A 71,160-nucleotide genomic window follows, 5' to 3' on the forward strand; every position below is an offset into this window, starting at 1 on the left:
GGACCCTGGGGAAGCTGGTGGGGGAGGATGCCAGAGGGTCAGTGTGGAGCCACTGCCCAGGACAGCAGTTGTGCATGACGGGGCACCAACCATGCTTTGAGGACATGCTCATCCATACCTGCTGGAGCCCTGGACGTGCAGGCCAGGCTGACAGAGCAGTCTCCACTCTGGTCCTGCCCCTAGCTCCGTGTCCCTGCAGCCCAGGGCTCCTTACCTGGCACCACGGCCCTCCACCCCAGATACTGAGTGTGACCCCTGTGTGGCTCTCCCGGGCTGGGAGGAGCTCTTGGGATCTGCAAATCGATACCTTCCCTCTGCTCTTGCCTGCCTGCGTGTGCTGAGGAAACCTAGGGACGAGACTGAGCGGCCCTTCTGGGAAGCAGGACCACCCCTGCCTCTAGCCCTGTGGGTTTTCACTTTCAAAATGAATCAGGGAAAATTACCTCCTCGACAGGCTTGCTGCTGTTCCAAGTTTTCAGATGGGTGCCAAAAGTCTGAAATATTATGTGGATGTGGAAATCAGTTGCAAATGTGAAAACTGACTACAATTTGCGTGTCTTTCAAGTTTTACTCAAGCCTGTAGCTAATAATTAAACTGGCAGCAGGTGAGAATGGAGGGGGCTCCTCGCAGGTGAGGCTGATGGTCTCGTGCCAGGGTTGACGTCCCAACCAACAGAACTGCCTCCTAGAGGGCATTTTATCAAACTCCAAACCCAACCAAGAGCCCCCACCCTGACTGCATATAGTCGAGGTTTTTTGTGTGTGTGGTATTGGAAAATGTCTCAAGGATGTTTGTTTTTTCCTCTCCTAAAATTTCTGCGTGTGCAGACTTGGGGGCCTGTAGAGAAAGTCACTTACGGAAACCAGCACCAGTCATTCCTCACCTCTCTCCCTCCCCTCTCCTAGGTCTGCCTTTTAAGGGGACAGGACTATGTGCCATCACTGCAGCCTCTGAGGCTTGGGGCAGCTGAGCACAGCCCGGGAGCGGGGTGGGGATCTCCCAGCTGCTCAGGCCACACTCGAGTTTGGGGCTGAAGAGGGCAGTGTGTCGCCCTCCAGGACAGAAGGCCAAGTGCAGCCTCCTAAGGAACACACACCCCTGGGCGGGTGGTGGGCCTGCCGCCTGCCCTACAGCTTCCGTGCTAGGACGTGTTTAAAATTCAATTAGTTGAAACAATAGCATCAAAACAAGAATAACATTACATGACACATTTGAATGTCACAGGCAGCTTTATCTGAATACATCAAGCCCGTTTGCTTACAAGTCTAGGCTGCTGTCTTGTAAACCGCACACCTCAGATGTTGCAACAGACATCCTAGGGCTCAAAAGATGAGGTAGTTACTTCTGGGCCTTTTACAGAAGAAGTGTGCCCATCCCTGCCCAAAACTAACTGATTAGCTCAGGACTGTTTGGTCCTGAGAATCAGCAGTCTCACGTCAGCACAATGCGGGTGCCACAGCTCCGAGAGTGTTGCTTTTGGCCCACAGTTATGTCGAGAAAAACCAAACTCAAAGCATTTTGTGTTTTAGGAAGTGCAAACACCTCAACGGGTGACAACAGACCAACATAATCCAACCCCATCAGTTCGAGGGCAAACAGATTTTGGTGCAGGAATAAAGCACATGGGTGACCTCAACCCCATATACAGAGTTCGAGGTCCACATGAGGAAAGTAAAACAGGAAGGAGGGGATGCCACAAGCCCCATTCCAAACAGCGAGCTACTGCTGACCATAGTCCCCGGTCCTCCTGACACTCTCCAGAGAATCTACTCGCCTGCTGCAGAGACCCTGGCTCCAGCCATCACACCAACGCCTGGGCTACCTGAGGGTCACAGGAGAGATCATGAGCCTGACTGCTCACCTGCTTCCCCTTGTCCAGCTTCCAGGAGCAACTCGGTGTCCACTCTCAGTTATGTTCTCTACAAGAGCCCAAAATGTGGAGGTAGAGCCCGTCCACCCAAACTAGGGAGTAGTAGGAGGTGGAGCGAGCCCACACAAAGGGAAGAGTAGTAGGGAAAAGGTAGAGCACCTGGAGGGGGAGCAGTGGGGGGTGGAGGGTAGAGCACCTGGGGTGTTGTGGGGACAGTCGGAGGTGGTGTGGTGGTGCACAGCTGGCATTGGGAGTAGGGGGTTTTGGAGTTATCGCCTGGTTTCATAAGGTTTTTGCACTTTTGCCTCTGCCTTGGAGACTAACAGTCAGTTCAACAGGTGGGTTTCTGTGCTTAGGCTAAAGGCAGATCAGTTTGGCAATGGATTTTTTTGCTGTGGGAAGGGTCTAAGGTGAACAAGCTAAGTCTAGGGTCAAGGTTAGTAAGTACCATGAAAAGATCCTGCTGGACCTTTCTTTTTAACACTATAATTCTGCAGAGAAAGACTGTAGTCTCTATCATTTAAGCATGTGTGGGAGAGAATGACCTATAGAATGACCTATAGTCCTCTAAAAATGCTACAATGCCTTTGGTCCCACATACCTTCATGCCCAGTGCCTGGGGTTTTAAGCATCCCCAGGTGCTGGAAAAGGAGACTTGTTCCGGGTAGAGTCCTGTCACCGGCCTAAGTGTGTGCAGCCCCCATGCCATGCAGGTGCTGGGCAGTGCATGTCTTCAGGACAAGTGGAAGCTGGCTGGACTTCCTTAGCAGCGCCCTCCTGGGATTCAGAACAGCATCAAGGGCGGCGGGGGGGCAGGTCTGTTTTCCCTTTGGCTGCTCAGGGCTCTCCACAGACGGATATGGGAGAAAGCAGGCCTGCTGGCAGCAAGTCACCTGGCCTGCTCCTTAGAAACACTTGAGAAGCATGTATACCCATACAGATTCTGACCGAGGAACCTGGGGGCGGTGGGTGTGTGGGCGTTTTCAGAGTCCCTGGTGCGAGCCCAGAGTGCGGCTGTGGCTCAGAACCACATGCTCCACCTCTGGAACGTCGTCATTACTCGAGGGCGGTTGGGAGAAGCTGCAGCTTCCGGGCACACGGCCTGTCCCCTGTACTCGACCTGGGCCTGGGGCCTGGGCTGCCTCTCCTCCGGCATCACCCCCCCCCCCCCCCCCCCGGCACCAGAGGGTACGGTCCAGCCGCCGCCTCTGGGCACTGTGTAAACTCTCAGTGACTGTCCTTGCTGCCGCGTCCACATACCGGCTGTGCTCTCCCTGCCCTCCCCCGCGCTGGGCCTGAGGGGAAGGAGCTGCCTGGGGCTGCGGCCTCTGCAATGGCTGTGCTGCCTCCTCACTGCACCAGGAAAGGCCAGGAGCAGCCACTCAGACACCAGCACTGCATTCGGAAACCCTGAAAGGACAGGTGCACCTCTCATTTGGAAGGTTGGGAAGTACATAACAAATAAAGCAGCTGGAGACTAGGAACAGAATTCAGCACATTCAAAGAGTGAAGAATTAGAAGGCCCCTGGGAAGGTTTTTCTCTGGACCTGCTCCTTCCTGTGTCTTCTTGAACAGGTCAGCTTCCAGAAGGCTGAGCACTCCTAGGGAACCCCAGCAAAGCTTGGAATGTAACCTTAGTGGAAACTGTCACACAATGCAAAGGCTGACCTGATGAGAGAAGGGAGAGGGGGATTTGAGACGGCCATGCAGTGGGAGGCAGAGACTGGGGAGATGCGGCCACAAGCCCAGAACTCCCCCCCCCCCAGATGGGAGAGGCCGGAGGGAACCTCCCGGAGCCTTCAGAGGGGGCATGGCCCTGCGACCTTGACCACAGACTCCTGGCCTCCAGACCCGGGAGAGGACAAAGCCTGCTGTCCTAAGACCCCCATTTGTGGTCATTTGTTGGCAGCCCCAGAAAACTAGCACTGCACCTGTGCATTCACTCTTCAAACCACGCGGGACTCAGAATGCCAGCACAGGGCCTGCCGGAGGAGATCCAGAGGAAAGGGGCCTCAAAGGGACACTTCGACAAGGCCCGACATGGCACCTCTCTGTGCACTGCCCTCCAGGACGCTATACCAAAGCAGTCTAGAGGGGGCCTGTTCTGCTGTGACAGGGGAAGGGGGTCACTCAGTTCTCCACTCTGCCCCCGTCCATCCTTCCCTGAGGGGCCCTCCCACTAATGCACCCAAAACCAAGCAAAAAGCAGCATGACCGCCTATCTTCAAAATATATTCTAAAACTATGATTTCTCTCTTGTTTCTGGATAGAAATGGGGCAGTTAAAGAAAAAAAATCAACACTTTTTAAACAGGTGCAGTGTGTATTATTTTTACACTTGGCTATGAACTGGGCAGTGAAAAGAATATTCCCAGTGTTCACAGGATGACCTTGAGAGGAACTGGAGTCACAGTACAACCAAAAAGAAACAGGCCCGTCAGAGAACAAAACAAGTCACAGAACAAAGTGACTGTGGACGGGCCCATGCAGAGCAGCCTGCAGAGGGGAACAGGCTCGGGCCTGTCTATGGTCCTAGGGAAGGGGTTCTGCTGACACAGGATGCAGGGTTCAGGTGCAGAGACTCAGAAATCAGCACATTTCTGTCATAGGGATTTAAATGGCCCTTTTACACCTGGCAAGAACAGAGAATAAAAATTCAGCTACTGGCCATGCTAACCATGCAAAGCAGGCATCGAGCACTGGGTACAGCCAGCCTTGCAGGGACGAGCCTTCCTGCTGCTGGGGACCCTCTGAAGGGCTCAAGTATGAGTGGGGAGCCGAGGACTGAGGGGAGGGAGGGGGAGAAGGGAGCCAGGGCCTGCGGGGAGTGGGGAGCGGGGAGCAAGGGGAGCTGGGGCCACAACTGCAGGGGCGTGCTGGGGGGGGCTCGCCGGATCTGCAGGCAGAACTCCCCTCTCCTGGAGCTCCTCCTTCCCGCGTGTGCAGTGGTCGGGATCCTTTACCCTGAGGCAAGCCTGCACCTCCTGGCCCAGGGCCTCCAACTACTAACCCACCCTTGGAATGACTTTCCAGGTGTTTAGGTCAAGGACGTGTGCAGGTATTGAGAACAAAGTACTCAGGGGAGTGACTGTCATCAAAACCAGTCACCTCTCTGCTCTTCTGTCCTAGGTCAGTTTTTTGGCACGTCGGTTATGCTTGTCGATGGTTAAGGTGGTCCGATCGACGGCCGCAGTGATGCCGTCCAGGGCCTCGTCCTGCCTCTCCAGCTCCTTCTCAGTGTCCAGGGCGAGACTCTTCAGCTTCCTCAGGATCTGCAAGAGCAGCACACAGGGCAGGATGGGTTGCCCTTTCTTAAACTCTCAAAAATAGATGCTATTTCTTTCTATCACTTTTATAGTACTTAAGAAATTCTGTGAGTCAGTGGGGATGACAAACACTCTGTCCTCGCATCCTGGGTTTGGGTCTCAGCTCTGCGGCTCACCAGCACTGACCACCAGGGAGCAATGACCCCCAGGGAGCTCTGACCCCCCCCAAGGAGCCCTGAACCCCAGGGGGCACCGAACCCCAGGGAGCATTGACCCCCAGGGAGCACTGATGCCCCAGGGAAAACTGACCCCCCCCCAGGGAGCTCTGAAGCCCAGGGAGCACTAAACCCCAGGAAGCAATGACCCCCAGGGAGCTCTGAACTCCCCCAGGGAGCACTGACACCCCCAAGGAACACTAAGCCCCAGGCAGCACTGACCCCCAGGGAGCTCTGACCTCCAGGGAACACGACCCCCAGAGAGCTCTGACCCCCCAGGGAGCTCTGACCCCCAGGGAGCACTGACCCCCAGGGAACACTGACCTCCAGAGAGCTCTGACCCCCGGGGAGCACTAACACCCGGGCAGCACTGACCCCCCCAAGGGGCACTGACCCCCCCCCAAGGAACACTCACCCCTAGGGAACACTCACCCCCAGGGAGCTCTGACCCTCAGGGAACACTGACCCCCAGGGAGCACTGACTCCCAGGGAGCTCTGACCCCCCAGGGAGCTCTGACCCCCAGGGTACGCTGACTCCCAGGGTACGCTGACTCCCAGGGAGCTCTGACCCCCCAGGGAGCTCTGACCCCCAGGGTACGCTGACCCCCAGGGTACGCTGACCCCCAGGGAGCGCTGACGCCCCAGGGCGGCAGAGCTGAGGCAGATGAGGCGTCAGCCCTCTGGCCCTGCTCCAGGCCACAGCCCCCACACCTCCTGACAATGCCCCTGGGGCACTGCTATTCCAACCACACAGCAGTAGCGGGGGGTGGGGGGTCGGCTGGTCCAGGGCCCACCCAGGACCCAACCCCTGTCTTCATAACTTGTCTGCACCCACGTACTAGCTGCAGACGGAAGTAGAAGAAAAGCCAAACCCATCTTGCCTATCTGTTGGAAACATTTCACAGATACCTCCATAGCCCGAGGCGACGAAGCAGCTACCAAAGCACAACCCTGTGGGCGCACCTGGGGCTCCTAGAGGCCAGGCCCCTCACCCCCTCTCTGGGACTCACGTCGTGCTTCATACGTCTCATGCACTGCTGAGAACAGCTACTTTATTGCAATCCTATCGAGACTACTTGCATTGTGAACTGTACTTTAACCACATGCGTGGTGAGCCTGCCTTTAAAAATTTAATATCCTCAAGCTGACAACAAAAAGGAATGATTTTAAGAGAAATCTTAATGACCAACTACTTGCAATAAATGTTAATGCCTCTTTTAGGGAAAGTTTTAGATCCCTGGTTAGGTCAAGACAAAGGAACTGCAGACTGTGAATCATCAGAGTCCTGGGTGCCCGTTTACCAACTCGCTGTGGATCGACCGTGTACAGCCGTGTGCCAAGTCCTCTGTCCCGTGGGATGGATGTCAGCAGCGAGGGCCCCAGATCTAACTGAGCTGGCAGTGCACCACGCCACACACGGAGATCACCGTCATGGGCACGGCCAGGGGACACTGCAGCCTGGGAGCGGCCCCAGGTCAAGGAGAGCACGTGGCACCCCAGGGGAAGGGGAGGAGGGCGTGGCCAAGGTGCTCGTGCGCTCAGCTCACACGAAGCAGCCTTGCACTGCGCACCAACACGTGGGCGAGCCGCTTCGTCTGACACACGAGGACCAGAATGGAGGCAGGGAGGTGGCCAGAGGATAATAAGATCAACTCCGTCCTCAGGAACGGGGAGGCTTGAATGAGCTCACAAATGTGAACAAGCTGTGAAAACTATAAAGTGCGATGTGAGGTGCCCCCGCCAAGTCCTGGAAGGCTCAGCGGCAGGAGCCCCGTGCCGGACCCATGCTGTAGAGGGACCTGAGACCATCTGCAGTCACACGTGCTCATGACAGAGGCAGGACGTAGCCCACATCTCTCTGCAAACAACGGCATCATCCCCAGGAGCTCCTCCGTCCAGGCGCCGAGGAACAAATCCTGGCCCAAGGTAGCAGGCTCAGACACCAGCCTTTTGCGCCCTCCTCTGGGAGCCGCTGAGTCACTGGAAAAACTGGACGGAGCTCTGGAAAGTATACTGTGGGGTCAGTCGGCTCCGAGGGACGGGCTGGATGACCTAATACAGGAGGTCTTTTCCATCGCGTTCCTATGACCTCATATGGCTGAGGCCCAAACGGCACAATAAACAGTCGCAGCTCAGCACGGTGGGATGCAGGTCCTTGAGCACTTCTCTGCTCAACGACCCCTCCCAGCAGGCCTGCACTTTTCCGTGCACTCACGAGGCTGCTCTGCCGGGCACGGGCACACCACAGCCCCGGGGAGACCAGCCTCTGCCACCTGCTCGCACCTGATGTCACAGCCACAAGCGGCCCCCCCGCCCTGTGTGGGGCAATCAGGCCGCACGCGCTGTCTGCAACCTCTACGTCCTTGTCAACTACATCAAGTGTCCCTCGGGCCCAGGAGGCTCTGAGCTGTGTCCTGTGTGGATGGTCCATTGTCCTGCTCCAGGACTCACACTGCAAGTAGAAAGTCAGGACATAGGACCAGAGAAGAAAGTAAACATTGTCCCGAGCCCGGATCCAATCTGTGCCCGTCAGGCAAGCACTGTTGGTGGCACGGGGGCGCTGTGTGCCCAGCTTCCTTCCATCGCGTGCCCATATGCTGGTACGGGGACGTGACCCTGGGAGTGGAGGCAGGCATCCATGCAGCTCTGTTTCCTGCTTCCCGAATGAGGGGGAGGGCCGTGGGGCTCTGTGAACCCTCAAACTCAATGTTTCACACATCAGGCTGACAGGACGTGCCCAAGACCCCAAGCTAGCAGCCAGCTCACAGTATGGCCCGGACGTGATGAGCCCGTGGATAACAGGTATCACTGTGCGATGGTGCAGACGTCACAGAACCAGGACGGACAGGACCGCACACGTTCCTTAAAAAGGCAAAAGGGCCATCAGCAGGGATCAGCAAGCCATTCAGCCACGGGAAGAGGGCGGGAGCCCCGGGCCTGCTCCTGGAGCCACGAGCAGCCATGGCAAAGGTCCCGCGTAAGGAGAGCCACACCTGTGACTTTAAATTTTCTAACGCTCATATTTTCAACAGTAAAAACGATAAGCATTTCTTAGACTTTTATTTATTTAAGTAATCTCTACATCCTCACATGGGGCTCAAACTTACGACCCCAAGATCAAGTCGCATGTTCCTCCAACGGAGCCAGTCAGGTGCCCCGTAAAAAATGACAAGCATCATTAATCTTAACAATGCATCCTGTTTAATCCAACCAAGTAAAAATATTATCGTTTCCCCATGAAGTCAACATGAAGAATAATGACCGAGATCTGTTCTCTGCTAGCTGGTGAATGGTATACTCGTGGCACATCTCCGCACTGCCCTCCCACCGGGGGCCACGCTCCGTGACAGCCCCTACTGTCTCCCTGCCCACAGAAGCAGCGGCACCGGGACGAATTCCTACGGTTCTGAGTCTATGCTTCTTACGCGCAGAGCCACAGTGATAACAGGCACAGCACTTACTTTGTAAGCAAGACCGACTGACGTGCCTACGAAAGCTGAGCATTTTATAGAGTCCATAGCGTACACACGGACTCATTCCTCTTGAACTGTCTGATTGTGAAAATGTCTCACTGAGACCTCTCCTTCGCAGCTTCAAATGCTTCCAACTGCGCTTGAAATTAGCTAATACTGCAAAAACCCGAATGATCTGCACAGCTACTGAGTTTGCAAAGAAAGTTACTGAGTAAGATTGGAACTAGGAGTCCCTCTGGAGTACTGATCCAGTGTTTTCCCCTTTAAGGAAGGGACTGGACACATTAAATGCCATCATGTGCATTCCGTAGAACACGGGGTGGAAAGACTGCGGAACGCGAAGTCTGGCCAGACCTTCACGCAGTTGTGGCTTCTGCAGCCCAGGATGACAAGCTGTCTAGTCATCAGTGTGTCACGCCTCCAGGCTCTGAAATACCAGCTGGCCGCTCAGAGGGGCCTCTGACCAGGCTCCGCGCTTTCTTCCTCGAGCCCCTGCCATGCCAGTAAGTAAGCCCGGTGACCAGCCATCTCTGCGGACATGTCTGCCCTATCCAGGAAGTGCACCGAGCCGAGAAGAAAGAGGCACTCCGTGCACACAAGCGTAGGCGAGACACTGTCCGGGAGCAGCATCTGGAGGGAAACCGCAGAAATACTCAACAATCTGTAGCCGGCTGCAGGCAGGCGCTCAACCAAGTTTGCACAGGAGGCTCAGTCCCCCACGAACAGGGTGCGTCAGTGACCGGAGGGGGGTGGGGACACATAGCCCAGGCGACCTGGGCTGGGGCAGGGGGCGCCACGTGGTTCCCAGGACCGAGCAGACAGTCCTGTGCTCTCTACTGCTCGGGCCACAGCCTCTACCTCCTAACCCTAACCCTAACCTCCCCGATACCACAGGCACGAGCAGGTACGGAGATGTTTCCATTTTGTTTATACAAACGGAAGAACAGCTCATCCAGCAGAGGGGGTCCGCTTACCAAAGCACCTGTGCTTAATGTATGCACCTCATGCAAGCCAACAAAGTGTGGGATTCGGGGAATCAGAGGGGTCCCTGGGGCGCCCGGCCTCGGGCGTTCACCGAGTAACTGCAGCAGGGAAGGACGCGGGGCGCAGAGGCGCGGGCCTTGATGTTTCCAGAACATCTGTAATGTGCTGGTGGCCTCACTTAGGGTCTGAAGGAAGAAATGTTTTGTTCTACTTCACGAGGAGACTCCAGGATTCACAGTATTACTGTATTCATAGGAAGCACCTAAAGTGAGTTCAGTAATAGCTAGACTGTCTACCCTGATCTTGTTATTAAGCTGACTCATTGAAAAACTGTGAATTTTCTTGCAGTGAGAAATTAGCAACCATTTAAGAACAGAGCTAGGATAAATCAAGCTGTCTGCAACTCCAAATAGTTCTACCAGTTGGGGCCATTAATATGCTATAGAGAAGGTAAAGAGGGAAAAACTGGCTTCCAGCACAGCCAAAGCTCTGGAGGCTGTAAAGAACATTCTAGGCTACGATCTGTCACATTCAGCACTCACAGACCACCCTGCGTCCCACCCCGTCCCTTCTGTTGCATTCCTTGAGGCCCCAAGGGCTATCTGTGGACAGCAGCACAGGGCTGTTTTCTAGGGAGGCCCCTGCCGCGGCCCCCTCCTCCAGACCCCCTCTCTGTGCAGTGGGGGATGGGAGCGGGGAAGCTGATGCACCAGGTCCCCACAGTAAGACTCTGAGAGTGGAGTCTCCAGGGATCTACCAGCCCTCACTCCAGTTCCCAGTGGCCTCTCAAGGTCCAGACAGGGTCAGCACATGGTGAGCACCTCCCAGGGCTAGAGGGGGACACTGGGGACCAGCCTGCTCGCTCTCAGCTCACAATGGGATCCAAATAGGACTCATCCCAGAATACAAGAAAAGAGGCACAAAGGCCTAAAAACCGCACATCACACTGAAAGAAATTAAAGACCGAAATAATGAGGGATGTTCAGTGTTCCTGGACTGCAAGACTTAATACTAGCAAGACGGCAAGACGCCTCCAAGTGACCTGCACATTCGATGCAAATCATATCAAGTTTCCAGCAGCCTCTTTATTCCCCCAGAAATGGAAAAATGGATCCTCAAATCCATATGGAATTGCAAGGAGCCCTGGAGGGCCAGAGCAATGCTGAAAAAGAATGAAGTTGGAGGACTTACTTCCCCTCAGCCGTCGCCGGCAGGATTATAAAAGGGTGAAGCCATTACGGAGAACAGCCTGGCAGCTCATCAAAAATCTACACGTGGAATTATCGAGGACCAAGCAATTCCACGCCTCGCTAGGTATATGCCCCCAGAGAGCAGAGACAGGACTCACACAGATGTCTGTGTGTGTGAATGCTCAGGGAAGCACCACGCACAACAGCTGTGGATGAATGGACACACAATGTGGGCCACCCGTATCGCGTGCACCACTCAGCTGTTAAAAGGGAACACAGATCAGCCCGAAGACACAGTGGAGAGCGAGGACAGCCAGGCATGGAAGGGCATGTGCATGACTTGACAGAAGACCGCAGGGGCCAGTGCTTCACGGGACTGTGTGGGCTGGGGGCACAGCAGGGCGCTCTGCACATAAGCAGTGGGCGAAATGGCAATATTTACATTATATACATTTACTACAATAAAAACACCATTCTAAAAGATAGCCAGGCACTCAGCAGCAGTACGACCAAACACCCGACGGTAACACTTCAGGCTCACTTGCAGGCTGACTGGGACAATGGGAAAGCATCGGTTCCCCGGCCCTCACTGGCCGTCGCGCTCCTTCCTCTGCACAGCCCAGCAGCTGCTCTGGAAGATGCGCGGTGAGATGCAGCACGCTCGGCAATCCCGTCCGCAGTACCAGATCCTGGTGTTCCTTGTCTGGCACTCCCGCCCTGTTCACCTTTCTGGGACAGTGGAGGGGACACAATGTGGTCCAGATGGACCGCAAGGCAGCCGTCCCTTCACGCAGCCCATGGTTGTCCCAGCTTTCTCAGCACTGCCCCAGACAGCACACGGGCCTGCCCTAGAGTGCTAGCCATAGCTGGCACAACGTGAGCCCCGTGGGCTGTCCAGAGACTGGGGAGGGTAGCCCGAGCGCGGGGGGCACATGAAACCACAGAAGGGGCCCAGGGTGGGGGTCCGTGACGGCAGGCTCGTGGCTACCAGTGACCAAGGCAATAGCAGAACAGACGGGCAACCCCCGGATGCATCTGGAAGGTATAGCATGACGCTGTCCTGTGAGTCAGCTCACATTACTCTGGTGGTTTCTGCAGCAGGCGATGACCAGGGCCAGGGGAGGCACGCAGCCCACCCGGGCTGGTGGGGTCGACAGGGCAGGGCCGCACCAGTGCCTGGACCCCAGTTCCCAGTCCAGGGCTCGTCCTGTGACGCATGTCCTCTCACTTGAAATGTCAACTGTCAAGGACGTCAGAAGTTACTGGGCACCTCTTCCCCGTTACCAAGGCTCTTCTGGTTTAACAGATGACACAGGATGTGACGAACACTTGTTAATAATTTACAAAGTAACGGATACCGAGATGAGTGGCCTACCTCATGGCTCGTATCTGGACCGGTATCAAAGCATAAATACAAACATAACCTCGTCCCTTTTGTACTGCGCCCCGTAAGTAATGAGAGGAATGAACAACGTGGAAAAGGGCAACAAGAGAACCTGAGGATGATGGGCAGAAATCTGGAATTACAACATCTGCAGTCCTTCCAAACGGCTCACAGGACCAAATCCAGCCTCCCCGACCGGGCACACAGGTGCTGGTGGGTTCGCGGACATGAGCAGCTCTCTGGCCCCGAGCCCTCCACAGAGCCCACTCTGGCGAGGCATCTGCATGCTGTCCCGGGTTGGCCGGTGCCCCACTATGCTGGAAGGCATCAACCCTGCCCCCCACTCTCACCGGGCTCCCAGCAAAGCCATGCCCTCTTCCGGACGTGTCTGTTCTGGAGCATGTGCTCCTGGAGTAGGGCCCATCTGCTGCCACCGCAGATGGGAAGCACAGCGGCGGGTTCCACGGCTGGCACGGCACCCCCATGACTGCACGGGCAGCCACCCAAAGAACCCGAGATCTGTTGTCTCTCCAGACAGGTAACACGTGGAGACCAGTGCTAAATCCTGCACTGCTAAGACACGGATTTTCGGCTGAAGAAATGTGTCGATTTTGTATGGAAGAAAGGACAGACGAGGAGACATGGGAATTAGGACAAGCGTGAACACCACACCAGAGAAGGAACAGAAGAGCTGAGCATGAAAGGTGCTCTAGGCTTCCTACATGGGAAAGAGAGACGGCTTCTGCAGAGCGCCACAGAACTCAGCCAGGACCAGCTCAAGAAGCCACAGGTGGGCGGCAGAGGGGACGCCGCACCTCCACAGCCTCCTGCCCAGCCTCTGGCCACGACCCCACCGCCTGAGTCCTCTCTGAACAACCCACCCCCAGGCCCTCGGTTAGTTCGCAAGCTCTGTGACTGGGGTTTATGAGGAATCACACACCCTGCCGTAGTCACAAGGAGCTCAGAACCATGACCTAACACCCGAGTCCACACACTGACCCCCGCTATGGGGAACCATGACCTAACACCCCAAGTCCACATGCTGTGCCCCTTGTCACGGGAAGGACAGGAGGGCTACTGGAGTCCCCTTCGCAGTGCTCACTGGTTATCCCCATCTTGGGTGCAGTAAGGCGGGGGCAGGTCTTGACAAGGCAGTGGAGCAGAAGGAATCGGGAAGAAATGTCCGGGGACATTGTGATGCCCTGAGGGAACCAGGAGCTGCCTCCACCAGGGAGCCCACACAGATCCCTAACAAACAAGCGGCAGTTCTGAGACAGGAAAGGCCAGCACATCAGATGTGAGACGGTTCAGGGCGCTCTGCCAAACCCATCCCTTCCTGGCCGCCGCCACCACACGGCCTCCCTGTGGACGGGGGACGCTGCAGTTACGGCCGCTCCGGAGGCCCTGGGGGTGCAGTGCGAGCTGGCACAGGGCGCGGAGCCCACTGGCCCCGGGGAAACCACAGCCGGTTGTCTCTCTCAGCATGCCACTGCAGGGTAAGTCACCAAAACCCATTTCCACGTAACGATGGTAATTGCATCTGCCACAGAAACCACAGCTGAACGGGGGGGCTGGTTCTTGCATTTCTGTTTTCCCCAGAAATTTACCTCATTCCTACTTATGCTGGAGCTTCAACTCCACAGCTAGGAATTCTTCTCCAAATATGAAACATGTGTTTTACCTCCAGAAGACGATCTCTGGTGGAATTGGGCTGTCTCTGCAGGGAGGAGGACCGGCAGCTGACTGGTGCGAAGCCCTGCTCTCCCGCGGCGGCTCTCCCCAGCCCCACCACTCAGGGGTCACCACTTCCCCGCCCTGCGGCCAGCGACCTGACTCACGGCATCCGCTGTTCCCAGCACGGACACCACAGGGCTCACTAACCTGCTGATGACGCTTAGGACTGACCCCACAGTCACACACTCTCATTGAGAAGGAGGGTGAGGAGACTTGCTCCCCACACAGTGGCTCGTGCCTTCATCATGGTGACCTCCAGCACCTTGGCTTCTAGGGCAGAGACTGCTGGTTTGAAACTGAAGGGCCCTCTCCAACTACATGGCCACCACCAGAACTAACAGATAAAATCGCGACATTTCCCATCCAAAAGCCACGTTCCTGCCTTGGCCTTGACCCAGTGGTGGGACGCCTTATAGGAGGGTGGCACAGGGGTCCCAGATTCCGTCAACCTCAGGCGTGTGGGCTCACATCCACCCTCAGGAGAAAGGGAGCGTTTCCTTTATAGGATGAGGGTTTCGTGTTCTGCGGTCAACACGAGCATCGAAAGCTGCAGTCAGTAACCTGCAGAATTTTCTGGTTGCTGCTAGAATGCAGCATTTCTGTGGGTCATTACTCAAACTGACTAAGTTAGACCAGGGGAAAGAGTGACAAATCATGCATATTTAAAATATCCCATAGCAAGGATGAACACTTTTTTCCAGAAAGGAAATGGCCAAGCTTAAAGGAGGCTATGCCTATGTGGACACGTCAGTAAGATGACTTCTTTAAAAACGGGTTTGAAAGACACACGGTCTTCCTGTGTGCCCTGCTGGGGGTGTGCGGTGCCATGGGTGACACGGCCTCTCCAAAGCAGAGCCTGGATCCAAAGACATCTTGAGCTAGGAACCAGGGAAACCGAGTCAGGAAGCTGCAAACCAAAACCTCAACAGAGAAACAATGGAGTGTTTCCTACAAATACACCGTGAAGCCAACGGAAAGCACAGAGGGAAGCCATATCCTAAGAGGCACTTTGCTGAGCGGCTGGTACAGACCTCAGGCGGGTCGTGACCTGAACAAACACGCAGCACATGTCCCTGAACGAGACGGTGTACGTCTGATGAACTGAGGCGAGCACGGCGCAGTGTGGGGCTTGCTAACAGTTTTTACATTCTAAAGACGTGCACAGAGATATCTGTGAATGAGGGGACACGATGTCTAGGCATCTGCTTCGAAATTACTTAAAAGGGGCAAAAGAAAAAACACTGTACTGTCCCGCAATAACACAGGAATACAACCTGAAAGTACTTCTGTCAAATATCGTTAGATTTCTACTTGCCGGACACAAGGTGACAAGCATCCTCAAGAATCCAGTGTCAAGGCCTTGAGAGAGGCCTGGGAGAGTGAGCACGTTTGGTGGTACACACACCTGTGGAGTCATGCACATGCACGGACAGACACAAGCACACACGGACAGACATGCACACAGACACACGCACACACGGACACACGCACGGACAGACATGCACACGCGGACACACGCACACACGGACAGACACACGCACACACGGACAGATACGCACACGCAGACAGACACGCATGCGAACAGACAGACACAGACACACACGGAGAGACACACACATGCAAGGACAGACACGCACACACGGACAAACACGCACACGCACGTACAGACACGCACACGCGGACAGACATGCACATGTATGGACAGACACGCACACGCACGGACAGACGCACGCGCAGACACACGCACACACGGACAGACACATGCACACAGGGACACATACATGGAAGGACACGCACACAGACACAGACACGCATGGACAGACATGCACACGTGGACACAGACACACGCACGGACAGATACACGCACACGCGGACAGCCACAGACACAGGCGTGGACAGACACACGCACACGTGGACAGACAGACACATGCACGGACAGACACGCACACGTGGACACAGACACACACACAGACATGCACACGCGGACAGCCACAGCCACAGGCACAGACACGCACACGTGGACAGACACACGCAGGGACAGACAAGCAACACGCGGACAGACACACGCAGGGACAGACACCCGCACACGCGGACAAACGCGGACGGACACATGCACACGCGGACAGACACACGCATGGACAAATGCACATGCGGACAAACGCACACGCACGGACAGACGCACACGCACAGACACAGACACGCACGGACAGACGCACACGCGGACAGACGCACATGCACGGACAGACGCACACACACACATGGAGAGACGCATGCACACACGGACAGACACACGCACATGCACGGATAGACACACGCACAAGCAGACAGACACGCACACGCACGGGCAGACACACACACACGCGGACAGACACACACACGGACAGACACACGCACACATGCACGGACAGACACACACACATGGACAGACACGCACACGCGGACACGCACACATGGACGGACACACGCACACGCAGACAGACACACACACGCATGGACACGCACACGCAGACATACGCACGGACACATGCACACACGGACAGACACGCACAGGCACACACAAAGACAAACACATGCACATCACACACATGTATATGTGGATCGTCTCACAGCACGTGAGCACATGCATATGCACAGAAAGTCCACATGTGCCTGCATATCCCGCACACGCACAGCCCAGACATGCACATGCATATGTACACGTTCAATAGGTGATGCGGCCAGCAGGCTGACTGCGTGTGCACTGACACACGGGTATGTGTGCATGCCGTGAAACACAGGTACTTGGACTGGGCACTGCTCCTTTTCTCTGTTCTCCAGCTCCAGAGAGCAGAACAAAGTGGCTGGGCACACAGCAGCCCCCCCGTAGACGAGAGGCCAGCATCAAGCAGTGGGGAGCTGTGTGCAAGCAGGGGCGAGGTGGCCCCGTGAGCACATGTTACCTGTCTCAGTTCCTGGGCGTCCCCCTCAGAAACCAGCGGCTCACTCATCTGCAGCGGAAGCGGCTGGCCCTCCTGGCTTCCCGAGCAGGGCTCGCGGTGCATGGCGTGGTCCATCAGCCCCGACGCTGGAATGGAAAATCAAACAGCAGTGACATCTTCCCGGAGGCATGAACAACGCAAGGACATTCAGAACTTCATGAGGAGTGATGTGTAAGGCTGTCAGGGCTCTCTGAGCAGACGCAGTGTTTTCGACTCACACGCCGGTCTGTGGCTTCTGCGCCCTCCGGGGTGGTGGGGGCTGCCTGAGCTCACTCCGACCCCGGCCCAAGCTGTGTCCTTATCCCGCTCTGATCAGAGAGGGCACCACTGACCATGCTCTGGGTCTGGCTCTGTAACTGCTCTCTCAGGAAAGGCCCTTTATCCGTGTGCGGCCATTTTTCTTCTCCGGGGGAGAGGGCTACACGTGGGGAGATTCAAACAGGCCACTTGTGGGACCTGGTGAAACGCACATAAAGCACAGTGCTTGAAACCGCAGCAACATCTCGCCACCCCACAGAGCACTGTGGTTCTCCAGAGCACAGGAAATGGCCAGCTGGTCGGGCCAAGCAAAGCTGGCTCTGTGGCTGCATGGAGGTGGGGGTGAGTCAGAGTGCTGCACGTGGCCAGGCCCTGCTCCGGGGTGTTCCCGGTCACACAGCACCTGCGCCTGGGCAGGCTCCCCGAGGAGTGGAAAGGCATCCTGGAGATGTGGTGATAGCCGAGGGGGCCTCGCACGCCCCGTAGCATGCTACCTGTCCTCTGTTTAAAGAGCTGACTCCAACCACGGGGCCCAGAGAAGGGCATTGGCCAGGGTCTGCTGCCTGCGCTTCCCCATAAGACAAGGCACCTCAGCTACGCAGCACAACCCGTTCGTGTACTGGGATGCTGGAAAGTGGACAGCTGTCTGGGTACCAGCACCAGCTCCTCTGGGCACTTCTCCACTTCCGGGGAGTGGGAGGCACAGAAGCCACCCGATGAATGCGCCGTCAGGAAGGGGGAGGGACAAGGAACGCGGTCTGGGCCACAGCTCCCCACTGGGCCTGAAGAGCATGAGCCTGGCTGGCCAGCCCCAGCACACACAGAAATACCGCCTCTACCCTCATTTCTCAAAATAATCCATACAAATCATTATTCCCTGAGGACTGCCTGGCTGAGCAAAGGAAGCATGGCCTCGTCCAGGATAAATGCAGGCTGCAGCGAGGATGAGGACGGCATAGGCTTCTCATGGTCCTGGAGTGGAACAGGGCCCAGGCCAGACGGAGGGAGCTCAGGAACCAGTGCGTGAGCCAGAGCTGCACAGAGGAGGACCCTGGGTCCCGGCCTGCCTCTGCCGGAGGAGGCTGTGTGCGGATGTCCCCATGCTCCATGTGCCTGTGAGAGGTGCATGCAGGAGGCCAGAAAAACCCTTACTGTGCACCATGCACACTGTGCACCATGCACACAGATGTCTGCTTTTCTAGGTCCTTCTTTAGGAACAATCAAAGCTGACTGCAACCCATCAAACTGATCTCACCACCTGTGCTCTACAGTCTCAAAGCCCCAGCCTACTCCAGCCTCCTAAAGGCTTTTACTCAGCAAGGAACTCTCCACAGCATGCCTCACGTGCTCTGAAATGTCCCTACCCAAAATGGTACAAGTGACAAGCACTTTTCTCAGACGGCTGCAGCAGAACACCGTCAGAGCTAGCTGGAAGATATGACGGCAGAAATAGCAATGCAAACGCGTTCCACCGGCTATTATTAGCCTCCAGGAAGTCATCAGGGCTAACGCGATGACACACACTGGTCCCAGGCCCAGCAGGAGAGAGCCAAGTCCGCACACAGCCTGGACCCCTCTGCCTTGGTTTCTATGCCCCAGGCCCATGCACTCCTGATCCAGCCACCCTGGCGCCCCGTCTTTGGACCCCTAGTATATGCCATCCCCGGGGCCCCCATCGCCGGCACCCCATCTGCACACATCACATGCACAGATGTCCCCCAGCACACGTCTGACGGCATGTCCTCCACTCCACCACCCCATCAGCAACAACCTTTGCTCATCGGTCCGGGCATCGTTCCTCTTGCACACCTTTGGTATTCATGTGCTTGTGCCGCACTGCTTCTCTGAGGCGAAGGCCCACATCGGATTCATACCGGTGCCCGCCCTGGGCTGCTTCAGCACTGCTGGTTTCCATTCCAAGACCTAGAGCTATCTTCTGGAGGGACATGCTCACCTTTTTTTGAATGTTTAGCAAAATGGGTTTTACTTAACCAGAAAGCCAAAATAGGGAATTTTTCTTCCTGGAACACACTACGTCGGGGGTATTTTTCACGACAAGCTGTGGGGTCAGCAGGATCGTGCGTAGCACAGAGCTCGGCACCCCTGGTGCTCTGTGTTGAGACCTGAGTCACTGACTCAGTTTCTTCAATGCTTTGAAACATCTTCAAAAAATATTAACTTCAGTATAAAATGGTTTCTGTCTCTAACGTCCTTATCACAGTTAAACAAAATCAGCACAAATTGTTCAAGCTACAAGGGAAGTTATGGGTGATTTCACTTTCCAGGAACAACAGCTGGGCTGGTAGGGGCAGCTGTGGACGCCAGTGTCCTTCATGTATAAGACGCAGACCCCGGCCTCACCAGAAGGTCAGAGCATGGACCACCAGCCCTGACCTGAGAGGAGAAGGAACCCCCCCATCCCCACCCCCAACCCTGTCTGGGCTTGGGCACATCTTCCTCCTTGTCCCTGAGACCCAAAAGCCTCATGACGACACAGGGAAGGAAATGCCTACTCCACCCAGGGACAGCCCCAGAAGCTTACACAACTGGGGTGGGAAGCCCTTTGCAAAAAAATCATGAAATGCCCAAGCACGAGGCCTAACAGAGAGAGGGCAAAGTCAACTACGCACAGCTAAAGGAACGTACTTGGCAAATGTGCCTTGGACCCGAGGGTCCTTGGAAGAGATCAAGTGCGTGAGAGCCACACAGGTTCCAGGGGGTCTGCGGGGGTCAGGGGGTGCCCGTGTCCTAGTACCTAGTAGGGGTCTGTGAGTGGTTAGGTGTGGTGCCAGCGTCCTGGTGACCACACAGGTGGGGGGGGGTCTGTGAGTGGTTAAGTGTGGTGTCAGCGTCCTGGTGACCACACAGGTGGGGGGTCTGTGGGTCAGCGTGGTGTCCGTGTCCTAGAGACCACACAGGTGGGGGGGGTCTGTGGTCAGCGTGGTGTCCATGTCATGGTGACCACACAGGTGGGGGGTCTGTGGTCAGCCTGGTGTCCGTGTTCTAGAGACCACACAGGTGGGGGGTCTGTGGTCAGCGTGGTGTCTGTGTTCTAGAGACCACACAGGTGGCGGGGGGTCTGTGGTCAGAGTGGTGTCCGGGTCCTAGATACCACACAGGTGGGGGGGGTCTGTGGTCAGCGTGGTGTCCGTGTCCTAGAGACCACACTGGTGGGGGGTCAGTGGTCAGCGTGGTGTCCGTGTCCTCAAGACCACAAAGGTGGGGGGTCTGTCTGTGGTCAGCGTGGTGTCCGTGTCATGGTGACCACACAGGTGGGGGGGTCTGTGGTCAGCGTGGTGTCCGTGTCCTAGAGATCACACAGGTGGGGGGGGTCAGTGGTCAGCGTGGTGTCCGTGTCCTAGAGACCACACAGGTGGCGGTCTGTGGTCAGCGTGGTGTCCGTGTCCTAGAGACCACACAGGTGGGGGGGGCTGTGGTCAGCGTGGTGTCCGTGTCCTAGAGACCACACAGGTGGGGGGGGTTGTGGTCAGCGTGGTGTCCGTGTCATGGTGACCACACAGGTGGGGGGGATCTGTCTGTGGTCAACGTGGTGTCCGTGTCCTAGGGACGACACAGGTGGGGGGGTCTGTGGTCAGCGTGGTGTCCGTGTCCTAGAGACCACACAGGTGGGGGGGGGGTGTGTGGTCAGCGTGGTGTCCGTGTCCTAGAGACCACACAGGTGGGGGGGGTCTGTGGTCAGCGTGGTGTCCGTGTCCTAGAGACCACACAGGTGGGGGGGTCTGTGGTCAGCGTGGTGTCTGTGTCCTAGAGACCACATGGGGGGGTCTGTGGTCAGCGTGGTGTCCGTGTCCTAGAGACCACACGGGTGGGGGGGTCTGTGGTCAGCGTGGTGTCCGTGTCCTAGAGACCACACGGGTGGGGGGGGTCTGTGGTCAGCGTGGTGTCCATGTCCTAGAGACCACACAGGTGGGGGGTGTGTGTGGTCAGCGTGGTGTCCGTGTCCTAGAGACCACACAGGTGGGGGGTCTGTGGTCAGCGTGGTGTCTGTGTCCTAGAGACCACACAGGTGGGGGGGTCTGTGGTCAGCGTGGTGTCCGTGTCCTAGAGACCACACAGGTGGGGGTCTGTGGTCAGCGTGGTGTCCGTGTCCTAGAGACCACACAGGTGGGGGGGGGTCTGTGGTCAGCGTGGTGTCTGTGTCCTAGAGACCACACTGGTGGGGGGGGGGTCTGTGGTCAGCGTGGTGTCTGTGTCCTAGAGACCACACAGGTGGGGGGGTCTGTGGTCAGCGTGCTGTCCGTGTCCTAGAGACCACACAGGTGGGGGGGGTCTGTGGTCAGCGTGCTGTCCGTGTCCTAGAGACCACACAGGTGGGGGGTCTGTGGTCAGCGTGGTGTCCGTGTCCTAGAGACCACACAGGTGGGGGGGGGTCTGTGGTCAGCGTGCTGTCCGTGTCCTAGAGACCACATAGGTGGGGGGTCTGTGGTCAGCGTGGTGTCCGTGTCCTAGAGACCACACAGGTGGGGGGTCTGTGGTCAGCGTGGTGTCCGTGGTCAGCGTGGTGTCCGTGTCCTAGAGACCACACAGGTGGGGGGTCTGTGGTCAGCGTGGTGTCCGTGTCCTAGAGACCACACAGGTGGGGGGGTCTGTGGTCAGCGTGCTGTCCGTGTCCTAGAGACCACACAGGTGGGGGGGTCTGTGGTCAGCGTGCTGTCCGGGTCCTGGGATGGGAACTCCCCCGCCGGAAGCTCAAGTCTTAAATGAGCAGTCCTGCACAGGGACGTCGGGGTCCCAGATGTGTACTACTTCCTGCAGATGAGTGTGCTCCTGGATGCCTGGGCCTGTTCTGGGTGCTGGAGATGTGGTCATCAAGAGACAAGTTGCGTCCTGTCCAGATGCAGTACTTGTCCCAGTGTGAGAGCACGGCAGCCAATCAGAGGGCAACAGCACCCGAGGGCGAGTGTTGTCTCATAAATGAGGTGGTCAGAGAAGGCTTCTCTCAAACGTGGCCGTTGGCAAACAACAAAGACAAAAATTACGCAAAATACCATCAATTGCTAAGCATGGGCCATGCTCTGAAGTCTTCTTCCTAAAACCATCACCCCAGGACCATGAGACAACATGAGACAAGAGTGCAATCACAAGACGGTGTACAAAACCTCAGCACTCCTCCTACGCGCCGTCGAGACCTTCAGAGTAAGGAGAGCCCAGGGAGACACCACCCGTCGTGGGGGACTCCAGGCGGTGTCCTGCAACGGCAAGCACGAGGGGATCTAGACAGAGCTCAGACAGGCTCGTCAGCTGTGACAGTGAGGATGGCAGCCACGGGGGACTCTCCTCCCAGCTCTTCCTCAAGTCTGAATCCACGCTAAGATGTAAAGGGTACCCTAAAGATGCTGTGCAAGAAAATGGCCATTTTCCACTGCTCTTCCCCAGGGTGAACGCAGGCCACCTGTGTCATTCCCAGCCCCCGAAGCCCAGGAGACCCCCGGGGCCAGTCGCTGCCCGGGCCACCTACACTGCAAAGGACTGCAGAGGTCTCTGGAAAGTTCTTCCCCACACTGACCCAAGGCAAACCCGGTCCTGTGGTGACACTGCCCCCTGCTGGCCACGCAGGCTACCAACACGGCTTCTGCAGGACGGGATAAATTTCTGAGATGTCAAGTCATGGTTTCCACCCCCACCGCTTCTGCATTTTCCACCGCGGGACAGTGAAAACACAGGTGCTGGAAACAACATCAGAGGTGACAGAGAGGGCCCGCCCAGGCCTCCCGCGGAGCCCCCAGCAAGCCAGACGCGGTCCTGCTGTTCTGCTCCCAAGCCCACGTGCTGGCCTCCCCCCCGCCTCCCCTCCTCATCACCTGCGCCCTCACCCACTCCCGGGGCAGGGTGGCCTCACCGAGGGAGCAGGGCACCTCTTGCTCCATGCAGATGCAGACATGCTGTGGGAACCCCTCCACCCCAAAGGCTAAAGTGAGCACCAGGATGAACACCCATCTGTCATCGTGGAGGTGGTCCCACTCCTTCCACACACACACTGTCTGTGACTGACAGGCGAGGCCACACATCCTGAATCTAGGTGCTGCTGAGAACGTGTCTGTGGATGTGGCGAAGGCCCAGCACCAGCTGACTTTACGTGAGGCTTCCCTGAGGAGGAAGACGTGCGGCCTGTGGTCAGCAGCCTTGGCCTGTGCCCTTCCTGATGGCGGGCCCTGCGGAATCCACACTCACCTAGCTTCCTGCCACTGGACCACGGCCACAGAGGCCCTGGCACGTACTTCCTGCTCCTCTCCAGCCCTGTCTGCACCTGGACATTCGGGGTCAGAGCAGGCCCAGCAAGCCTCTTCTCCCCTGCATAGAGTGTGCTGGCATCCCCCACCTGGCATGCGACACTCTCTCCGAAACCACCAGGTACACAGAAAACCCACGAATGTGGTGGAGCTCCATGAGAAGAGGGACTGTGCAGGGGCCCGGCACTGTGCCTGGCACGGGGAGTTCTCCATCAGCAGAATCAATGGCTGAAGGCGCTCTGCGTCAGGCCTAACAGCCCCAGGTCCCCTCACTGCCCAGCCCCAGCCCCCCAGGGGCAAACCGCAGGGTCGGGGCACCGACGGCCTGGCCTGACGCCTCCCTCATCAGGGTCTTGGGCTCGCTGGTACTGCCCACCCTTCTCGGCCCCTTTATGGGCTTCCCGGTCCTACCTTGAGAAGGGCCAAAGAAAAATCTGGAAATGCCAAAAAATTACCTTTTACATTAACACTTCCAAAATTTTGGTGCTTATGGGACAGATTTATTTTCAGGTAAATTTCTTTTGAAACGTGAAGCCATGGAGAATAACATCAAAATATTCATGTGTTAGGGAACCAGGTTACATATTAGCACTGAAATCAATCACTTTAGAACAAAAAGAAGCAAGCATATCTCTTATTGTAACAGACATCCAGCAATCAAAGTCAATAAGGAAAGACTACTAGCCTGTAAGAAAAATCACAATAACACAGACATAGGATCACCTATGGGAAAATAAGGTATGTTATGACTTTGGGATTTCTTAAGATGGGTGCAGAAACAAACTTAAGGGGAATTTACCCAATTAAGGATTTCTGTAACGGAGAATGACAGTCTGGCAGAGGTGGTAGCTTCTAAAGCCAAGAGGGATGCATACCTACAACATGGACTAAACAAACAGCACAGCAGAATAAAAAAACAAAAACCACAGAATAGGCAATCCACAGAGAAACATGTGAAGCCCAAAAGCAAATAAGGAGCGTCAGATGCTCCACGTCATAACCAATCAGACATGAAAATAAAAACACCAGCACGATGCCACCGGATACCATCAGGACGGCAAATCTGAGAAGTCAGATGACCCCAGGCTGCTGTGGGCGAGGCTGGGGCTGGGCCTGCGACCTGGGACCCTTGCGACCCCTGGCCATGCCCAGCTCCGTGCTCCCCAGAGACACTCGGAGGACAGCACGCCTCACCAACAGTGGAGGCCTGCAAACCCACAAAAACTATGCTGCAGTTTTCAGAGATTCTGATTCCTAAACATGTCCCTGGAAGGCGGGCTGGGATGACCCAGACTGATGCCAAGGTCAGGGGTGGAGGGACTGGACACCCACCAGGGTGGGCAGCTAGGTGCCCTGAGTCACACAGATGAAAGGGGGAATCGCCTACCGTGGAGCCTTCCTCTGTTCTGAAAGTGCCACCGAGCCTTGCTGAGCTCAGGGGAAACCCACACAGCCCTCCAGTGTGTGATACATCCGTGCTCCGGGACTCACACAGTCTGAGGTCGCAGGTACTGAGGAAAATGGTCTGAAGTGTTCTCATTTACAAACAAACGGACAGTCTGCACTGGTGCACAGAACCAGCAGATGCTATCAGCGACCTAGCACATTAACGGTGTACCACAGGCCGCGTCCCTGGAGACCGACGCGCACTCACCCGCCTGCCAGACATAGCAGCCCTTCTCTGCTGGGGAAGATGTGCTGGCACTTCCGGGTGTCAAGCCACCTTCTAACAACTCCATCTTCTTGCTGAACTGCATCTCCAAAATGGGGACAGCCTCGGGCATCTTGGCCGATATCAGGCGATAAGCTATGTCTGGCTTCCCGATGAACCGTTGGCGGATGCTAATTTCATAAGGTGTGTGAACCGTAATGTCGTCTATATCTTCTCTTTCAAATCTGTGCATGAGCAAAGAACTCGAGTCATGGATTTCCAACCCGGACACAAGGATGGTAAGACTTCCTGCTTTAACATGAGATGCTGTTCCCTGGGAGATAACAGCAGGAATTCGGACCACTACCCCTTCTTTTCCAAGAGCTTTGGGACTAGCCGTTGAGGTGCCCCCCTTGGGCTTTGTTTCTGCTGGCATCTTCCAAAGCTTGGAGCTAAAGGGCCACCAAGAAGGGGACTCCAGCTCCGTTAGCAACCTAAAAGACCAAACAAAACACAGAAACACAGGCAACTGAGTTTTAATGTTTTCCTGAAGACTGTTAACCATTTTGTAGTGTTCTTTTCCACAAGCACTCCGTGAAGCGGAAGAGCAGGAATTACTATCTGTGTGTTTTAGAAAAGAAAACGGAGGCTAAGAGCATGATCTCGTAGGCCTACGGACACAGAGCCCATCAGTAGTAAACACAAAACATGAACACACGTCTTCTGACTAGAACGATGCCCTTTTCACATTGGACCCTGGGTAATTCTGACTCAAAATAAATCCTGACCTCAATCTGGAACTTTCTGCAGTAATCTCTCCTTTCCAATGTGGTAACAAGCATGTCTGGCTACTGGGCATCCAGAGTGTGGCTGATATAACGAGGGACTGAATTTTCAACTTAAGTACATGTGGCTAGTCGCTACCACAGTGGATGGCACCACTGTAAAATACCCACGAATACAAAGAGATCTACCTTGTAGCAAAAAAAAAAAAAAAAAAAAAGGAAGCAGGAAAAGAAAAGCAAAGGAACAAAGATCAAATGGTATCAACAGAAAATAAATATCAAGATGGTGGAGTTAGACTCAACTATATTAGTAATTATACTAAATGTAAATAGACTAAATCCTCTAATTTAAAGGCAGACTCTCAGCCTGGATTAAAGAAAAAACCACCAAGACACAGCTATGTCTTGTTTATAAGAGACACTGAAATATAAGGACACAGAAACATCAAAAGCAAAGGGACTGGAAAAAAGACTTATTGTGCCGAAAATAAACTCTAAGACAGGGACTGTTACCAGGGATAAAAACAGACAATACATAATAATAAGAGAGTCAATTTGACAAAAAGACTTAATACTAAACATGTATATCTAACACAATTTCAAAATTCATTAAGCAAAAATTAACAAAACTAAAAGGAGAAACAGACAATCACAGTTGTAGATTTCAACAAATTTCTCTCCATAATTAACACAGCAAGAAGACAAAAATGATGAGTAAGAATATAAACACTATTTAATCCACTCAGGCTGACTGGTATTTATGGAAACATCATCCAACCGCTGAATACACACCCTTTTAAAGTATATTCAAAACTTTAAGAAAAGAGTATAACATGTCTCAATAAATTTCAAGTATACCACCTGTCCCCAAAGAAATGAAATCTGAAATTAATGACAAAAGACTAATAGAAAGTCCTCAAATATTTGGAGATTAAGCACAATTCTAAATAAAGGGAATTGGACAATATCTGAAGTGAATGAGACAAAACAATATGCAGGAAATGGCAGGATGCAAGTAGAGCAGTCACGAGGAAAATTTATAGTTCTCAATGCGTGTATTTGAAAACTTCTCAGAAAGGTTTATAATCAGTGATTTAAGAACGGAAAAGCAGAAATCAATGAAACTGAAAACAGAAAAAAAGAAAATATTAACAAAGCCAAAAGTTGGTTCTTTGAAGTAATTTTTAAAAATTAAACCCTTACAAGACATGAACAAGAATAAAACAAAGAGGGGTGCCTGGGTGGTTCAGTCGGTTAAGCGTCTGCCTTTGGCTCAGGTCATGATCCCATGGTCCTGGGATCCCCCGCATCAGGCTCCCTGCTCTGTGGGGAGGCTGCTTCTCCCTCTCCCTCTGCTGCTCCCCCTGCCTGTGCTCTCTCGCTCTGTGTCAAATAAATAAAATCTTAAAAAAAAAAAAGAATAAAGCAAAGAAGATGCACATTACCAATATCAGGGATAAAAAGGGAGGCATCACCATAGATCCTTTTAGCCCTGGAAAGCCTTCTAGGGGATATCATACCCAACTTTACACCAATAAATGGGACAACTTATATGAAATAGACAAAATACTCAAAACACCCAACCTTCCAAAACTGAAGCAAGAAATAGTTTAAGAATATGAACACCCATAAAGTGGCAGCAAGAGAAATTTAGAAAAAAAAATCCCATTTACGAATGTACCAAAAATAATAAAATACCTTAGGGATAAATTTAACCAAGGAAATGAAAGACTTGTACTCTGAAAACTATCAGACCTTGATTAAAAACAAACAAACAAACAAAGATGACACAAGCAAATGGAAATACATACTATGCTCATGGACTGGAATAATTAATACTGTGAAAATGTCTATAATTCCCAAAGCAATCAAGAGATTTAACGCAATCCCTATCAAAATACCAAGAGTATTTTCCACAGAACTAGAATAATACTAAAATTTGTATGGAACCACAAAAGACCTCAACTAGCCAAAGTGATCTTGAGAAAGAAGAACAAAGCTGGAGGTAGAGGTATCAGAATCCCAGATTTCAGGATATACTACCAAGTTGTAGTAATCCTAACAGTACACAGTACTGACACAAAAGCAGACACACTGATCAAAGGAATACAACAGAGAGCCCAGAAATACACCCACACTTACACTGTCAATTAATCTATGACGAAGGAGGCAAGAATATACAACAGGGAAAGGACAGTCTCTTCAACAAATGGTGGTGTGAAAACTAGACAGCCACATGCAAAAGAATGAAATAGGACTCTTTCTTACACCATACACAAAAATTAGCTCAAAATGGATTAATGGATTAAATGTGAGACTTGAATCCATAAAACTCCTAAAAGAAAACATATACAGTAAAATCGCCTTGACATCCGCCTTGGTAACATATTTATGGATATGTCTCTTTAGGCAATGGAAAGAAAAGTGAAAACAAACTGTTGGGACTATATCAAAATAAAAAGCTTCTGCACAGCAAAGGAAATCACTGACAAAACAAAAAGGCAATCTACTGAATGGGAAAAGTTATTGGCAAATGATACATCTGTTAAGAGGTTAATATCCAAAATATATAAAGAACTTATACAATTAATCACCAAAACAAATGAACAATCCAATTAAAAAATGGGCAGAGGATCTGAATAGGCCTTTTCCCAAAGAAGACATCCATGTGGCCAAAAGACACATGAAAAGATCTCAACATCACTCATTATCAGGGAAATACAAATGAAAACCACATTGAGATATTACCTCACACTGGTCTGAATGGCTAAAATTAACAACACAGGAGACAACAGGTGTTGGTGAGGATGCAGAGAAAGGCGAACCCTCTTGCACTGTTGATGGGAATGCAAACTGGTACAGCCACTCTGGAAAACAGTAAGGAGGTTCCTCAAAAATTAAAAACAGAATTACCATATGATCCAGTAATTCCACTACTGGGTATTTACCCAAAGAAAGTAAAAACATTAGTGATAAAGATATCTACACCCCTATCTCTACTGCAGCATTATTTACAATATCCAAAATACAGAGGTCTCCCTAGATGGATAATGAAGATGTGACACACACACACACACACACACACACACAGACACACACACACACACACACACTCACCGTGGAATATTACTCAGCCACAAAAAAAGAATGAAGTCTTGCCTTTTGCAAGCATGTGGATGGAGCTAGAGGGTATTAATGCTAAGTGAAATAAGACAGAGAAAGACAAACACTACATGACTTCACTTATATGTAGAACCTAAAAAACTAAGCAAACGAACAAACAGAAAGCAGAAACAGACCCATAAATACAGAGAACTGATGGCTGCCAGAGGGGAGAGGGTTGGGGGAGGGGCAAAATGGATGAAGGGGTGTGGGTGATACAGGCTTCCAGTATGGAACAAATAAATCATGGAGAGAAAAGGTACAGCATAGGGAATATGGTCAATGGTATTGTAATACCAACACAGATGGAAGCTACACTTGTGGTGAGTATAACATTAATTTGTCAAATCACTATGTTGTCCATCTGAAATTAACAGAGCATTGTGTATCAACTATACTTCGACTAAAAAAAGGGGGGCATGGATGTCCACCCTCAGTTGGCTATACTGTGGTGTGCTTTCCCCAACTGGAGCAGTGTCAGAAAAAGTACGTGAGGAGCCTCGACATCCACCCTTACCTGGCTGCAGTAGGACTTCTTCCCCTAAGTGGGATGGTGGTAGGGAAGGCCACATGAAGAGCCATCAGTAACAAGGGAAACCTTACTGGCTCAGTGGAGGGGGACGGTAACAAGACCCCCCCAATTCTCCCAGCTAGGGCACAGTTATGAGGAAGCTTGAAATCCCACTCCCAGCCAGCAGCAACAGGTGTCTGTTCCTATCCCAAGGCACAAACAAGGGCCACGTGGGGAATTGGGGCTCTCATCCTCACACGGCAGTAAGAGGAATCAGCTTCCCTTCTCCTTCCCTTCTTTCTCTCTTTCCTTTAAGAGAGAAAGAGAGAGAGTGGCGGAGGGAGAGAGAGAATCTCAAGCAGTCTCATCGCCCAGCATGGAGCGCAACGTGGGGCTTCATCGCACCACCCTGAGATCACGGCCTGAGCCGAATTAAGTGTCAGATGGTTAACCCACTGAGCCAGCCAGGCGCCCCAAGAGGAAATAGTTTCTTACTCCTGGGGCACCATGTCGGGGAAAGCTCTGCTAAAACAGAAAAACAAGATTCAGAGTCTTAATTCCCAAAATGTCCAGGATACAATGAAGAATCGCCATGCCAAGAGGCAGGAAAACCTCTTCTTAAATAAAAAATAGAAGCAAATGCCAAAACCAGGATGAAACTGATGGAATTGCTGGACAAGAATTCTAAAGCACCATCATAAAAGTATTTCCACAAGCAATTATGGACATGCTGGAAATAAATTAAAAACCACAAAGTCTTAGCAGAGAAACAGAAGACACAGTAAAGTATCCAGAAATTTTTGAACTTAGAAATACAATAACCGATAAAAAAAATGGGTAGATGTAGACTGCAGCCTGAGATGACAGATAAAAGAATCTGTGAAATTAACGATCAAAGAACAGAAATTACCCAATCTGAACAATAGAGAGAAAATACTAAAAACAACAATGACAACAAACCCAAGGGTCCAAAACAAAAGACTGAACACTCATCACCACCACTCCAGCAGGAGAAGAGAAAGAGTGTGGGGCTGGAAAAGGACTCAAACAAATAATGGCCGAACATTTCCCAAGTTAGGCAAAAAGACATAAATAAGCCCATAGAGTTAAAAAAAAAAAAAAAAAACCTAATCAGACCCCCACAGCATAAAACCAAAGAAATTACCGTGAAGTTATGTTAAACAAAGAAAAGATCTTGACAGTGGCACGAGAGACCTCACCTACAGGAGAAAACCAATTTGAATGGCAGCGCACTTCTCGTCAGAAACCATGGAGCCAGAAAGAAGTGGCACAATGGTTTTCAGTGCTCAAAGAAAAGAACTGTCAGTTCAAAATTCCACAACGAGTGAAACTTTTCTTCAGGAATAAGGAAGAAATTGAGTTATTCTCGGAGGAAGAAAACCCACAAAGAAATTGCTGCCCTAAAAGAATGTCTTGAAGAAGTCGATGGATCAGAAAGGAACTGATAAGGGCAGGAATCCTAGAACATGAGGAAGGAGGGTAGAGAAACAGAAAGAGTACAAATATAGGGAAATAAAATACACTTGCTTTTTTCTTTTGAGCTGGCTAAAATATGTATGGTACTTGAAGTAAAAATTACAAAATTGATGTGGTTCTCAAATAGGTAAATGAAGTTAAAATACTTAACTTACAGAGGATTTATATGAATCTGGTAGGGTAAACAGACATAAAGACAGTGGTTAGGTTTCTACACACCACTCAATTGGGTAAAATGTCAACACCAGGGGTGCCTAGGTGGCTCAGTCATTAAGCGGCTGCCTTTGGCTCAGGTCATGATCCCAGGGTCCTGGGATCAAGCCCCGTATTGGGCTCCCTGCTCTGTGGGAAGCCTGCTTTTCCCTCCCCCACTCCCCTGCTTGTGTTCCCTCTCTCGCTGTGTCTCTCTGTCAAATAAATAAATAAAATCTTTAAAAAAATGTCAACACCAGCACACTGTGACCAATTATGCATATACAACGTAATACCTAGAGTGTCCGGTGAAGAATATATGTAAGGACATACATTCACAACAGTGTAGGTAAGTCACAATGGAATTATGAAGTAATATTCAGGTAACCTACAGGAGGCAGGGGGGAAAAATAAATGAGCAACAGAGGTAACAAGTAACACAAAAAATAAAACAGCAGATTTAAGTGTTTTTACACCACACTAATAATTACATTGCTAGGATGGCAAAACTGATCCAGGTTGAGTCCAATTTCTATCAAAATCCCAGCTGGCTCTTGTGCAGAAACCGGTCAGTTAATCCTGAAAATCATATAGAAATGCAAGGGACCCAGAATAGCCAACGATCTTGAAAAAGAAGAATAAAGTTGGTTGACTCCCCCTACCTGAGTGCAAAGCTTACTAGAAAGCTATGGAAATGAAGATGGTGTGGTACTGCCATAGGGTCCACACGTGGATCAATGATAGAACTCAGTCTAGAAACAAGCCTTTATGTGTAGGGTCAGCTGGTCTCCAGCAAGGACAACAAGACAATTCAACGGGGAAACACTGAATTGAAATATTGCTGAGACCACTGGATATCCACATAAAAATAAAAGAAGTTGGGTCCATTTCTCATGCCATGAACTGCAAGTGGATCACAGACCTAAACAGAAAGGCTAAAAAAGAGTTAACTTCTGTGACTTTGGATTTGGCAATGACTCAGATATGACACCAAAGGCAAATGATGCAAGAAAAACAGATACACTTTAAATCTTTTAGGCCTGCATCCAGCCAGGTCTGGGCCACAGGCACGAGAGATGCAGTCAGGCCCTGGGATGCTGGTATCCCGAGGAGGAGTCGAGGGTGTGGCCACGAAGAGGGCCCGGGTGCTCGTGTGCCATAGTCGTCTCCCACGGTCAGACCACATGCTCAGGGAGGGAAGTCGGCTTGGCAGTGTCTGAAGGAGGGAACCTGCAAAGCTCTGGAAAGCTCATTTTTTGAATATAAAAGATCAATGTTGGATGCTGGATCAAGATCGGGAGGAAGAAAAGGACATTTGGTACTGTTATGTTGAAACCACAATGAAAATAACAAAGGATTTTCTCTGGTCCCTTAAAACAGAGAAGCCAAAACAGGACACAGATGTTTTGCTACATCTGTTGGGTTGGACGAGTTTTTCCCACCATGAACATGGGAGAAACTGGATGAGCTCTGTTTTTGAATATATATATACATACATATACATACACACATATATATATATTATATAAGTAAATGAATCTCTTGCTCTAAGTTATTTTGAGAAGAAAAAATTAACTGAACAGTTATGAGCTGGGAGCATCATAATGTGTTTTGAGAATTGTTCTAAAGCACAAAAGTGGGGGCACCTGGATGGTTCAGTCCATAGAGCATGTGGCTCTTGATCCTGGGGTCATGAGTTCAAACCCTACATTTGGCACAGAGATTAGTGTAAAAAAATATCTAAAGCACAAAAAGTGGAAAGATTGTTATTTTCAAACTTGTATCTTCAACCAAATGACACAATTTGTACATCCTTTGTGAATATTATGAAGGCCACTGATGGGACCTAAAATTGATAACATGCAGTCTGAGGAGAAAATGTCTATTGGGAAAGTTGAGGTAAAACTTTCTTTTACTCAATCTTTTTTTTTTAAATATTTTATTTATTTATTTGACAGAGAGAGACACAGCAAGAGCAGGAACACAAGAAGGGGGCGTGGGAGAGGGAGAAGCAGGGTTCCTGCCAAGCAGGGAGCCTGATGTGGGACTCGATCCCAGGACCCTGGGACCATGACCTGAGCCGAAGGCAAGCACTTAACCAACTGAGCCACCCAGGCGCCCCTCAATCTGTCTTATTTAGGTCGAAAATAAATTGTGTTTGGTTCCTTGGAGAAAAAAAAAATTCTCTGCTTCAAAAAATATCTTCAAGAAAGTAAAATGGGGGCAGCTGGGTGGCACAGTTGGTTAAGCGTCTAATTCTTGATTTTGGCTCTTGTTCATGATCTCAGGATTGTGGGACTGAGCCCCCTGGGCTCATGCCTTTGTGCTCAGTGGGGAGTTTGCTTGAGATTCTCTCTCTCCCTCCCCACTCCATATCTAAAATAAATAAATAAATCTTAAAAAAAAAGCTAATAATACACTATATTGTTAATTAATTGAACTTAAAATTAAAAAAAAAGGAAACCCCCCCCCCCCAAAAAAAGAAAAGAAAATGACAATCCACAGAAAGGGAGCAAATATTTTCAAATCATGTATCTGTTAAAGGGACTTCTATCCAGAACTCTGTAAGAACTCTTATTAACTTCTATAAAGAACTCTTATAAACTCCATAATAAAAACACAACCACATAAAAAATGCTCAAAGAATCTGAAAACAAAATACACATATGCAAAAAAAGCATATGAAAAGATGCTCATTATCACTAGGAAAATGAAAGTCAACCACCCAGTGAGACACCACCTCACACCCACTAGGAGAGTTATAATGAAAAAGATAGATAACAAGTGTTGTGAGGTTGTGGAGAAACTGGAGCCCCTCATACATTATTGGTGGGGATGTAAAACGGTACAGCCACTTTGGAAAAGAATTGGTCAGTTTCTCAAAATGTTAAAGAGACCCAGCAATTTCCCTTCCAAGGGAAAGGAAAAGAAACGTCCAAAGCAGCACTATTCATAATAGCAACAAAGCAGAAACAAGAAAATGCCCGTCAAAACTGGTCGAGGGATAAACAAAATGTGATAGATCATACAACAGAATATTAGCCAGAAATATAAAGCAACAGGGCGCCTGGCTGGCTCAGTCAGTAGAGCATGGGACTCTTGCTCTGAGGGTTGTGAGTTCAAGCCCCATGTTGGGCATGGAGCCTACTTTAAAAAAAAAAGAACAAATAAGAAGTAACAAAGTACTGATCTATCCTACAACCAGGATGAACCTCAAAAACATGATGCATATGTGACCTCTCTAGAAGAGACAAATCTACACAGAAAGAGTAGATCAGTGGTGACCTGGGCAGGGCAAGAACAGAGTGACTGCCAAAGGGCTTGAGGCAACTTCTGGGAGTGACGGAAGTGTCCTAAAATTGGACTATAGTGATGTCTGCACAGCTCTGTAAATCTACCAAAAATTATTGAATTGTTCACATACAATGAGTCAATTTTATGGTATGTAAATGAGAAGACTGTTTTAAAAAAATCTACAAAGACACCTCAGAATAAAACATCAGAATATCTAGGATAGGGGGAAAACAGTAGCCACAATCCTACACAACTTAGCAATAACATACACTAGGAAGACAATGGAAAACATCCTCAAAGTCCTGAGCTACATAGGGCTCAACTGTGAAGAGCCAAACTGTCATTCAAGAGTGCCATTTTCCAACACGTCAACACCAAGGCCACACTATTTACTCACAGATGCCAATGGAAATACAACCAAACTACTTACAACTAGATTCCAGCAAACTCCTGATATCAAAACCAGGTTGCCAATTTGTCTTCATTTCATTTAAAGAGAGATACGGAATTCCAGGAAGTAGGAAGCGTATAATCCAGATTTTTAGTATACACACACACACACACACACAGACACACACACACACACACACACACACATTTGTTTTCTTCGAGTTCTATGGGGCCCTTTTGCTGCTTTCGATCACAGAGAGGCTAGCATAGGGGTTTCAACCACCATGAACTGAAGCAGCTTTCCAGCTAGAGAATTCAAAGAGACAAGCCCTATTTCCTTTTCCCTTCATGGGAGCCAGATATCTAAGAATGGAGACACAAGGGAAGAGAAATTTCAATGAACACACACAACAACAAAGACATGGTTCACAAAAATAGTTTGGAAAAGACTCAAAGCTCAACAACTCCCCCAGAAGGATAAACTTATAAAGATCCACACGGAGATACATCATAGTTAAAGTGTTGAAACCCAAAGACAAAAACAGAGTTTTGAAAGCAAGAAGAGACAAGCGACCTGCCACATTCAAGAGATTCACAGTAAGAAGCAGTCCAATGTAATCAATCAACCAACCACCAAGTTGCTGGCTGAGGAGCCTAGACAACACAGCCATACTGGAGACTCCGTGTTGCTCTCCAGATTGGGTGTGCAGCAGCGGCCGTGGCCAGGCTGGCCTTGGTGAGTTGAAGTCCATGTTGCTGAGACCCATCATGACTTCCATCTCTGTCACCGTGGTCACTTTGCTCATGGGCCTACTGGGCAACTGCAGGAGATGCTGGGGAAACAGGCTGGCTGGGATCCAGGGAAAAGGTCATCCTAGCCACTTGATTATCACAATCCTCCTCTGCTGAAGAGGCTCTGGTGAGCGTTCACATGGGATACATCTTTGCCTTTTGTCCCACTCAGAGAAGTCTATCCATATACTTCTACCCCAGACCTCCCTGTCATGAAGTTTCCAATCATGTTTCTGCCATTCCCCAAACATCCAGCCAAACCACTGGCCACAGCCAATCAGTACGCAGTTGAGCCTCTAGCCGTTCCTCCTTCCAAGGAAACTGTTGAGCAGAGTAGCACACAACGGTCACCAATCTCAGGGGCCTCCAAACACGTCTGCCCACAGCCATCTTGGAGTTACCACAGAACACAACATGGTCAAGCACTGGATGGAGCAATGCCTTACCCAGCTTTACTCACATGGAGAAGAGACGGAACAAAATCAGGTCCAATGTAGGCACTGGTACCTCACGGACATCAGGTGCCCTGGCAGCCGATGCAGGACAACCGGCTTATGTACATCCCTCTAACGCTTCAGCTCAAGGACCAACCCCCCACCCCCCAACTATGGAGTCTGAAATACAGAAGACTGGAGGTGTGCCTGAGAGCCACTCACATGCATGCTTCTGTAGAACAAAAGAGCACTGGTAGAGCTTGTAACAGGGAAAGCCATTTCCCTACTAGGGGATAAGTCTGGCACAGGCTATGTGTCCCAGGCCTAAAACCCATTCTTATGAGGCTGAGAGTGCGTCAAAAGACTTTATGCACAAGACTGCCTTTCCAACACAATGAATTTTCAGGTGCATGGCTTGAAGTTCAGCCCACTGGGAGGATTTCTGAGTCATGCCTGCATATTGCACAAAACCATCTGTAAACCAGGCTCCACAATTTTCCTCCTCAGTCAACTGACTGTAGGGTGTTCCCCAGGTAGGGAATGTGCCCTCAGTGCAGGCTGGGAGAGAAAAGGCGGTATGGCAGGAGTGGGGGCCATGTGACCTAGCCTATGCTTTCAGGGCCTGCTAGAGCCTGATCTCCTGTAGCAGGGCTCTGTTCTGAAATCCTACACTGTGACTCCCTATAAAGGTCCGCAAAGGCTCCAAAGAGCACCTTTGTCTACCGCAGATACTTGGAGCGCCACTGGATCTGCTGGATCATGTGGCCCAGGTGGCACCTGGTCCTGCTACAGAGCCTTCTTATCCCGGACCCCACTCAAAACTAGCAACTTTTCAAGTCACTTGGTAACTGGCCACAGTAGCACACCCAAATGAAGAGTATGTCGCTTCCAAAATGCTAAGGGGCTCACTAGGTGCCATGTCTCCTTTTAGTTTTGTTTTTTCTTTTGTAAATTTTATTTTATTTGAGACAGAGAGAGAGAGCATGCACAAGCATGTGTGTGAGTGGGGGGCAGAGGAGAGGGGGTAGGGAGAGGGAAAGAATCTCAAGCAGACTTCCAACTGGGTATAGAGCATGATGTGGGGCTCAATCTCATGACCCTGAGATCATGACCTGAGCTGAAACCAAGAGTTGGATGCTTAACCGACTGTGCCACCCAGACACCCCAAGTGTGTCTTCCTTTTGGTTGTAGGAAGAGCCAGATGCAAAATCTATCCTTCACCATAAAGAAGATACTTCAGCAAGCCCCACTGGATCCCTAGAAATTTCAATGAGGATGAAAGTATCTAATTTGTCAGATTTCTTTCCCACCTCTGACAAGCAAACATCTTTCCAGTGCATCTAGAGTAGCTGCTACTTCTTACTTGAGCCAGTCCGCACGGTATCCCCCATGTAATGGGCCAGCATGCTATCCTGTGAAGGGAGAGACAGTCAAGGGCCCTGTGACATAAAGCATGACACAGGGCTGGAGAGCTGGTATACCCCTGAGGTGGGACGATACAATGCACTGCTGGTGGCTGAAAGCAAGCTGATCTGGTGGTCCTTCCTAAGAGCATTTGCCAGACAGACCACTGCAGAGAACGTTCCAGAGGATGTGTTCATTTGCTCAAGCATTGGGAACAGCAACTGCAATGAAGAGTACCACCTGGTAAGTTTAAGACAATCCATCTTTGTTCTGCACCGTCGAGTGAGTGAGCTGAGTGCAGATGATGCAGGCTCACTATCCATGCACCCTTCCAGTCCTTGATGGGGGCACTGATCTCAGAAATCCCTCCAAGAAGAGGTTACTATTCTAGGCAGTCCAGAGGCTGCCACTTGGCTTGGCCACCAGAACAGCCCTCACTACACAGGTCAGGGAACCAGTGTGCGATTCTGCCTGCTGCTGGATGATGTGCTCCAGGACTGGGATGGGTTCGGGGCCTACTGGGCCCACTGTGACACTACGAGGCAGACCTCAGTTAGAACTCCACTGATCCCTTGACCCCCAGAAGCCCTACTCTGACTGGTCTGCTGCCATCAGGTCACTTCCAGCATCCAGGGGTCCCAAAAAGTCTGGTGGCTTCCTGCTCCCCAGTGCACGGCCACCCTGGTTAAATGCCACAAGTCCCGTGGGGGAAGGCTGGGAGAAAGAACAAGGTGTAAACTTTAATTAATTAATTAATTAATTAATAAAGCTTTTATTTATTTATTTGAGAGAGTGAGAAGGAGAGACCGTGAGAGAGTACAAGTGGGGAGGAGAGGGAGAAGCGGGCTCCCCACAGAGCAAGGAGCCTGATGTGGGGCTTGATCGCAGGACCCTGGGATCATGACCGAAGCCAAAGGCAGATGCTTAGCCAACTGAGCCACCCAGGGGCTCCCAAAGGTGTAAACTTTTAGGAGCAAACTGGGGTCCTTCTAGCCTCCCCATCATTCAAGGGGTTTCGAACCTGCAAACTCGGTCTTCAAGTCTGGGAGCTGATTCAGGGGCCATGACTGCTTTTTAATTCAAGTTAGAGGCTTGCTCACTTGACCTGGCCAAAGTATGAACTGGGTCAACTGGGGCACCCGGGTGATCCTGGGGTCCTGGGATTGAGCCCCACATCGGGCTCCCTGCCCCTCTCCTTGCTCGTGTTCCCTCTCTTGCTATGTCTTTCTCTGTCAAGTAAATAAATAAAATCTTAAAAAAAAAGAACTGGGTCAACTGCCCATCTACTTCTCCTCCAGGAGCACAGGTCTCTCGGGGTCAGAGTATTCTGATCACGGCTTTGGCTCTGCTGTCCGTTATGGTGACCATCCCCACTTGTCTTCAGTGGCCAAGGGCCACTGCCTGGCCCAGCCACCCCAGAATCTAGTTATCCCTGCCTCAGAACCCTCTGTGTGGAAAAAGACAGAATTCCAGGGACCTCTGAAAACAGGCGTGAAGTTGGGCCTCAAACCCCAACAGACTGGAAGTTCATTTAACGAGAACCCACCTGGTGCTGCTAGGCCCCACCTCCGTCTGGTCACCACTGCAGGGGGCGTGGTGAGCTGCGAGCAGGAAATGGGAGCAGAGGCCTCCCCCAAGCAGGAGGCACACCCCAGGCCCTTCCTGCAAGAGGCTTTCCAGAAAATCCTGAGAGATAAGAGGACAGTAACCCACAAAGTAACAACAGGCGGCTGCTATTCAAAAGAAACATTTGGAGATTAAAAAATAAATCTTAGAAATTAAAAATATCACAAAAATGGAAGGGTAGGAGGAAGATGAAACTCAAGAAATAGTAGAACAAAAAGACAAGGAAAAAATGAGAACGCTATCAGAAGATCAATCCAGGACGGCCGATAACCAGACAACGGGCGTTCCAGAAGGAACACACATTAAAACTGAAAGGCAGAACCGCATCACATGCTCACCGAACACCTGTGCCAACGACCCCCAAGAGCCAGGAGACCCCCGCGAGGAGCACTCGATGGCGGCTCTGTGGGAGCTCGCTGTGGAACCGCGGCACGTGTGGCCCTGTGCATGCCCCTCCAGCTTGGGCTTTTGCAGTTCAGTGCTCCCTGCATTTCTGCTACTTTACCCATTTAAAAACTCTTATAAATGTTGCTTTTGTACACATCTACTTTCAACTTGGTTTTGTGTTATTAACATTGCTTTGAGGTGGATCCAAGTCAGTCTGTGCAGATCTAACAGGAATCAGTGCCTTGAATCCGAGTTGGCAGTGATGTGGGAAACAAAGGCAGAAGGAAAGGCAGATAAAATGTTTTGTCCTTCTACCCTGCAGCCTACTGACAAATACTGCGTTATTGTTAATGCCTGGCTACAAGGAAAAACCACCTTGGTCTGACAATAGCAAGGGCTCTGGTAACCCATGTCGTCCTTAGCAGATGAAGATCCTTTTGGAACCTCCCTTTACTCCCCACCCCACCCCAAAGTACAGCATCATTTGCTCCTCATGCCCCCCAGCAGCAGCTCTTTCCGCCCACGGGTCCGTCCCCGTTTTAATAAAACCACCATTTTGCACTGAAGACATCTCAAGAATTCTTCCTTGGCCGTCGGCTCTGGACCTCACCTCTTTCCAAAAACTACATAGTAGTGACTGTTTACTGCATCCCCTTGAGGATCGACTGACTACAGCTGCCTCAGTGAATGTGCCCAGCCACACACGCTGGGCTTCGTCATGGGGTCTGTGCACCTTCGGCTTAGCTAGGTCTTGCCAGGGGCCGAGCCAGGTCCCATCAGTGACAGCGACACAAGACATCTCGTCCCGACCCACACCCTGACCGTCAGTCGGTGTTGTCCCACATCTGTACTTGTTGGTTTAATTTACCTTTCTCTAATTACTGGGGTGCCAGTACCTCCCTTTCATGGGCTGGGCTCATCTGCTTAAAAACAAGGCCGTGTGCCCTGGCCTCCCTCTGCCCCCTTCCCAGTGGCTGGGAAGAGTGCTGCCAACAGCTTCTGACGCAGCCACGGAGCCAACATGGGGCCCCGGGGCGTGACCCAGAGCAGAGCCTTCGACCTGCCCGGGACGCCGACCTTCCCCTGCACCTCTGTGTGGGGGAAATAGCCTCCCAGCCTCTGTAAGCCACAGGATCTGAGGATCTCCGTGACGGCAGCCGACCCTACACTCCAATCAACGGTCCTGCCCATTTTTCTACCGAACTGCTTTTTCTCATTCTGGCATATGAGCTCTCTACCTAGCTGGGTATGAATCCCCGGGTGAGAATACAAATGGATACTACAAGCATCTTCTCTAGCCTCAGGTTCATCTTTTCACTTTTGTAGTGGTTTTTTTTTTTTTAAGATTTTATTTATTTGACAGAGAGAAACACAGTGAGAGGGAACACGACCAGGGGGAGCGGGAGAGGAAGCAGCAGGCTTCTCGCTGAGCAGGGAGCCCGATGTGGGACTTGATCCCAGGACCCTGGGATCACGACCCCAGCCAAAGGCAGACGCCCAACGACTGAGCCACCCAGGGGCCCCATCAGTTGGCCCTTCGTTAAAAGAACATTTCTAAATTGCCAGATTGTTCTCCAAAAGGATTAACCAACAGACATTCCCAAACAGCAGTGTGTGAAAGCGCTTATTCACTATCCTCCAGCTGGTACTGTGTATTCTTCCTTTAAGTCTTTTTTTTTTTAATTCTTATTAACCTGATCATCGAAACCTAGATTTTTATTATTTTAATGTTGACATAGCCCCCCAGTGGAGGGCTGGGGTCGGGCCTGCTCTGGGATGCCGTGTGGCGACCCCAACTCCAGCTCACGTCTGAGTCCTGGGGAGGATTCTCTGCACGCCACCAGCAGGTGAGGGGAAGACAGCACACAGATGGGGTGGGAGGCTTTCAGAGACCAGGCCTGGAAGTGACCTACATCACTCCTGCCCACCACTCAGTCCCATGACCTCCCGCACCCCATCATGGCACGGAAGGGCAGAAACTGCTATGTTCCCAGAACCCAAACTCACAGAGGTCTGAGCACCTTCCACCTCAGTTACCACAGGCACCCCTCTTAAGGGTAAGATTTGGGGCCGTTCCCTGCAGCACTAGGTCTTTCACCATGCAGGCACTTAGGAAAGAATATCCCAAGATAGCCACAGGTGGTAACTGCAGACTGGGGTCACTCAGGGCCAGGGGTTCTCAGCACCAGCGGCCACGTGTCCCTGATGTGAGATAGCATTGCCTACGCTCAGGGCCCATCATGAGAGGCCGCCACCTTGTCATGAGCTCTGAGGCAGCCCTCCCAGCGCTAAAATCCCTTTCACATTGCACACGACTTAGAGTCAGGGCAGTGCTTGGCAAACTGGGGTCTTTGGGACCAGCCGGGGGGTCTGTTTCTTCACAACAGCACCACGGCACTACTTGGTTTTTCACCCTCGCTCTCCTGCATGTGTGGGGAGCGCCCGGAGGCCCCGGGACACAAGATCACCCGGGGGGGGGCAGGGGGGCAGGCTGCAGAAGCAGGTGGAAAGACCTGGCCATCTCTGACACGGCCCACTCTTCCCACTAAACATGTCTGCTTTATCAAAGCTATTTGTCATTGACAAGGTGATTTCCGTTACTAGGTCATGGGTTCATTATCGCACTTTTTCAACAGACAAATACTTTTTTAATTTCTTAGTTTTTAAAGAAATACGGCAATGTTGGCACACACAGCCACATAAACAAAAGCTCCGTGGGGCCCCCACTGTTTAGAAGGCTGGAGGGGGTCCCTGGTTTGGGAGTGGCTGGTGTCGCAGCAGAGCCAGCAGCTCCTGGAGCCAAAGAGCTTCAGCTCAAACCCTGCGGCCACATGGCCGTGCAGAACAGCAACTTCATGTGTGTGACCTGGCCCCTCGGCCTGTTTCCCCCATAGGATGAAACGAGGTAGCCTTCCTTATTCACACAAGACTGGAGCTCTGCACCAGGCACAGAATGTGTCCCTCACCAACGCCCACCCGGCGTCACTGCGCACGGCAGGGGCGTGACCCGTGTGTCAGAAACACCCCCTGTACCTGTCAGCCACATCCAGGTCAGATTCCATCTTGTCCAGGCCCTTGGTGATGCTGTCCAGCTGCTCGCCCTGATGGTGGAGGACTCGGGCTGTCTCTTCCAGGCGCTTCTGGGAACAGGCCATCAGACCAGTCAGCTGCTTCCCCTTGGTCACAGGGAGCGGTGCTTCCGATGGAGACAGCAGCAGCTCTCTCCAGAAATGCTCGATGATGGTGAAGACTGCATTCCGACTGGGCTGCAAGGAGCTGAACCAGTGCTTGAGGTGGTCCTTCTCCAGGACGGTGAGAGAACTGAAGACAAAGTGAGAAGCCTCCTTCTTGATCTCAATCACACTAGACAGGGGGAAGCTGACCAGGGCCTCCCCGGTTTTATCAGTTGTAAATCTCAGGGAGTGAGAAGTTAACGAAAGCTTTCCAGGAACCCATCGCTTCTCCGGTTCTAAGTAGTAGGAGCAAGGCCAGGAGTGCACACAGACCTCTCTGCTCATCTGGCTCCCGGGCTGGTCTGCCCCACGGCCACGGCCACTCTGCCTCTGGAGGAGAGGGACAGGTTAGCGGATGGGTGGGGCGAGCGCGTGTCAGCACACTTGGACCACAGACAGGAGGACCGCTCGGGGTGCTGAGTACACCGGGGACTCCCACCACCCAGGACTGGCAGGATGGAGGCCCACCCCACCCGAACCAGGGTCCACGGCTCGATGCGACTGCCACCCCAGGATCCTTCACAAGAACACCACTTCTGCTGTGACAGCCCCACCAATACACGGTCCTCTCATGTTCCTACGCTAACACTCTCCTCTCGAAATCTTCATCATAAAGGAAGTAATCCTACAGGCAGACCTTTCCCTTCTTGCATGGCCCACAAATTCATCAAATTCTACGTAATTATCTAGCTCCGCGTACGTATCTGTACGTACGGTTTCACACGGCTGTAAGTAGTGAAGGTACACTGTTCACATCTACGGCTTTTGCATTTGCTAACAACGTTTGGGAAGTCAGGCATGATGGATGTGAGGCAATCCTGACAGAACACCACGTGCGCCCTTCTCACTGACCAGAGAAGCCCACAAAGCCAGGAAAGGAGGAGAACCTCGTGCAAGGTCAAACCACAGGTACGTGACGAGGACTTGGCTACAACTAGACTTGGGAATGCCTCGTGCACCTCCCTTGTGTGCAGAGGTCCAGCTGGGGCCTGTTGTCCACAATGCCCCTCCCCCCCGCCACGCCATGCGCACACACGGTTACGGCATAACCTCGTTTGTAAACACGGGAGAACAAGTCACTGCTATTATCTCTTACGATACTGAGAAGTGTGGGAGTCTCTGAATCCTGCCCATGGCTTCGAGGCCCCACAGGCCATGTGGGGCGGCAGGCACCAAGGTGCCAACACTGACATCGTCCCTGGCTCCTGAAGCTCAGCGTCCACAGAAACCCTCTGCATTTGTTCACTGAGTTATACTTAAAAGACCCAGACTTCTCCACGATGCCACATCAAGTAACCAAGGCTGGGCAAGACAAGAAAAGAGCTTGCATGGCATGGAGCGTCCTAATTACACGGAATCCAAGTGCCTGGAGAGTCGGCAGACAGCAGGCTCCCGTGTGACCTCAGGAGGGCTCTCTGAAGGGCCAGCCAACCCACAGTTCAGACCTGCTGAACACAGCACCGAGTTACCTCCTTGAGAGCTTTCACACACGTCCTACGACCACCTGGGGCACAGGTGCAGCACGGCGGCCTCTCCTCTGGGACGAGGTCTCTCACTGGAGAGAGGGAACCAGAAAGCAGACGTGTCCTGCTCAGACTTCTCTCCCCAGGAAGAGGGACATCCACCCAACACTGAAACAAACACAGACCACTGTGGCCTGCTGGCCTGGGACCTCTACTGGCACAGACCTGTGAGGTCCCCCGCACAGACCCGCCAGGACCGTTGTGCCACGGGGCCCCCGAAGTCATTCGGACTGTGGAGGCTGGGAAGGTCTCTACTCTCAGAACGGGGAATACTACCCACAGTTTCTGGTGTTTCCCAGTCCAAGAGCGAGATCGGAGGCTGGGTGCCTCGGCCCCACCCTGGACCATGCTCAATGTGCTGGTCAGCACCTGGAGCCAGCCTGACCCTCGTCCTCCCCGCTGAAGGGACCCTCCTGCCATTCAGCCACCCGACCACCACCAACTGTGTCCAACCCGCAGAGAGAGTCAGGGCCTGTGTTGTTCACCACTGTCCAGCGTTGGGGAGCTTGCTGCAGCTAGAGGCTGAGTCCCTACTAACAAGAGCCTGTACCCCGGGGGGACTCCCGAGCTCCAAGCGAGATGAGACACACAGGCTCCAGAGCGATGGAGTGTGGCACTGCAGGGTCTGAGGAGCTCCGCTCTGCCACGTGCTTTACAACCATGGAAAGTTCCTTCACCCTCTGGGCCTGTTTACCCACCACTCAAATGACTGAAGACCGAAGGACAACAGCAGCTCTGAAATATGCTAGAATTCAAAGAGAGGAGGACACTGAGGCGCCTGGCTGGCTCGGTCGTTAAGCGTCTGCCTTTGGTTCAGGTCATGGTCCCGGGGTCCTGGGATCGAGCCCCGAGTTGGGATCCCTGCTCCGCGGGAAGCCTGCTCCTCCCTCTTGTACTCCCCCCGCTTGTGTTCCCTGTCTCACTGTTTCTCTGTCAAATAAATAAATAAAATCCAAAAAAAAAAAACCAAAACACAAGGAGAGAAGGACAAGGAAAGAGGAACGAAGCAGAAACGCAACACCTCTCACTAAGGTGCTACACGTGAGGACTGTGAGAGCAGCCCTCGGGTTTGAGGATTCCAGGAAAAAGCAAGCGGAGAAACCTGTGGCCAGCACGCTTCCTACCACACCTTTCCGAGACGCAGTGAACAAGATGAGGGGGAGGGCCAGAGCGGGAAGGACATGCCCACGGCCTCCCTCTCCCTCAGCTGTGAACTCACTGGCCACACCTGTCCCCGGGTGTCCCGCCTGTGCCCGGCCCCCCACTACCGATGGCAGGAAGAAGCGCCCCTGCTCCCTACAAGGCTGGGCCTCGCTCTTGTGCCCTCGATCCCAACCCCTTCCAGCAACACCGACCTCTCCGTCCTTCCGACACCGGGGCCCAGACGGCAAGTACCTTAGGCTCTGTGAGCACACGGTCCCCGCTGCAAGAGCGCAACCCTGCAGCCGTACAGCGGGAGCAGACAGCGGCGCACAGAGACAGAGGGCTGTGGCCGTCCTCATTCACAAGACAGGGGGCCACCTCGCTCGCCCTCCCCTGCCCTGGACCCTCATCAGTTTGCACAGACGCCCTAAGCTCTCCACCTTCGGACAGACCAGCAGACCCCTCCCCACAGCCCCACAGCCCCCTCCCGCTGCCGCGCCTCCCAGAGACACCCACCGCGCCTCCCACCACCAGGTACCCCCCACCCGCGGACACGCTGCTCTGCCCAGGCCTCCAGGTGGGGCCAAATGCAATGCCCACCTCTGTCCGTGCTAACCTCTGTCCGACACAGCTGCCCGTCTGGAGATAGACCATGCTTCCTCCCTGGCCTCCCACCCCCAGGCCCGGGAGCCTCAGGGGCCCCCTCTCCTCTCCTGCCCCAGCACCCCACCACCCCATGGCCAGCTCCAGGGGCTCCTTTTCCCCTGTAACAGACCTTTTGCTGATCACACAGCACTTGCCACAGCTCCCAGGAGCCTACATGTTGACAAGCTCAGTCTACGTGCTGGAGAAGGCAAACCTAAGGAGAAGGGTGCCTTGGGCACAATGCCAGCACATCGTGGGCACCAGGTAAATACGTGGAAACAGCGACCGTGTCCACCGTGGACGGCTTTCCTCCCCCCACCTGCTGACCCGGGTCTCTGATCTATGCTCTGTTCCTGGAGACCTTGTTCGGTCCTCACCTGTTATAGTCTGGAACCCACGTCGACCTGCGCTGACCCTGGGAATGGAGCTGAATGACGACAGGAAGTTCTCGGGGCAGCACCCCAAGAAATGCTCGTGGGGAGACGTGAGCAGGCACGTGGACGGAGCGCACGACGCCCCGCATTCTGTACGAGGCACTGTTGTATATGAATGTCTTTTAGCGCCTGCACCAGGCCTGTGCCCTGGAGTGAGCCTCAGCATCAAGTAAACACCCTATTTTTAGTCAGTTTCCAAAGGCACAGACCCAGCAACATTTTACACAAGTTCCAAGGACTCCTGAACACAAGGAGGCCTGGAGGCAGAACAGTAGGAGCACTGTCTCCCGGCGCCGGTGGCCACCTTTTCCATTACCTCCACCTCCTGCTTCTCAGAGGCTCCCACTCTCAACCTGGGAGGTTCAAACGTGCGGGTGTCTCTGGGCCACAACGCGGCCTATTCACATGGCATGCACCATCCTTCTCACCCTCGGAAAGGAGATCGAGGACCTCTCTGTACTCCCACTGCATTTCCGACCACACCCTAGCGTGAAAGTCCCCTCCGGCCGTGTGGACAGTGCAATGCTGGGGCACGTCAGGGCTCAGAGCAGCATCCTGCCCCCCACGTTCTGACTCAGTGGGTCCGAGTGGGGCCCAAGAAAGTACATCTCTCACAGTTCCCAGACGATGCCAGGACTGCTTTCCAGGGGCCTTCGAGGGACACGGCCCATGTTGTGGTCCCAGCTCCAGCACCAGAGGGCCACCGTGTGGACTAGAGGGAGCACAGCACGGAACATGGGGTCCCACCTCCTACCCTGGCTTCCTGGCTCAGCTGCCTCAACAATCCTGGGGAGCACGTGGACCGGCTGGCCCAAAGCCTCCCCCTTTTCAGGAAACCTGGTTTTAAGAACTGAGCTTCAGGAGCCAGACTCCCGGGATCCTTCCCAGACAACACCTATCTCAATTTCACATTTCTCCCACCACACACACTTTAAACCACATTTTCTCAAGCTTCAGACACTGACAAACACTCTGCTTCCCACACTTTTCCCAACTGCCTCCCGTGATCTGCATTCGCCACAACTGAAATCTAATTATTAAGGAGCATCCAGTCGATTTGTGGCAAGATGTGGACAATATATGATTAAAAAAAAAAAAGCCTAAAAACAGCTGAGGCTTACGTACGCAAACTTCCACATGTACAAAATATAGATGTGTCAGGGAAATTCAAATCAAAACCTCAATGAGATACCACCTCACACCAGTCAGAATGGCTAAAATTAATAAGTCAGGGAACGACAGATGCTGGCGGGGATGTGGAGAAAGGGGAACCCTCCTACACTGTTGGTGGGAATGCAAGCTGGTGCGGCCACTCTGGAAAACAGTATGGAGGTTCCTCAAACAGTTGAAATTAGAGCTACCATTCGATCCAGCAATTGCACTACTAGGTATCTACCCCAAAGATACAAATGTAGGGACCCGAAGGGGTACGTGCACCCCAATGTTTATAGCAGCAATGTCCACAATAGCCAAACTGTGGAAAGAGCCAAGATGCCCATCGACAGATGAATGGATAAAGAAGAGGTGGTATATATACACAATGGAATATTATGCAGCCATCAAAAGGAATGAGATCTTGCCATTTGCAACGACGTGGATGGAACTGGAGGGTGTTATGCTGAGTGAAATAAGTCCATCAGAGAAAGACATGTATCATATGACCTCACTGATATGAGGAATTCTTAATCTCAGGAAACAAACTGAGGGTTGCTGGAGTGGTCGGGGGTGGGAGGGATGGGGTGGCTGGGTGACAGACATTGGGGAGGGTATGTGCTATAGTGAGCACTGTGAATTGTGCAAGACTGTTGAATCACAGATCTGTACTTCTGAAACAAATAATGCAACATATGTTAAGAAAAAAGAAAAAGAAGAAGATAGCAGGAGAGGAAGAATGAGGGGGAGTAAGTCAGAGGGGGAGATGAACCATGAGAGACGATGGACTCTGAAAAACAAACTGAGGGTTCTGGAGGGGAGGCGGGTGGGGGGATGGGTTAGCCTGGTGATGGGTATTAAAGAGGGCACATTCTGCGTGGAGCACTGGGTGTTATGCACAAACAATGAATCATGGAACACTACATCAAGAACTAATGATGTAATGTATGGTGATTAACATAACAATAAAAAAATGAAAAAAAAAAACTACAGGTGTATGTGTGTGTGTACAAGGCGGGGGGAGGGAGAAGGAGAGACAGACATAAAATTAGCAAGCAGTGAAGGAATGCCTGGCGAGATAGCTGCATTTCAAAATGTCTTGAAAAGTCCGGTGTGGATGGGATTACAGGGGATTCCTCTCCACACTGACCGCCCCACATGTTCTCCCTGACTTCATGCCACTCACTGGCCCAGTGAGGAATTCCACATCTGGACCACCCCGGGCACAGCGAGGCCGCCTGGGAAGGCAGCCCAGCACACACAGCATCACACAGCCCTTCGCGCTGCTCCACCAGCCCACCTCACTGGTGTGCTCAGCCCCGCCCAGAACCCAGACGCTCCCAAACTCACCCTCCTCCCAGGCCCCCCTCTCCTCTGCCTTTCCCCACCTGCCGTCCTCCCTGCTCTCCGTCTGGGTAAGCTTTAGGATACGTGGGAAGAGTCCCCCTCAAGCCCCTCTCCAAAGCTCAGAGTCCCAACTGGGGACAACTCCCTTGCCCCACCCGCAAAGGTAAACAGGTGGCATCTTCCTCACTTAATAAAGGGGCGACATCTACCCCTCGTCCTCACTCGGAGTGCCCCTTTGTTCAGGAACGACATAACGTGGCATCCAGATTTTACAAGGCACGGCCACCAACTCAGAGCCGTAAACGCAGAGCTCCAGAACTGAGTCAGGCATCTCTCCCCAGCAGCCCGACTACAGGATGCATCTATCTGCTTTTCCCTCAGGGCGATGGCAGGTCTTAATCGCTCCCTCTTGCGCTTGCCCATGTATGAGACGTACTCCCCTGCCCATGCTCCGCATCCATGCCATCTGCCAGGCTCCCGTAGCAGCGAGCCCGCGTTCCTCCAGACTGATGGGGTAGCTTGGCGTCCGCAGAACCTTGTCTCTAACACGCTCAGACCCGGACATGTCACCCCTACCACGTCCCCACGCAGACGCCCCCCATTTCCGTCCTGCTGGCGTGGGCCTCAAGTTCTCACCTTTGATTCTCCACACCTGCATTTCAGGCCCCCTGTGCCCCCACCAGCCCCTCACCATCCGTGCCAGGCCCCCACCATCCCCTTAGGCCCCAGCAGCTCTTCCAGGTGCCTACAATCCCCTGGGCCCCCAATATCCCTTCCAGTGCCCCAGCATCCCTCTAGATCTCCAGCATCCCCTCCGGGCCCCCAGCATCCCCCTGGGCCCCCAGCATCCCCCTGGGTCCCCAGCATCCCTCTAGATCTCCAGCATCCCCCTGGGTCCCCAGCATCCCCTCCGCGCCCCCAGCATCCCCCTGGGTCCCCAGCATCCCTCTAGATCTCCAGCATCCCCTCCGGGCCCCCAGCATCCCCCTGGGTCCCCAGAATCCCCTCCGCGCCCCCAGCATCCCCCTGGGCCCCCAGCATCCCCCTGGGTCCCCAGCATCCCTCTAGATCTCCAGCATCCCCTCCGCGCCCCCAGCATCCCCCTGGGTCCCCAGCATCCCCTCCGCGCCCCCAGCATCCCCCTGGGTCCCCAGCATCCCCTCCGCGTCCCCAGCATCCCCCTGGGCCCCCAGCATCCCCCTGGGCCCCCAGCATCCCCCTGGGTCCACAGCATCCCTCTAGATCTCCAGCATCCCCCTGGGTCCCCAGAATCCCCTCCGCGCCCCCAGCATCCCCCTGGGCCCCCAGCATCCCCCTGGGTCCCCAGCATCCCTCTAGATCTCCAGCATCCCCTCCGGGCCCCCAGCATCCCCCTGGGTCCCCAGCATCCCCTCCGCGCCCCCAGCATCCCCCTGGGCCCCCAGCATTCCCCAGGACCCCACCTTTGGCCCCGGGGCCTCTCTGTCAGAACAGGAGAGGTTCTCATCGCGGCAGCAGTAGCAGGCGGGACTGAGCCGGGGGAGGGTCGGGAGGACTCTCGCACAGGCCCGACCGCAGACTGGGGGCGCCGCTTACCTGTGTCACTGGGGAGGCGCGAAGACGGCCAGACTCGGGTCCGGCCCGTTTCCGACGCCGGACACACCAGCCAGCCGCTCCAGAGGCGCTGTGGGACGCTCCCGCGCCTGCGCAGAACGAGGGCCGCGGGCTACTACGCGCGTGCGCCCAGGGCCGGGCGCGCCGGGATTCGTACTCCGGCGGGAACTCTGGCCGCATTCTCTCGATTCCGCTCGGCCGCGCCGGGCCGACCGCAAGCCCCGAGAGCCGGTGCCGCGCGGTTCTCGCTCCGGCTGGCACGGAGGCTGGGGAGCAGCCCGTGCCCGCTCCGGCGCCTGCTCCGGAAGTAGTTGTAGCAAGCACTTCCTTTTCATCTCCCCGTTTGAAGAGCAGGGAAGTGGGAGGCCGGAGGCGGGTGCCGGGCCGGGGATGGAGTACACTTCCAGCCCCAAGGCGCACATGCTCCTCCGAGACTACATCAGCGACTGGGAGGACTACATCCGGGGGGGCTCCTCCTCTCCGCGCGGCTGCCTCTACCTCAAGGACTGGCACCTGTGCAGGTAAAGGGGGCGGAGCGCGCAGAGCAGCTTGTCGTTTCCCCGGGTGGGAGTTGCGGTGCGCGCCCGAATCTGGCTCCCGCAGCGTGGTTGGAGGTTCTCCCCACCGCCGGGCCGGCCACGCTGCGTCAGGTGGGAACCCCGGTGGCCGAGGCCGCCTCTCCCGTGTGTCCTGGCTGCTGGACCCATCCTTGCGGGCTGCACGCCCTCTGACGGGGCGTACCTAGCTGTGCCTTTCCTGTCCGCTGCCCGCCGTTCCCGCTCAGGCCAGGTCTCACTCACCCTGGCCGCCCCAAGTCCCGCTCCACCCTGCTCAGCTCACTCACATTCTCAGCCGTCTTCCCAGCAAGGCTGCGCCCGAGCTGTGTAGCATCTCCGTCACGGACCAGCGGCTCGCCTGCCCTGCCCAAGGAGGCCTTCTGTGGTTCGAGCACACCCTTCTTCCACCCTGGGAGCTCCAACGAGGGGCCTCTGCGACATATCTCGCACTCGTGGGCAGCCACACCCCGGCTGCTTGGTTCCCTTGCTCAGAGGGGGTCCTTGGGTTGTGTCCATTCCCCTACCCAGCGGTGTGCTGGTCACAGGCAGAGACCCTCCTCCTCACACCCCAACCAGCTGGTACAGGGCACAGTACGGGCTCGAAGAGTTTTGTATAAATGAGTGAACGACTGAATTCTGGTTTTGCTGACGTGGAAACTAGGGATATTACAGTGAGTCACTCGCTTGTGATTCCCAAGACCCATCCAAGAGCATCTCGCACCGGCATATGCCGTGGATGCTCCCAGCCTCACAGCCTCTTGTCTGGCAGTGAGAGCTGGCCCCAGGGGGTGGACCAGGGACACCCAGACCCTGGTTGTGGCCCCCAGGGACTCTTGATCCAGCAGCACATAGGACTCCTAGACCCAGTGCTCCTGCACGGTGGGCGTGGGCTTCAAATAGGCAACAAGTGTGTTCTAGGTGTTACACGGGACGTTCCTGTCCGTTGTTTGAAGGTCAGTTTTGACTGAATATTATATATCTTCCCTGGAAACCCCAGAGCAAACAGAGCAGAGGGAGGCCAGACAGGCAGAGACGGCTCTAGGGGCCGTGATATCGGATTTGAGGGATGAGTGGCAGTCTGACATCCTGCAGAGGCATGGCGTTTTGGGGTACTACACGTGGTTTGGTGCTCCTCGGGCTCTCCCTGATCATGGCCTCTGACCATGAGTGATGTGTGAGCTACTCAGAAGCTTGTTCCAGTGCGTCGTTGGGAGAGCTCATTCTCTCTGGGGCTGGGTTGGTGTGCTTCTGTGTGTGTGGGGGGGGGCATTTTTCTGGTTGCGGGGATCAGGCTTTTGGACCAGGAGGAGTGGGGGGCTGTGGGGTAGGGGAGAAGGACCTCAGTGGACATGGGCCATAGTGCCTGGGCCACTGGTCGGGCATCCACTCGGCAGACTCGAGGTCACTGGCGGGGCGAGAGCGTGGACGAGGCCCACAGGTTCGGGAGAAGAGCGTGATGCAGATGAGGCACTTAGAGCACCAGCTCAACCAGAGGGTGGAATTCTGGATCTGGCGCAAGAGGGGTCTGGAACAATGGCGGTGCTGCCTGCACGGGTCATCTGAGTGGCATCACAACACCCCCAACGTCGTTTCCTCTGTTTACGACGGGGGTTCGTTCCTCGCCCGGGGCTCAGGTGGGGTCGCTTGGGCCTGTGGTCATGTGGTGGCTGGACTCGCGCAGGGTGGCCAGCCTCACTGTGGATGCTGGCTGCGGAAGGCAGCTCAGCGTCATCCGTGTCCTTCCACACCTCTGGTTGTCTCCTGCTCGGGGCACAGGGGCCAGAAGGTGGCCGCTCCTGCCCCGGCCCCCTGTCACTCACTGCAGGGCCCCCTGTCACTCGCTGCAGGGCCCCCGGTCACTCCCTGCAGGGCCCCCCGGCCGAGGACGTGTTCACCCTGCCTGTGTACTTCTCGTCCGACTGGCTCAACGAGTACTGGGACGCCCTGGTTGTGGACGACTACCGCTTTGTCTACATGGGGCCCGCGGGCCCCTGGTACCGTGCGTCCCTCCCAGCCTCCTCTCTGTGCCTTGTCCCTGCCCCACACGCTCTCCTCAACCCTCTGCCCTCTGCCAGAGCCTCTCAGAGATGCCTAGGCCGTGGGGAAGGCTGCCGGCCGTCCCCTTTCCAAGCCTCCATGCCTCCGTTGCCCCTGGGGGCTCTGAGATGGGGGAGGTGTGAGCGCTGGGGCCCCTGGGGCCCGTGTGCTCGGCCAGCCTTTCTGAAGCGCCAGACCACCTCTGGTTCAGTAGGCACCGACAGGAGGGTTCACACAGGTCACCGTTCCACGCCGACATCTTCCACTCCTTCAGCTGGTCTGTCAGCATCTGCGGGAGGAAAAGGTGGTTCTTCTTCCCTCCGGGGCAAGAAGAAGCCCTTCGGGATTGCCACGGTGGCCTGCCCTACGACGTGACCTCGCCCGCGCTGCTCGACGGCCGCCGTGTGCAAGCACTGCAGCCCACCCCTGGAGCTCACGCAGGAGGCAGGCGAGGTGGTCTTCGTGCCCAGCGGGTGGCACCACCAAGTCCACGACCTGGTAGGGTGGGCACAGCCCACCGCATGTGCGTGCCATGCGGCCCAGGCAGGTCAGGGAGACGCCCTGGGGTCCCACTGGTCCTTGCCCAAGCCCAGAGCGTCCATCTCCCGTTGCTCTGCCCCTCGGCTTGCCCAGCACACTCCTCGCCCTTGACACATTCTTAGATGCCCTTCCACAGAGAGAGGGCCAGGCGCACCCCTCCTGATCCCACAGTGGGCAGGCTGCCCTCTAGAGAGCCTGGGTATGGGATTGCACGGACCGGAGAAGGGCCACCAGCCCCCGTTTCTTCCCTGGGCAGCAGTGGATCCTTCTACACCGTGGAGCTTCCCTGGGAGCCCTGCTCTTGGTTAGCTGTGCGCTCAGAAGAATCCAGCCCCGTCTTTATGCTAGCACCTACCGGGAGACAGGAGCAGCCCTTCCTGGCCGAGGAGGGTTGCAAGGACCTCAGGCCAGGGCTGGGGGATGGTCTGGTGTGGACTCATGGGGACACCCACACCCCACCCCTTCCAGGAGGACACCATCTCCATCAACCACAACGGGGTCAACGGCTGTAACCTGGCCCATATGTGGCACTTCCTGCAGCAAGAGCTCCGGGCCGTGCAGCAGGAGGTCAGCCAGTGGAGGGACACTATGCCTGACTGGGACCATCACTGCCAGGTGGGCCAGCCTGGGCAGGAGGGAAGGACTGGGAGGGGCTCTGCAGGGCCAGGGCTGCAGGGTGGGGAGGGCGTGGGGCAGCCCTCAGGGCAGCCTGCATTCTCAGAGGAGGGCTTGTTCCGTAAGCTCAGAGCTGTGGCTTTGGGGACGTGGTAGCCGCCAGCCTGCCCGTGTGAAGGTCGGTGTGGTCCTGAGGCGGGTCACTGGGGCTTCCAGGTTGCAGGACTCAGACCCATCGCTGGCTGGCTCCCGGGTATCTCTGTTCCCATCCTCTGGGACTGGGCCCTGCCCATAGTCCTCAGACACTTGCCTGGCGCTGCGAGCAAGCCGCGGCTCACTGGTGCTCCTCTCTGGCCAGGTCATCATGAGGTCCTGCTCCGGGATCAGTTTTGAAGAATTTTACCACTTCCTCAAGATCATCGCTGAAAGGAGGCTGCTGCTTCTGGCGAAAGAGCTGGGCCCTGGTGACATGGAGGGCAGTGCGGGCAGGGGGCTGGGCCCCCAGCAGGCTGCTTTTGATGTCAGCCGGATTGCAGAGGTGCTGGCCTCCGTGGTGGCCCACCCCGACTTCCAGAGAGTGGACACTAGCGTGTTCTCACTGCAGCCGGGGGAGCTCCTCCAGCAGCTGGAGGAGGTCGTGGCTGCCACTGCCTCTCTTTAGGGCATGAGGCTTGCATCAGGCGGGGCCCCGAGGCACCGGCACGGAAGGCAGGCAGTCTCTTCCACAGCGCCTTCCAGAAATAAAGCTCTGTGCTGCTGTGTGGCATGGGACAGGTCACCTTCCCGCGGAGCCTCGTGGCCTCAGGTGCTCTTAGGGTGTGGTACTGTCCTGACTGTCCACTGGCATCCCCGGGACCCTGATGCCTGTGCAGAGGGTTTGGGCTCCCTGTCTTCATGAGGCTTAGCCAGGGCTGAGTGCTCTGGATCCAGTGAGGGGGTGGGTGGGGAGGTCCTGCTAAGTGAGATCTGCAGCCAGAAGGCCCGGAGTGTGCTGGGGACTCAGGCGTGGGGGCAGCATGTGGTTGGGATTCCTGGTGCCCCCAGCCTTCCCTCAGCAAGGACCAGCATCCCAGCCCGTAGGCCTCCCATCCACAGCAGTGCGAGGCAGCTGGCTTGTCCTGCAGGGTTCCCTCTGCAGTAGGACCACGCCCCTGCTTGGCTCCATCTTGCCCTGGAGCAAGCCCCTCCTGTGTAGGCCGGACATCCTGGGGCCCAGGACCTCTTGTGTCTATCCCACAGGAGAACCACTATTTACATGGAGCTTGCCGTCCCCCTACTGGCCTGTGCTTCCCCTTAGCCCCCATCCAGAGTCCGGAGCCAAAGATGTCTGTATGGTCCGGGCACCAGGCCAGGCCTCATACCCTTGTCCCTCGTGCAGGCCCCTAGGCATCACAGGTGCACCGTTCAGGGGCCCCTCAGGGTCGGCTGGCACCCGTGATTTTATGTCCCTCTTATTTGTGACAGCACTGCCTGTGCCCCCCAGGCCCCAGTGAGGGCTTGGACCTTGCCCCAGGTGTCCAGAGCCCCCTGTAGTCCCTCTCCCACCCTTCACATGTGCTGGCCATCTTAGGCCACCAGCAGTCGGTGCTTGGTTCACAGCCACTCTGCACTCCGTGTGCCACTCGACAGTGACAGTAGTAGGGTTCTGCAGGGAAATGGAACCCTCAGAATAGAGCGAGAGACGGTGGGGGCTGGTGAGTGAGATCTGCAGGGCAGGCCAGCAGGCCAGGGACTGAGGGGAGCGTGGACTTTGTGGTCTGGGGTCCAAAGTCTGCAAACTCAGGGTTAGTGTGTTGAAGTCTGAAGGCAGAATTGCTTCTTTGGGAAACCTCTGTCCTTGCCCTTAAGGCCTTCCACTGACTGGATGAGGCTCACCCAAATTGTGGGGGATGATCTGCTTTATCAAGGTCTGTGGAATTCAGAGCTAATCACATCTAAAGGATGCTTTCACAGCAGCATGGAGACTGGCGTTTGAACAAACAGCTGGGCACCGTGGCCTGGCCAAGTCGATGTGTCGAACTGGCCAACATAGTCACCCCCCTGTGCTCGCAGGGACTCAGCAGGCACGCTGCTCTGTCCCGTGCCCACCTCGACGCCCAGCATCTGCTCCTTTCCCAGCAGCCGCGGGCAGTCCCACAACCTCCCCGTGTGTAGCACTACCCCCCCCCCCCACTGCCTTCGGACAGTTGTGTCTGCACACGTCCCTGTGTGCCGTCCAGCCGTGCCGTGGCGCACACCGCATTATTCAGCAGTCACCCCTTGCACACGTGTCCTGTCAGCCTCCACCCCTGGAACTCCTGCTCTACCATGTCCTTGCTCCTCCCACGCATATCCCACGTGTCCCTCAAATGCTGGTACTCACGCTACTCTCAGGTGCACGGTGTGCACACTTGCCATGTGCGATCCAGTGCCCCCTGCACACCTACAGTGCCTCACATTTGCTCCTGTTCTCATCATCAAGCTTTTGTTTCTAGCACATCCACTTGGTGCTAGTAGACAATGTCTCACTGCACACTCACAGGCCAGGTGCAAACTTGGCATCGTTCTGCTGCTTGTAGTTCCCGTCTGCACAGCCGTGGTGTGCCGTCAAGTGGTGCTTGTGTGTTCATGGTGCGAACCCGTGACCGCTGCACACACAGCGATTCATCAGTTCCTTGCGCGTTCATGCTGTACCATCCAACCCACTAAACCACCCAGAACTGCCACGTGTGGTCCAGTAGCTGCTTGCTCCATGTTGCTCTAGCTTCTGCCCCCCTCTTGCACACCCACTTGCATTCAACAGTCTGCACAGTCACTGGGCCTGCACCTGAGCCGTGCTGTGTGTCCAGTTGCAGCCGTTGAGGAGGAGGGGCTAACTCAGCATTGTCCCCATCATTCACCCGTCTCTTGCCTCTGCAGGCTGTCTCTTCAGGGGAAGATGTCGGCAGTATGTCACCAGGTGCACTGGAGGTTCCCTGGCTTGCCTGGCTTGCCGTTCAGCTCCTCGTCCTGGGGAAGGACCTGGAAGGGCACTCCAGCAAGCTCAGGGTGTGTGTGTTTGCCACCTGGATTGGAGCCATTCCAGTGTTTCATTGGTGAGGCAGTTGCGTGCTGCCCGTGGATCATCATTTCTGGTAGCACCCCTCTGCTCAGGCTGCATTTTTCCGCCTCCTCGTGGGAAAAGTTTGCACCCCCATGACGTAACCAGGACACAGTCATGAGGTCTCAGCCAGACAGGAGTGATCACGGTGTACCTGATGGGGTGGGCGTTTCTGGGGTGAACAGTTGTGCAAGGCATAGATAGTGGTGATGCTGGAACTCCTTGTGTACAGGGAGCAGGGATGCTTATGGACTGAGTTGGAGCTTTGGCTCTAAATTCTGCATCACAAGTCTTTACCCTGGATAAGAAGCCAACAGGAAAAGGGGGTCTGAGGTCAGAGACAACCCCAGGAGGGTTTAAATCTAGGTAAAGCCAAAGATACAGACGTAGTGAAAAGAAGGGGCACCTGCCCCCCAACGTTTGTAGCAGCAGTGTCCGCAGTAGCTAAACTGTGGAAAGAGCCGAGATGTCCTTCAACAGATGAATGGATCAAGAAGATGTGGTCCGTATATACAACGGAATATTACTCAGCCATCAGAAAGGGTGACTACCCAACTGTTACATCCACATGGATGGGACTGGAGGAGATTATGCTCAGTGAAATAAGTCAAGCAGAGACAGTCTATTATCATATGGTTTCACTCATGTGGCACATAAGGAATAGCATGGAGGACCACAGGGGAAGGGAGGGAAAACTGGGAAGAAATCAGAGAGGGAGACGAACCATGAGAGACTCTGGACTCCGGGAAACAAACAGGGTTCCAGAGGGGAGGGGGGTGGGGGGATGGGGTAGCCGGGTGATGCACATTAAGGAGGGCACGTGCTGTGATGAGCACTGCGTGTTATACGCAACTAATGAATCGTGGAACACTACATCAAAAAACAATGTATTATACAGTGGCTAACTGAACATAATAATAAATCTAGGTAAAGGGTTGGCTGTGAGGCCCTTGGGGGAGGTTACGGAGGTCAAGTCCTGCCTGCCCTTGGTTCACTTACAAGTAATCTTCCCCTTGCCACGTTGCACATTCTCACCTGCTTCGTTTATTGTTCTTGGTTTTGTATGATTTTCCCCACTCAGGGCTGAGGCAATTCCGGAGTTCGATCTTGAACACCACAATTTCTCAATCGGTGGTCAGAAGAAATCTCAGCAACAGAAGCAGAGTGTGTTCCATCTTCCCCAATTGGAGCAGCTACTGTCCTGAGAAAGGAAATGGTCCTGGCAAGCACTATTTTTAAAGGCTCCCAAGTTTTAGTGGTTGCTGTGCTGAGAAAGTACCTTCAACCTCTAAATGCCAGGATTCTGGGAGGCCGTCTCTGCTCTTGTCCAGGGTCCCAACACTGAAGTGTCCTCTGAGCAAGGGGCACCTGGTGTATCTCAGAGCACCCAGAGCAATGTAGCTGGCCCTCCTCGCTTCTCTCACCTAATAAGCTGATAAGCCTGCAAGACTTTCTACTGAGTGAGGAGTGGGTCTGTGTTTCATTTAAACACAGAAAATGAAAGAACAAAATCACAACTCCCAGCTATGGTAGAAAGAGGATTTTAATGTAGAATTCAAAGTGTAGCTTTTGATATTTATGACCAATATTGTCCAAATCAGTAAAGATTTTTTTTTTTAACCTGTTGTACAAAAATTCAATTACCCTCTCACCTCTTCTGAAATCGTCCCTTCCCACCGGCCGCATCTCCTGTGGTCTCAGAGCCCTGGTGCCTGGCGTTTGCAGGGGCACCAGAGAGTATCGGTGGGACTCGGCTGCCCCTCCGCACCTGGTGAAGAGTGAGGTCCTTGAAGGGGGCCTCTCCTCTCCTGGGGGAGGGGCGGACAGGACTCTCGCTCACCATTGGCCTTGACGGTAGAATCTGAGATTCCATCTACGCTGAAAAAGTCTGGAGCAGTGCGAAGCAGTGTGGACCCTTGGGAGGGTTGTGGGCAGATGCAGACGTGAGTAGGGAACTGCAGTCATCAGACCCAGTGTGTGAGTGAGTGCTCTGTCGTGCCTGTGGGCACAGGGGCAGGGACCCATAGCTGTGCAGGGGTGAGGGAAATGCCTGGCTGCAGGCAGGGCACCATGCCCATTGGCTGTGTTCCTTGGCCAGGGTCAGCTAGTCCTCAGGGTCCTGGAAAGCAAAAAGTACCTAAGGCAGCAGGTGGTCCACAGAGTTCCAGGCTGGCCTGTCAACTGTCAGGCATTGTGCTCAGCCGTAGACCAGAGTCTGTGGTGACCTGTGCTTGCCTGCTGGGGGGCGGGGGTTGTGCTGGCCTGGGCCACTCCAGTCTGTAAGTGTTCAGCTATCTGGTGTCAGCCATAACCTAGAGATGGTGATCCTGAGGCTGGCATTGCCAGGGGTCAGTCAGATGCACTTCATGAACTAGAAACAAAGCAACGTAAATGTAAAAAAATGTTAGAGAGTAATGTAGTTGAGAACAGAAAAGCTGTAGAGAAAATCGGCAAAAGTTGTTTTTCTGAAAAGATGGAAAAAAAAGTCCAAACAGCTATATTGACTAAGAGAAATTTAGACAGGACTCAAAAAAAGGGTTTATTATAAGAGACTATGAACAATTGAGCAACAAATTGGATTATCTAGGTAAAATGTACAAATTCCTAGAAGCACACAAACTACAAAACATTCTATTGGTGAATACTACTAAACATTTAAAGAAAAATTATTAACACTTCTTCTCATCCAGCAAATAGGCGAGAAGGGAACTCTTGATATCTACAAAGCTAACATTACCCTCATATCAAAGCCAAAGGCGTCACAAGGAAACTACAGACCAATATCCCTCTGATATAGATGCAGAAATCCCACAATAAATAATACCAAACAGAATCCAGCAGCAAATTAAAGGATTATACATCATGACCAAGTGGGGTTTATCCCAGAGATTTAAAGCTTCCATATATGAAGAGCGACCTATCCAGATTAGTAGAATGAAGTGGAAAAATCCAATCATCTCCACTGCTGCAGAAAAAGTATTTGACAAAATCCAACATCCTTTCGCAATAAGAGAACTCAATCAAGTAGAAATAAAAAGGAATGTCCTCAGCATGATGGCATTTATGAAAAACCCACAAGTAACATCGTGCTTAGTTGACTGAAAGCTTTCTCCCTAAGATCAAGAACAAGGCAAAGACATCCACTTTCATGACTCCTACTCAGCATTCCACTGGAGGATCTGGACAGAGCAATTAGGCAAGAAACATAAAAGCATCCAAATAGGAAAGTAGTCGGTAACGCTGTCTATTTATAGATGACAAGCTCTTATATGTACAAAAGCCTAAAGAATAACCCCCCCCCCCCACACACACACAGACAACTGTTTGAGCTAATAAACAAATTCAGTCAGGCTGCCAGATACTAGATCAATGGAATAGAACTGAGATCCAAGAATTAAATCCATACGCATGTGCTCAATGGATTTTTTTTTTCAACAAAGGCACCAAGACCATTCAATGAAGGAAGGCAGTTCTTCAAACAGTGGTGTTGGGAAAAGTGCATTTACTACACGCCAAAGAGTAAAGCTGAAGCCTTACCCCACAGCATATGTAAAAATTAACTTAAAAGGGATCAAATACCTAAATTTAAGAGTTAAAATTCTAGAACCCTTAGGAAAAAAACACAGGAGCCAATCTTCATGTCATTTGATTTACCAATGGTTTCTTAAATAGGACACCAAAAGCACAAGCAACAAAATCAAAAACAAATTGGACTGCATAAAAACTTAAAAATGTTGTGTATCATGGCGCCTGGGTGGCTCAGTTGGTTAAGCGTCTGCATTTGGCTTCGGTCATGATCCCAGGGTCCTGGGAATGAGCCCCACATTGGGCTCCCTGCTCAGCGGGGAGCCTGTGTCTCCTTCCCCGTGCCCAGCTCATGTTCTTTCTCACTAGCTCTCTCTCTAAAATAAATAGTTTAAAAAGTGTGTATCAAGGGACACAAAATAAAACCACCCACATGATGGTAGAAAATATTTGCAAATATTAGATATGATAAGGGTCTTGTATCAAGAATACACAGATATCACAGTAAGATACCACATCATACCCATCAAGGTGACTATAATTTAAAACACGAACATAAGTGTTGGTAAGGTCGGAAGCCTCATACATTGCTGGAGTGGGGGGAGATGTACAGTGATGAAGCTTCTGTCAAAAACAGTTTAGCAGTTTCAGACTTGCCATTTGACTAGGCAATTCTACTCGTACCCAGCAGCTGAAGACAGACACTCAGATGTATATCTGTATCTGAATGTTCGTGTTTGCACTAGTCACAATAGCTAAAAAGTGGAAATAACCCACATGTCCATCAACAATGGATAAGTCCATTTACAGATATGGACATGGAATGAATAAAATTTATTTTATTCCATGTACAGTGGAATATTCAGCCTCAAGAAGGAGGAGTCTTGGTACATGCTACAGCATGGATGGAACCTTGAAAATACTATGCTCGGTGAAAGCAGCTAGACACAAAGGCCACATAGTGTATGATTCCACTTACATGAGATGTGCAGGACAGGTAAAGCTATGGAGACAGAAAGGAGATGGTTGGTTGCCAGGGTCTGGAGGAGTGGGGGAATGAAGATGGCCTGTTCAAGGAGGGGGATGGGGTTTCTGTTTGAAATGAAGTGTTCTGTAACTAGACAGGGCTGATGGTTTCGAGACATTGTGCATGTACTTAATGCCACTGAATTGGACAATGTAAAATGCTTTAAAAGATAATTTTTATTTTATATACATGTTAAAACAAAATACATGTAATCATCAAGCATATGAAGAAAAGGCCACAAAAGAAAAAATAAGAGAGGAAGGCAGGCCCTGGTTATGGAGCTGACACTGGAGGTGACCTGGCTGTAGCTCTGGGGTTTCCTGTGGGTGTAGATCTGCCATTAGACATGGAGGTAGCCTTGGTACTAGGGCTGGTATGGAAGTGGGCATTAGAGCTGCCTCTATCTCTGGAGCTGGTGGTAGTTGAGCTGCTTCTAACTCGGAGCTACAGCTGTCAGGGTGCTGGTTCTAGCTGCGGAGCTGATGCAGAATCCAGCACTGGTGTGGATTCTAGCTCCGGAACTAGTTCTAGACCTGGTGGTGGAGTTAGCTCTTGCTCAGACCTTGGTGCTGTTTCTAGCTCCGGAACTAGTTCTAGATCTAGAGCTGTTGCAGGAGCTGGTGGTGCTGCAGGCTCTGTCTCTGGAGTTGGTGCCACCCCTGATGATGGAGCTGGTGGTAGCTCAGAAGGCGGCGATGACCCTCACTCTGGAACTAGCTCTGGAGCTGGTGCTGGAGCTGATGCAAGAGCTGGGGTTGTGGTTGACTCCATCTCTCTGTCTGGTACCAGGGTTAGTGCTAGAATTGGTTCTGGATCTGGCTTTGAATTTGTTTATTTTTGGAGCTGGCAACGGAGCTGACTTTAACATTGGAGCTGGTGCTAGAACTGAATTTCACTTTACTATTTGTGCTGAAGTTAGGGCTAGCTCTGGAGCTGGATAGCTCTGGAACTGGCTTCAGCTCTGGAGCTGGTGCTAGATTGATGCTATGCTAGCACAGAACTGTTGCTAGAGTTGGCTCTCGTTCTGGAACTAGTGGGCAGAGTTGGTGCTGGGGCTGGTTCTGCCTGTGCAGCTTGTGGAAGACCTGGCTGTGACTCTGGAAGTGGCCCTGGAACTGGACCCAGAGGTAGCTCTAGCTCTGCAGCTGGTACTGTGGCTGCTATTTCTGGTGCTGGAGCTGAAGACACAGCTGTCATTAGCTCTAGATCTGGCTGTAGAGCAGACATGAGCTGCGGGCAAAGGACTGTTTAACCAACATGATTACCTTACTATATGACTCTCCCAACACAGAAAACATCCCCTCGCCTTCAGGCGAAACCCAAACCTACCCAAGAGACACATCCCAAGAAGTGTCTGCAGACGGCAGTTCACCAGGGGAGTGGGCTGAGGCCACGCTCTGCTCCTGTCTTCGTGGTCCAGCCCCATCCCCCTCATCACAGCAGCCACCCCCCAGGTCTCCTGACGCTCTGGCTCGGTCTCAGTGGGCTCCAGCTGGGCAAGAGCATCTGGGCAGAGCAGCAGGTCCAAACCAGGCATGTTAAATTGTGCTTGGTTCACTAGCATGGTAGAGAGGAAGGTATGGAGGCTGACAGAAACCCTCCAGAGACTGGTCCAGCCAGGCACCCAGGATTGAGGAGAAGGTGCTGGGGCAAGGCAGAGAGGCAGCAGAGTGAGAGGACCCCAGAGCAGTACCCACACAAACCCCCACAGCCCATACTTGGAGGGACAGCCCTTCCCTCAAGGAGGGGCGGTCCTCCTGATGAAGCAGGAAATGGACACAGATGTTCACTATCCCTCTTTGGCCTAGAAAGTCACCACTGGGGAGCAGCCAAGGTAGGGTCTGGAGGGTCGCTCTCTACAGCTGGACAAGCGTCTTGCCAGGGAGTGGAGCTTGCAAGGCCACCAGCTCAGCTGGTAGAGCCTGCTCTCTCCCAGATCCTACCCGCTGCCCCCTGTTCCCCTCAGGGGTCAGGGTCCCCCAGGTCCCCCTCAGACCCTCTTCTGGCGGTGGCAATAGGAAGCCTGACCTTGGAGGAGAAGCTCTCAAGCACACCTCACTGAAAAGTTCCCGCAAAAGCACGGACCAGGCCCTGACCCTGCCCTCCCAGCTCCTAGGGGCCCCCATACTTGTGCTGGTGAGGACAGTCATGAGGGTGGGGCCTGGGCGAGCCCTCAGCAAGTAGAGCTGGCCAGCGCCATTGGCGCCATCTCGGCCCTGCACCCCTAATCTCAGGGCGTAGGACTCCCCGCTCTCTCCCCAGACATGTGGGCTTGTCCTGATGGCTCCCTGCCTTTGTGGCTGTGATCCTGATTCCCTCCTTGCCACCAGTTCTGGGGCACCATGAGGTCAAGAGCGGGTATGGCCTGCGGGTCCGAGGAGCCTAGGGAACTGGGTCACAGTGCTGGCCTGAGCTAGACTGGCCCCCTCAGGCTGCCCTGCTTTACTTTCGGGTCCTCTGGCCATTTGGGGTGCCTTGCCTTTGCCCCTCTGCCCTCCAGACTGTGAGCTCCTTGAGGGCAGGGATCCCTCGGGAGTGTGGCATCTGGGTCTTACTCGCCCCCCACTCAGGAAGAGATGAGAGCATTCAGAGTCCCTCCCAGCTGTGAGGAGGTCACACTTGGGACTCAGATGGTAGTAAGAGGCAGTGTGTGCTGGGTGGGAGCCCAAGACACCAGAATGACCATCCCTGCCCCATTGCTCCCTCAGGCCCCTTGGAGGATGGCATCCATACTGCAGCCCAGGTGGGACACCAGGGAATAAAACACACCTGTGGGCAGAGGAGTGGGCGCCAGGCTCCAGGGCTGTGAGAAAGACTGTGAGCCTCCCCTGTGTACCTGGGTGCCCAGTTCACTCACAAGGCCATCTCACCAGACCTGGACAATGACCACGGCCCCACTGCCAAGTGAGGACCCAAGGCTCTTATAAGGGTGGTTGCCTCTCTAGACTCTGGCTGGATTCAGAGTCGTTCAGCTCGGCCACGTTCTGAACCACATCAGCTCCCTGGCCTTCTGAGTCCCCAAGCCACTCTACTAGAAGGACCACCAGGGGTCTCAAACACAGTGGGACATCCCTGGAGGAATCCAACAGACACTTCTCTGACCATGTGGAACCCTTGGGATCACCTGCTCCACACACCCAACTTGCAGAGGAAGAGATAGACCTTCTCTCCTGTAGCCCCTCCACATGAGGAGGGGCAGACACAGGACCCCAAACCCTATCCTCTCCAGGATGCTTGACCGATGGCCCTGACCCAGGCAGGCCCCATGGCCTGTCAGCCAGGCATCTTTCCACTCCTCTTGCTCTGGGCCTGGGCATGCTGCTAGAAGGCTGGCAGAGATGTCTTCAACCTCTTTCTCCTTCCCCCTTGCCACCTCCAGTGCTGCCCCTCCTCTGGCTTCCCACCCATGCTCCCCACCTGGAAGTCTGTGTGTGTGTGTTTGGGGGGGGCAGGGTGGGAGGATGCCCAGAGGAACAGGGCCTACACGGGAGGTGGTGGATGGGAGGTGGTGGATGGGGTCCATCATGTTCCTGGGAGATCTCATTTCCAAAGCACAGCCTGTGGGGGAGGTCTGAGTGAACGTAGCAGGTTGAGATTTAGGAGCAGCAGTCTAGTGTCAGAGATAGGGGTCAAGTGTGCTAAGCCAGACCAGCCATTAGGGAGTAGGGTCCTGGGCTGGAGAAGGGCTGTGGTTTCTGACTGGGTCAGAGTTCAGGTTTGAGTTTGGGTTTAGTGTTTAAGGTTCAGATTTGGAGTGAAATTGCAAGATCAATGTTAAATCTACATTTAGCTTTTGGAAGAACTGCCAGACTCTTTCACAGTGACCAAGACATTTTACAGTCTCATTAGTAACGTGCTAGGGTTCCAATTTCTCCACATTCTCCAACTCGTGTCCATTTTTTAAAAAGATTTTATCTATTTATTTGAGAGAAAGAGAGCATGAGAGGGGGGAGGGTCAAAGGAAGAAGCTGACTCACTGCTGAGCAGAGAGCCCGATGCGGGACTTGATCCTGGGACTCCAGGATTGTGACCTGAGCCAAAGGCAGTCGCTTAACCAACTGAGCCACCCAGGCGCCCTCATGTCCATTGTTTTTGTAATAGTGCTTCCGATGGGCGTGAGGCACACACTGTGGTCTTGATTTGCATTGCCCTGACGGGATGTGCACTGCAAACCCGCCCATCTTGCCTCCTATCACCCTACTCTATTCAACTGCCCCCATCTACTCTCAGTCACAGCTCTCCTTACCATCTCCTTAATGTCATATAAACTGGAGCACACAGCGTGTAGTCTACTCGGCTTCTTTCACGTAGTAATATGCAGTAAGATCCATCCATGTCCTTGCATGGCTTGAGAGATCCTTTCATACTGCTGAATAGTATTCCATTCATGGGTGCTTAGATGTACCTCACTTGGCTATTAATTCACCTATTGAAGGATACGCTGACTTTTAAAGGTGTTTGGCCATCATGCAGAGAGAGATGTGCATAATTACATACTGGCTTTTGTTTGGACGGGAATGTTCAAAGCACTTGTCCAAATACCCAGGACTGCAATTGTTGGCTTACATGATGAGTGCATGTTTAGTTTTGGAAAACACTGCCAAAGTGGCTGTACCCTTATGCATTCCACCTGCAATGAAGGAAAGTTCCTGTTGCTATTTTTTTCCTTAAGATCTTGGCTATTTTAGTAGGCGTGTGGTGTTATGTCACTTGTTTTCATTTGCTTTTCCCTCCTGACGAATTACCTTGAGCATTATTTTCTATGCTTGTCACCTGTATATCTTGTTTGGTTAGGTGTGTTTGCAGATCTTTACCAATTTTTATTTGGATTGTTTGTCTTGTTTTCTTTTGGAATTTCTTTGTATATATTTTTTTCTTTGTATATTGTTCATAGAAGCTTTCTTTCAGATGTGTTTTCCAAATATGCTCTCCCAGTTTGGCTTGTCTTTTGTTCTCTTCGTGGGACCTTTCACAGAGGAAGCATTTTACATTTTAACAAAGTAAACACCAGCTTTTTTCATGGGCTGGCTTTTGGTGTTTTATTTAAAAACTCATCAACCATCCCAAGGTCATGTTGATTGTTCCTGTGTAATCTTTCTAGTTCTGCCTTTGAAGATTTATGTCTATTTTGTTCACATGTTTATTTTGAGTGAATGTTTGTATACATTCCCATTTTCCCATTTCCCAGTGCTCCATCACCGTTTGTGGAGCTGACCTTCCTCTGTGTCATTTCACCTTTGTCCCTTTGACAAATCAATGACTGTATTCACATGGTTCCCTGTTGTTCCCTTTGTTCCTCCTCTGATAGCACACTCTCGTCACTGCTGTAGCTTTATGACAAGTGTTTGGACCCCCATGTGTGGGTTCTTCAACTGTGTTCCTCAGTCTCACATTGTCTACACTCAGTTTACACAGTTTGATGGGAATTTGATGGGTGTCCATGGAATCCGTAAATCAAGGTAGAAAGGACTGTCATGGTAAGAATTTTGAGTGTATTGCTCCTGAACAAGTAATATCTACATTTATTTATATTTTGATTTCTCCCATGTTTCAGTGTTCTCTGAAAGCATATTTGTATGTATTTTACTTGATTTACATTATGAAATTTAAGTTTTGCCCTGATACCATAATTTGTTTTCGTTTCAATTTCAATTTGTCCTATACATCATTGCTGATTGTCTGAGTCCGTATGGGCAGCTCTAACAGAACACTGCAGACTGGGAGGCTTACAAACAGTAGACACTTGTTTCTAGCAGAAAGCACATGGGAAACCTTCACAACATTGGATCTGGCAGTGATTTCTGGGACATGACACCAAAAGCATAGGCAATAAAAGCAAAGACAAATGGGACTACATCAAACTTTAAAACACTCGTGCATCAAAGGGCACAATCAGCAGAGTGAAAAAAACAATCTATAGAATGGGAGAAAATATTTGTAAGTCATAGAAGTGATAAGGGATTAATATCCAGATTTGTAGACAGGTCCTACAACTCAACAGCAAAAGATCAAGTAAGTTGATTTAAAAATGATCAAATGATGTGAATAGACATTTCTCCAAAGAAGATATACAAATGAGAAACAAGTATACGAAAAGATGCTTGGGACGCCTGGGCGGCTTAGTCGGGTAAGTGTCTGCTTTCGGCTCAGGTCATGATCCCAGGGTCCTGGGATCCAGTCCCGCATTGGGCTCCTTGCTTGGCGAGGAGCCTGCTTCTCCCTCTGCCTGCTTCCCTCTCTACCTGTCGCAACCTCTGCTTGCGTTCTCTTTCTTTCTCACTCTGACAAATAAATACATAATATCTTAAAAAAAAAAGAAATAAAAGATGCTCAACATCACTAATCATTAGAGAAATGCAACTCAAAACTACAATGAACTATCACCTCACACCCATTAGGAAGAGTACTATTAAAAAATCAGAAAATAACAAGTGTTGACAAGGATGTAGAGAAATTAGAAGCTCTGAGCACTGTTAATGGGATGGTAAAATGGTGAAACCACTATGGAAAACAGTATGGCAGTTCCTCAAAAAAGCAAAAGTAGAACTACCATGTGACTTATCAATTTCACTTCTGGGTATAATCCAAAAGAACTGAAAGCAGGTCTTGGGGAGACATTTGCACACTCGTGTTCATAGTGGCATTATTCACAATAGGTAAACACAAGAAATCCATCAATGGATGAAAGAATAAACAGAATGTGATATATTCATATAATGGAATATCATTCAGCCTTAAAAAGGCAACCCTGTCACATGCTACACAGAATGGACATTAAGCCAAGTGATAGCAACCAGTCACAATATGACAAATACTATATGATTCCAGTTATATGAAGTATCTCAAGTAGCCAAATTCATAGCGATAGAAAGTAGAATGGTGGTTATCAGAGGTTAGGGGAAAGGAGAAGGGGGGGTCATTGGTTAACGGGTATAGAGTTTCAGATTTGAAAGACGGAAAAGTTCTGGAGATCCATTGCACAACAACATGATTATACTTAACACCTCTGAGTTATATGCTTATAAATAGTGAATATGGTAGATGTTGTGTTATTTGTAATTTACCACAATTTTTAAACAGATTATTAAAATGCTAAATATTGGAGAGGTTGCAGAGCAACTGGATTGCCTACACTGCTGGTAGGAACGTAAATGGTACAGCCACTCTGGAAAGCAGTTGGCAGTTTCTTTAAACACTGAATATACACTTGTCGTACAATCCATCAATTGTAGACCTGGGCATTTGTCTCAGAGAAATGAAAACTTATGTTTACACAAATAATTGTATACAGTTGTTGATAGTAATTCAAAACTGGTTTTTGTTTGTGATAGCAAAACTGCAAAACAACTGTAGTGTCTGTCTGTAGGCACATGTTAATCAAACTGTGGTCCACTGATATCAGGAATCTTAGGAGTAAAAAGGACTTAGCTATTGATGCATGCACAGCTTGGATGGATCCAGAGACGAATGCTCAGCAATAAAAACCAAATCCCAGAAGATTATATGCTGTATAATTATATGATCATATTTATATAACAGTCTTGAAATTACAAAATTAAAGTGATGGAAAAGAGATATGTGGTAGTGGGTGGATGTGAGTATAAAGCAGCAGCAAGAAGGAATGTGTGTGTGGAAGGAACAGTTTTGTATCTTGATGGAGGTAGCGGTTACACAACTCCACACGTGATAGAATATACATACACACTATCGAATTACTCTATATTGTGCTGTAATTATGAAAGATGTAACCATTAGGGGCAACTTGGTGAAGGGTTGGTGCAATATTTCTGCCCTGAACAACTTCCTGTGAATCTTTAATCATTTCAAAATGAAACATTTAAATTTAAAAAATGTAGATTTTTTTCCCTATAGTTAAAGTTCTGTAAGTTATATCATGGACCTTGTATTGAGAATTTGTTCATTGAACAAGAGAAAGCAATATGCTTGTTTTATACTGAAGTTTCAGAAACTTGAAATTCAAGTCTGGAGGGAGGAGAAAGATGGCGGAGGAGTAGGAGACCTAAATTTCATCTGGTCTCAGGAATTCAGCTGGATAGGGATCAAACCATTCTGAACACCTACAAACTCAACAGGAGATCGAAGAAAGGAATAGCAACAACTCTCTGAACAGAAAAGCGACCATTTTCTGGAAGGTAGGACGTGCGGAGAATCGAATCCAAAGCCATATTCGGGAGGACAGACGGCGGGGGAGGGGGCCTTCATCAGCCACTTCTGGCAAGTGATAGAGCAGCGGAGCACAAAATCGGAACTTTTAGAAGTCGCCTCCACTGATGGATGTCACTCCAGTGGTTAAGCAGGGGGCGGAACCCTCACGGGACAGTGTGGTCTGAGGACCCTCGGGGTCACAGAAAGACTGGGGGTGCCTGAGCACAGCAGAGCTCCCAAGTATCAGAGTAGGGAAGCCGGCTGCAGAGACGGAGCCGAGCAGCGGGCTCTCAGCTTGGGGTTGCCATAAACGGTGATCCGTGGCACAGTCGGGCCACTGATCCGCCAGCAGGGACCCAACAAGAGGCAGATCTGTGGAGACTCCCCTTCCTCCCCTGGAAGGAGCAGCCCGGGAGCGCACCACAGGGATCTGCTGGGTTTGGAGACACCACACGGGGTCGGGTGCCAGAGATAGAAATGCTGGGTCACAGGCCGGGTGAGCACAGAGTGCGGCCGGAGACCGGGGAGACGGGAGTGATTGCTTTTCTCTGGGGGCGCACTGAGGAGCGGGGCCCCAAGTACTCGGTTCCTCTGGGGTGAAGATTGGGAGGCCGCCATGTTCACTCTGGTTCTCCAAAGCTGTACCGAGAGCTTGCAGGGAACAAAAGCTCCCGAGAGCAAACACGAGCAGATTGCTTAGCCTGGACCGACAAGGGCGGGGCAATTCCGCCTCCGGCAAAGACACTTGGGAACCACGGCAACAGGCCCCTCCCCCAGAAGATCAGCACAGACAGCCAGCAAGCCAAGACCAAGTAT

General features: G+C 52.5%; 2 protein-coding genes across 4 annotated transcripts; one reads left to right on the top strand and one right to left on the bottom strand.

Moving 5' to 3' along the window:
* Positions 1-3,346: 3,346 nt before the first annotated feature.
* On the bottom strand, positions 3,347-51,084 carry SNAP47 (synaptosome associated protein 47). 3 transcript variants are annotated; one of them, XM_088020478.1, is made up of 6 exons: positions 50,781-51,082; positions 42,762-43,291; positions 25,258-25,748; positions 17,056-17,180; positions 4,979-5,142; positions 3,347-3,539 (listed from the first exon to the last, which is right to left on the bottom strand). In XM_088020478.1, the coding sequence occupies exons 1-5, from the start codon at positions 50,976-50,978 to the stop codon at positions 4,996-4,998; spliced, it is 1,491 nt and encodes a 496-aa protein (XP_087876604.1). In that variant the 5' UTR covers positions 50,979-51,082; the 3' UTR covers positions 3,347-3,539; positions 4,979-4,995. The 3 variants fall into 3 exon arrangements, with proteins under 3 accessions (XP_087876604.1, XP_087876606.1, XP_087876605.1); XM_088020480.1 differs by lacking the exon at positions 3,347-3,539 and having other exon boundaries at positions 3,574-5,142; positions 25,258-25,499; positions 50,781-51,083; XM_088020479.1 differs by lacking the exons at positions 3,347-3,539; positions 17,056-17,180 and having other exon boundaries at positions 5,022-5,142; positions 50,781-51,084.
* A 41-nt stretch (positions 51,085-51,125) lies between these two features.
* JMJD4 (jumonji domain containing 4) lies at positions 51,126-59,246 on the top strand. The gene is given in 5 exon segments (XM_088020481.1): positions 51,126-51,319; positions 53,631-53,792; positions 53,794-53,890; positions 54,401-54,547; positions 54,906-59,246. Coding segments are annotated over 5 exon segments (840 nt in total). The 5' UTR covers positions 51,126-51,188; the 3' UTR covers positions 55,209-59,246.
* The last annotated feature ends 11,914 nt before the right edge of the window (positions 59,247-71,160 follow it).

Source organism: Eumetopias jubatus, unplaced genomic scaffold (genome assembly GCF_037043125.1).
Source record: "Eumetopias jubatus isolate StellerSeaLion01/CBP00866 unplaced genomic scaffold, mEumJub1_p1.0 scaffold_30, whole genome shotgun sequence".
Lineage (NCBI taxonomy): Eukaryota > Metazoa > Chordata > Mammalia > Carnivora > Otariidae > Eumetopias > Eumetopias jubatus.

What these genes read in the sequence shown, in the direction of transcription:
- SNAP47 (XM_088020478.1), bottom strand. Translation starts at nt 50,978, where the DNA reads ATGCGGCCAGAGTTCCCGCCGGAGTACGAATCCCGGCGCGCCCGGCCC. An exon ending in GACCTGGATGTGGCTGACAG is followed by an intron (nt 25,749 to 42,761) that starts GTACAGGGGGTG and finishes TTGGTCTTTTAG; the next exon opens with GTTGCTAACGGAGCTGGAGT. An exon ending in ACGCCCAGGAACTGAGACAG is followed by an intron (nt 5,143 to 17,055) that starts GTAACATGTGCT and finishes CTGCTCTTGCAG; the next exon opens with ATCCTGAGGAAGCTGAAGAG.